Consider the following 71591-nt stretch of genomic DNA (forward strand, 5'->3'; position numbering starts at 1 on the left):
GCCCTGCTCCAACAGCCATCAGACCCAGGGAGGTGAACTTTCTTCCTCCCCACCTTTGCCCCTTTCAGATATCTCTTTTTGTTCCTCTCTGTGCTTCTGCCTGCACAGCAGCTTTCCTGCATCTCCATCAGCTGTGGAGGAAAACACCCTTAGAAACAAAAATAAAGAGTTAATTACCACTGCTAGACACCTGAACCCCCCAAGTTCTTGCCATGAGAAGCTGTGAAATGTGCTGGCACAATGCATTGAGGATGCATTGCACAACCTGGTGTTGAGGAGCACTCTCAGTGATGCTGCTGCACCTGAAGAGAAACCACCAAAACCACAAACAAGCCTGCTGCAGTTCACCTGCCCCACCACAAGCCACTTTCTGTTGCTATTTGAAGAATTTTCTCCAAAAATCTGCAGGGTACCAGTGAGCTGCAAATATCAAAATCAAATCAGGTGCAGTCATCAGCTTTCCAGCAAAAGGAGCAGGACAATTTATGGCAAATGTAGTACCATAATTAAAACTAGTTAATTATGAGTTAATCAGTGTATTGGTAAATGCTGTGATGGTTTTGGGCAAGAGAAGAGGTTAACTAAAAGAAAGGGAGAAGTGTGCTCTGGTCTGTAGCAATGTTTGCAACCCCTGTCATTGCTGGATTGTGATTGCTCCTCTACTTAGATTTTCTTGGTTCTGCTGAAAAATTCAAGTAAACCAAATGAGATCAGGTTTCCTCATGGACACAAAGTGCCATGGTGTACCCAGACTGAAAGAAGAATGTGCCTAGTTTGATTCAGGGAGAATGGCAAACGCAAAGGAACAGTGTTAGAGGAAATTATTACTTCCCTGATGTCACTGAATCTCACTTTGATAACATTATGGAAAAAACTCCATATTTTGGGGTTTTGGCCAGAAGGAAACAAACTGCCTGGAAGCAAGAAAATTTGATTTGATGATCCGGAAATCCCTTCTCCAGTCCATTCTGCATAAATGAAATTTTTTTCTTTAAAAAAAAAAATCCCAACAAATCTTTTTGGATTTCCCCCTATTTCACAAATACATTTGGTCACTGAAAAATGAATTTCAGCAGGAATTCACCATCCATCCAAAGCAGCTGGTACCTCCAATCAGTAGCAGTGATGACTGATGAATTTGCACTGTAGGAGCTGAAATACCTTTGGCTGCAAGCCAACCCCCCTTAAAGTTGTGTCCCTGTACAAATAGGATGGAAAGGCCTAAACGTGTTACTCGATAAAGGCATAATGATGGTGATTTAGAGACTTCTATTCACAAGAAATTAAAGGTGAAAAACACTCTGGAGAATCAGGGTGATCATAATTTGGGGCTATTTCTTTCTGCTGATTATGTATGAATTGTCTCCCAGTGCCTATTATATTAAAGAAGAAACTGTTTTCTCCAAGATACAAAACCTCTCTGCACTCCACATCAACTCAGGAATGAACTAAGGACCAGATATTTAGAAGGAGAGAAAAATCTTCTGTGAATACCACTAGGATATGCTAAACACAAAGTGAGTTTGGAACACCAATAAAATTTTGTTGAAGAGCAGAAAGCAGGGCTGGAGAAAAACCCTAAGATGGGATCAAGTGAGTTAACTTGTGTTTTGAATCTTGAACATTCTCCTTCAGCAAAGATTTGGCATGCCTGCTTTGGGGACTATGAATAACAAATGATAAATAAGCTGTGAGAAGCAGAAGCCGTATCCCTGAGAGATGGAGGCGCCAAAAATGCACCAGGCTTTCCATCCTGGTGTCTCTGTCCCTGTGGAGGCAAAGGGAAGCAGTGATCTAAACGGAGCATGTGATTTCCCAGCAGCGTTTTGAGCCGCGGATGTTGAAGCATCTAGAAAGAAGTGGTGAAAGAGAAGCTTTTAGGCAAATGACTTGGCTAGCAGGCCTGCTGGGGATGGAAAGAGGAGTGGATGAGGGATGAGCATGGCTTACCCCTGTCGCGCAGGATTGTTAGGAGAGAGGGGAACACCCCTCGATGCAGCCCAGTGCGCTCGGCATTGCGCTGTAAAAATAAACCACAAACATTTAAAGTTCTCCAGAGCTGCTGGAGCTTCCCCACGGTCCTGGGGAGCTGTGCCGGGGTGCTGGCAGTGCCTGGTGGCTGGGGCAGCAGTGCCGGTGTCCCTGGGCTGCAGGGCAGCAAGGTGTGGGGCAGCCGGGCTGGGGTGATAGGAGCGGTGCCCGCCAGGGCTCGCTGAGCCCGGGTGTGCGGGGAACAGAGGAGAATGGATGGGAAAAAGGCCTGGAGGGGAGGAGGAGAGGGAGCACAGGGGGGTCGGAGAGGGGAGGGCTTTGCCGTACTCACCCGGGGCGGGGGTTACACTCCGAGGGACGGGAGGCTGTTCCTGCTGCGCTGCAGAAGGAAAGTTGGCCGCGCTGCCGCGCAGGGCTCCTTCTCCTCCTGCCTCTCTCCCTCCGCCTGCCTCTCTCCCTCTCCCTCCCTCCCTCCTCCTTTTCCTCCTCCTCCTGCCGAGCGCACAGTGCCGCCGAGGCGGTGCAGGCGGCGCAGCCCCTTCTCGGCGGGCGCTGTGCATCCCCCGGGCCCGGTGCCCGCCGCCGCCCCCGCCGCGGGGATGCTGCCGGGCGGAGCGCCGGGGCGCTGAGCCGCCCCTCCGGGAGCACCGCGCCGCGGTCACCTTGCAGCGAGGTGAGTGACCCCCAGCCCAGCCCACCCTGTCCCATCCTATCCCATCCCATCCCATCCCCTACGGGCAGCGATGCGCCAAACGCCAGCTCCGCCGCATCCCGGAGCATCCATCCCCGGAGCATCCATCCCCGGAGCATCCATCCCCGGAGCATCCATCCCCCGGAGCGCGGAGCGGAGGCGGGGGCACCGCGGCTCCCGCAGCCTACGGGGCAGCGCAGGGAAACGCGGGGGCTGAGCGGGGCCGCCCGCAGAGTGCTTCCCCGGTGCCCTGCGGAAAGCCCAAATTACCGTGCTCGGTCTTGCCCGGCGGGGTCTGGGGGGAGAAGAGGCTTTTCCAGTGCGCGGCGAGATTGGGAACATTGGAAGGGAAAGTGCGCGCGGGTTCCTCCTTTTCCCTTCCCTCCTCTTCCCCGAGAGGAATCCCATCTAGCGCACTGTGGCAGCTTTTCCTGCCAGCTCCCGTCCTCCCTGGCAGCCCAGGGAAGGGGGAGAGGGGTTGTGCAGGGGTCTGCGGGGGCAGGCAGAGCTCCGGGGATGCCGAGCTCCTGGCGGCCGCATCTGCCCGCTCCCCTCGCTATCCTGCTCCGGAGAGGCGCCGGACTGAATTTCTTTTCCTTCCCATGGTGTAGTTAGAGAGCAGTGAGAGCTAAGTTGGGGAAAGGGATGGTTGAGGCACGGAGGCAGCAGTGGTCTCTGCCACCGGTGGCAGTGGGGTGACATTGGGGGAGTTCCCCGTACCTGCCCTGTTCTTCTGGATGGAGTACCCGGGTACCACTAAAGCATCCCACAGCGGGCTCAGTTCTGTAGGAAGAGGCTGGCAGTGCACTGAGACCTTTCTGGAACTGACATTCCAGGAGTACAATCCTTCCTGGAGTGGGATGGGCAGCGCTCCCCAGCCAGGAGTGTGCTGCAGGGGGAGAGGTGCAAGGGTCTGTGTGGGACTGGCCGTGGTGGTGGGGTATAACCAACCCCCCCCCCAGACAGAACAGGGAGCAGGAGTGGCAGGAGTTGCTCCAGAGAGCAATCTGTTGAACTGTGCCTTTAAAATCACTGGAGGGAAACTGTAGCCTCTGATAGAATAAAAAAAAAAAAAAAAAAAAAAATCATCTAAACTGTGCAGATAGATTAAATATTCAAATTACAGTTAATTAGATATTAATCTGGTGTAAACAGAGCATTATCAACAATTAAAAGATGCTTTGATGGTCTTAAACTCAATATGATGCATTAGCTGGCAGATTGAAGGGGATATTTGGGTATTCTAAAAAGCAGTCAGGACAGAGAGTACACTTTCCTACATTCCTGTATTTAAATGACTTAGTTTTAATTATAGTTAATTAACTGTCATCCTTAAAGTAGCTGCAAGTTGATGGTCTGTATTAATTTCAAATTACCTCGCTCCTAAGACAATGACTGATTTTACTGGACAAGGTGACATTTTATTGACAGTTTTGGTAACTACAGATCATGCCAGGGTGTGTGTAGGATAAACTCATTTGTAGGAATTAAATGAAGTCTCCTCTCATTAGCTGGGCAGGCAGATGTCTCACACCACTGGTGCCACACACTCTGGAATAAATCTCACACACAGAGGAGGGCTCTTCCTTATACAAATGCAGATGTAATGCAGCATTGGTGTACACAGGCACCACCACAACACATTTCACTTGAGGGAAGGATGCTCTCAGGGTTTAAAATGCTTTTTCTTCTGAGAACAGTATTAGAGAAAATGTGCAATGTATTTGGATAAGGCTTTTTTTTTGGTCTTTTTTTTCTCTCTACAGCAAATTTGTATCTGCAGACAGCTGTAAAATGCTTCCAGTAGAGCTATTTAATACTGTCCATGTGGCTGTTAAGATTGCAGATTACATGTGTGGTTATTAAGAGCCCAAATTTTGTTGTCTTCACTTTGGAGACTCGAATTTTCACAGGTTTTGGTTTGTACTGTGAAATTGGAAAAAAAAAAAAAGGAAAATAGCTGCAGAGGTGCGCACAGGAGAAAAATACTCAGCGTGTTCATCGGCTTTGCTTTGACAAACATGAAGAGTGGCTGTGTGTAAGTGTCTGAATACACATCCTCCAGCTATCATGTCAGATGTTTCTGAGTGCCCTTTCTCTGGCAAAAAAAGCTGGAAACTACTTTGAATAATAGGGTCACAGCAAAATGTTCCTCTTTGGATGTAGATGCCTGTGACCCTGAGGTTCACGTGGAACTGCTCTAACCTGTAGCACCTGAGAATCAAAAGATTTTGTGATTTCAATTTTGGCGCTGTAAAATCAGAAGAGTGACAAACTGGTTGTTTTCACTGCACAAGCAAAGACTGCATTTTGAAGCAGTGGTGCAGAGCATGAGTGCTGTGAGTCCATGCATGGCTTTAGCAGTGCCAGTTTTATACCTGGCATCCCTATGGACGTGTATTTGTATCTGTGTCCCTATAAAACCTGCATTTTCAAAGTTCTCTGATTTATCAATAACTCTCCAAATCCGTGATGGATTTCTGTCCTTACACTTTGAGGCTGCACAGCAGCACAAGAAGAATGAACTGACTGTTCACACCCAGCTGGCTAATTCTGGCTGAATTTTTATGGGGTTTGTGTGATTTGATTGACTGCTCAGATACCTTGAAAATCCCCAGGCAAAACAAAGAACTCTAAAATGGTATTTGCTAAAGGACAGGATCATAAAATGGTTTGGGTTGCAAGGGATATTAAGGTTATGTAGTTCCAAACTCCCTGCCATGGACAGGGATACATTCCACTAGCTCAGGTTGCTCAGGGCCCATCTAACCAGAAAACTTCCAGGGATGGGGCATAATTAAACAGTTCAGCTACTAGAGAAAGGACCTAGGAACGGCACCCAGCCTGGTGTCAGGTGCTGCAGGGCAGCTGTGCTCAGTGTGCTGCTTCAGGACATCTCCCACAGCAGCTGTCCCTTACATGCAGTGATTTATCCAGTCCTCTCCCAGTGGGTGATGTCCCCATGTCACCCACCCACCTTCCAGCTCCTGTCCTGGTGCTCTGTGCAACAGAACAATCTCCCCTCTTCCAGCTGCACGTGGCTCACAGGATCATGGAGGCAAGGTTGTGGTGTGGATATGCTGCCAGCCCAAACCTGTGCCTCCCATACACAAGTCCCTGAGGTCCTATATCCCTTCTCCTCTCAGAGAACAAGGAGGACAGGACTTTGTGTTCAGACAATGCCCTGACTCTAATGGGCACCAGCATTACTCATTTCCATTTTTGTTTCTGCAGGGAGGGGTGAGTGTAGGGTTAATAAAGGTCTGTAAAGGTCAAACTATGGCCCACTGATGCTGTTGCTTCATTTTCCCCTGCCTGCCCTCTCTGCCTGCAGCTACCACTCTCACCATGGCTAAATCACTTACTCTGTAAGGCTTTTGTCCCATGGTACAGTCCTGGCTCTGCAATTTTTCTGTCTTATGGAGCACAGCTGATTTTATGGCCCCAGAAGCATCTGTTTACTCTAATCATCCTTGCACAGATGAACTGACTCCAGTAATTTTGCAGTGTTTTTCTAGCAAAGTGACTTACAGCCCTGGGGTGCTTTGCTTGAGGCAGGAGGGACAGAAACTTCCATTTTTCACCAAGTCTGCACCAGCACACTGTCTTCCTGTTGTGTCAGCTCTTTATTTCCCATCTGTGCTTCAGGAATACCTCAAGCCCAGCCTGGAGCACAGCACTGGGGGTTCACATGCAGAGAGAGTGTGGGGCAGTGTCTTACCCTGCTTTGCTCCTTGCCTGCAGGGTGGGAAAGCAAGCAGAGGCAGATGAGCAGGGTGTGTGCAAGAACTGGGCTCTGGGGGCTTGGCTGCCCATCAGGAATGAGGCTGGAGAGAGTTGGCAGGGCCAGTCCTGCATCCACATTGGGTGCTCATGTCTGTGTCACAAGTTAAACAGGGATTTTAGGTCCAAGGGAGGAACAGGATTCAGCCAACAGGCAGACCAAGAGGGCCAGGGGATGCTGTGATGTTGGTATTCGTGGGAGAGACTCCCAAATTCTCTTTTGGAAGCTCTTAAAGTAAGAATTGCTCCTCATGGCTCAATCTCTCCAGTTTGAAATGGGGAGTTGGAACAGGATGCTCCTGCTCTGCAGTACTGGGGAACCTCTTGAAAACACAGCAGGAAAAAGACAGCCAGACTTTCTGACTACTTTCACTCTGCAGAGTAATTGCCAGAAGTGGTGCAGGTGTCAAGGTGTTTTTACACCAGTGCCTTCCACAACAGCCAGGGTTATTTACACCAGAGCAAGATGCTCTTAGTCAGGCCACTTATTTATTACCTGGAAAGTGCAGTGAATGAAAAAAGTTGTGAGTTCAGACTGAACCCCACTAAGAATTATGGCTGAAAAATTTGAGTTTTGAATCAGAATTACTGGAAAAGTCTGAATGTGTCTTTTTTTTTTTTTTTTTTTTTTTTTTTTTAATTGGAGGCAACTTGAAGCATAACGAATTAAAAGCCAGCTTGTTCAATTAAAAATAAATAAATGAAACACTGCATTTCATTTTAGCTCGGGCAAAATACTTCCATCTGCTCAAAAGGAAATACTTTGTTGCAGGAATAACATTATTATATATAAGGTCAACGCAAAGTAATTCCTCCTTTCTTCCCCACTCCATTCTTTAGTTCAGATACTGAATTAAGCAATCAATTATTCAGGCAGATATGCAGATGGTAATTGTTTTAACATATATCTCTGCACAGGCAATCAAGAGACCTGGATTTTATTTCCAGCTCTGTCTTGACATGACCTTGGGCATTTCACCATTCTCCAGGTTCCTGGTTTTCAGGAGGACAGATCACATCTCACAGCAGATTTGCTGCATATTGGTAATACTAAAATAGCATGGAGGTCTTTTTAATTCCACTGTTAGCAATGAAACATTTAGCTATCACTAATGCATGCATTCCTAATTTTCCCAGTGTGAGTAAGTTGCACTGCCTTACAAAACTCCCTGTAGTTTACTTAATAGAGTAAAAGGAATTCCAGCTGCTGAAATACAGCATTCCCTTGAAACAAAATCTACTTTAATAAGCCCAGCTGAACCAAAGAAGGAAAATACAGGTGGGAAGGGGATTTTTGCCCTTCATTTTGTTAAATATTTCACTTTGTAATCAGCACTCCAGATCCATACATTGCCTGTGATTTCTCTCATTCATAAGGTCTGTATTTGTTGCTGCAGTTTCTAAATGTCTGGAATGCCTAGAACTATGCTGAAAGCTTATTGCACTGTGCTGTAGAAACCCCCTTTTACCTGAGAGCTCATTGCCAGGGAATCTGCAACTTATGTGGGGCTTGAATGCTCTTCAAGAGAGATTTCTCCCCTCTCCTTCCTCCTCACTGGCAGAGGAGGGGAAACCAGCTTCAAACACAGGGGCATTTTGTTCAGTCTGAATTTTTGATAATCCTGGGGCTGAATCACGTTCTGCTGGTGGCACAGAGGGTCACTGTTGCCACTTCTTGCCATTCTGGTGATGTAGCATCACGGAGGGATTTGGGAGCAGTACTTTTGGGGAGCATGGGAGACAGGTGGGAATCTGTAAGGATCAGAGGGATTAAAATCATGGGATGATCAAGTTGAAGGAATCTCAGGAGGTCTGTAGCTCTATTTCCTGCTCAGAGAGGTCAGCTCTGGGATCACACCACAATCCTCAGAGCTTCATTCAGTTGGGTCTTCAAAACCTGCAAGGATGGAGACTGAAAATCCTCATTGGGCAGCTTTTTCCCAATGTGCCTGACTGCCTTCATGGGGAAAAGGTCTCTGCTGATATCCAGCAGCCCCGTGCAGGAGCACACGAGTTTTTGATGCTTTTTTCCTGGCTGATGACCTGCCAGATCTGCAGGGAATGGCAGAGGGTACAGCCTCAGGCTTTGACAGCAGATGGGGACTCTGCCTTCAGCCTCACTTGCCTTCATCTTCCAGTTTTCTTGCCAACAAACCAGTCTGCAGGGATGGTGGTGCTTGGTCTGTGAGGATGAATGTCCTTCTGGTCTGCTCTGAGGAGGTGCCTGGAGCTGCTCAGCCACAGCTCAATGTTCCAACTCTATGGCTTGCTCAGAATTCAGGTGTTTGCATTCCCAACTGCTTATTCACACAGGACACTGGGTGCCTGGCAAGGGTCTCCAGAAGGCTGAAGAGCCCTCAAGCTGTGCAAAGTCCCAAGGAGAGAGGAGGAAAACAGCATCCTGCCAGGTGCCAAGAGAGCAAAGGAGTTTTGGGATGGTGGGCAGTAACAGAGCTGGCTTCTGCTCAAACCTGGGGCACAGCATTTAGCTGTTCTCTCCCTGCCCTCCCTACACCTGGCATTTCTCAGTCTCACACCCTGTGCTTAATTAGTTTGTCAGGCACTGTCATCATAGCAGGAGGCTGCAGAACACCCAGCAGAGCGTGGCTCTCAGTGCAGCTCCTCATTGTAGCTGGGCTCTGCTGTAACACCACTGATAGCTTAATAAACCACAGCATTGCAGGCTAGAGATCTTGGCACTGCTCGCAGCTTCTTATTAAAAGAAGAAAGGAGGAGGGGGGAAATCCAAGAAATTGGAAAGAGTGAAGGTTAAAGTAATTAATGGACTCACTTTTTATAGCAGACTGGGGTAAAAATGTCTAACCCCCAAGGTAAACATTAGATTGAAGGTTGATATATTGATTATGTATCTATCTGTTAATAACTTGAACTTGGCTTTTCCTTTTGGTTCCAGTCTCAAGTATGAAAATGCAGAATTATTTCTGGTTGGCCTCAGTGCCATTGAATGATTTGTGGGACAATTAAAACCATGCAAAAACAGAAGAAACCTGAATCCAACCAATTAAAATTAACTCTGCATCTTGGAGCAGACTGAAAAGCTTTCTTATTTCAAGAGCTCTGATGAATTTCATTTTCCTGTCAACATAATTCTGAAACCTCACTGTGGTCATAGGTGATGAGAGCTTTTTTCTGCTTTGAATGTTGGCTTCCTGCAGAGAAGGCACCCTACAGTTTCCTCAGGTGGTCTGTCAGGGGTTACCTGCTCTGGCACTGCCATCCAGGGATTCTGGGCTACAGGGGCCTGGAAACTGGGGCAATCTTAATTTTGGGACAGGCATGTGAGCTTGGCCCAGGCCATGTCCAGGAAAGCCCCTGGTGAAAGTGGAGTGGCTAGATCCATGTCCAGGGGTCCCTGCAGGCAGGACAAAGGCTCTGAGCCACTGCAGAGGCACAGGTGCATTTTCCCCTAAGCATCACTCTAAGTGACCATGTGCCACTCTCTGTCACACCCCCATCTCAACCTGGGGGATCCCATTTCAGGAGAAATACTAATATAATTATTTATTTCTCTTTTTTCCCCTCCTCTTAATGGATTATCCTGAAAAGGCCTGAGTCTCATCCGCCTCTTCCCATTAGGCAATACTCTTGCAGGGCCAAGAATGTTGGGTCAGGCTCTGGTAGGGCAGGCAGCCAGCTGCAGATTAAAAAGCACCTGGGGTTAAAGCATTTTCCCTGATTGCATGCTGCCATCCCCATCTCCCTGCAGACCTTCCCTGAGGCACACTGCCTGCCCTGCTATGTGGGACTCCTGTCCTGAGCAATGGACTATCCCTGTTATCAGAGGAGCTCTGTGAGGGAAGGATGCTCCCTGTCTTATCCTCACCTCCTTTTGGATGTTTTTACCACTTTTTGCCCATTACCAAGGGAAAAGTGTCACTCAGAATATGCAATATTTGTTTACAAGACTGGTTGAAATGCACAGAAGGTAAGGACCTGCCACATAGATGTTTAGATCCATGGTAGGGCTGAGAAACAAAGCAGCTCCAAGGCATGCAATAAAACTGCCCTGAAATGGCATTTTCCTGAGTGCTGCTCAAGCCAGACTTTGCTGAAATGAGGTGACCACAGGCAGGTGCTAGGCCTGACCCAAGTTTTCCAGCCACTGATGCAGTGACAAAGTGTTGACCTCTTCATACATCTCTCTAGGAGATGATTTGTCTGATTTGTGAGTCTTCCTCCAATTTCTGCTACATCTGTGGCATATTCCTCCTGACCACTTCACTTAGCTTGTCAGGTGGCAGGGATAAGAGTGTTTGCAAGACGGTTTGCAGTTTTTGGGTGAAATCCTTTCAGCTTCAGTAGAATTGATGCCTGATGTTACGCATTAGGGGGCCTCTTACATTTTCCAAGCCAGCTTGGGAGAAACTGAGCAAAGTCTGAGAATTTATTCTTTAATTGATGAGTGTTTCTCATATTCTGTCCATGGGGATGTACTTTCATACATTTTCTTTGGGAGGAGGAAGTGGAATGTTTGTGGTCAGGCAGCTGGAGGCCCAGCAGGATGATCCTGCTACCTGCACTGCCCATGGAACTTCCATGGGATCCCACCATGGTGGATTTTCTCTTCTGTAGCTTTCCTGCTGGTTCACTTATGAGAAGCACTGAAATACTTGACAACACAATAAAAATGGGGCTTCTGCACGTTAAACCAAGTGCCGTGAATGTGAACATGTCAGCACTCTGGGTCAAGCTCTTGTGCATGTTAAACAAGTTTCTTGCTTAATTGGTGGTGTTAGAACAGCTCTTAGCAGTGGTTTGAATACCTCTTGCATCCAAAAGAGAGACTGAAGGTGTTTGGAGTCTGGAGTTAAGAGGAAATAATACTGGGATTTTGCTAGACATTGCTCTGTTAGAGGTTGTCTGACATTAAAGGGAAATAGAAAGCATTGAGTAAAAAAATTAGGTATGTTTATGTGTTTGTGTACTTCATTCTTGGTTTCCTCCAGACAGCACAATGGGGACAGGTAATCCTGCATTAATAGCTTGGTCTTAGAGGATCTAATATGAAGAACTTTGAAGCCAGTAGTATGTCTTTAATTTTTATGCTCATGCCCAGAAACAAACTCCTGAATTTACAGTTCCTGTGGCCAATACATTAGTATTTCAAAAGGCATTTGCCTTTGACTACACCTGAGAAAAATGAGCAGCCTGGTGAGAAAGTGTTTGGGCTGGAAAAAAATGGGTTTTCAAAGGATAGTAAAGCTCTTGCCAAGGGCAAAGGGTGGCTGCAGATACTGGCAGGTGAACACAGCACCTGCCCATCTTTTGCAGTTGCATGTTTCTGAGAACTGAAAATGATTCTTTTGGGAGATATTTTTTGTTGTTGTTTTGATCTTTTTTGGTCTTTTCCCCCATCTCTTATACAAAGTGTTTAGAGGAAATGGATGTTGTTTCCAGGATGACAGCTGTGTACCTGTGGGAGGCTGGAGCAGGTGCCACAACCATTCATTGATGGGGTCCATCACCACCAAGACATTTCACCTCATCTGCTTCCTTGCATCCCATGGATATGTGGGGGGGGTGTTCTTTGTCTCCTTGAGTGGAGCTATATTTGGAGAACTAAATCAGGGTGTGCACATATATGGGGCTCTGTTTTCTCTTGAGACTGTATGGAAGACAAGCTGACTTGAGTTCTTCAATTCATTGCCTTTGACCTCATTGTTGTCATCTTGTTGCAGGGGTTCCATACTGTTGTCTCCTATCACAAAAGTTTAATTTCTTCTTGTTTCTCGTGGTCAGCTCCTCAGAGTACTGACTCTTTCTTCTTCACAAAGCAGCCAACTGACACCAGTTCCCTTCTCAACCAGCCACCCCACTTTTTTTATAGCACTTTTTTTCTCATTGGTTATTACACTGTGGCCTGTTAAAGTCAGGCCTGCTCCTAATCTTTGATAATTGGCCCAGCTGCAACTCCCTTAGGGGTAAGATTACTTTCTACACTATCTTTATTTTCTTATATTCTATCCCCCTACACCTCACCTTTGTTTTTGTTCCCTTTCTTCATCAGGAAAATGGGAGCCACTCACCCGGCGTGAGCTCTAGGGCACGGCAAAAGAAAGGCCTCGGGTGACACCTCCCAGTATGGATGGCTTGGTTGAGCAGAACAGCGTGCTGATGCACAGTAAGATCACTGAGGCTGGGAAAAGGAATGGTTTAATCAACACAAGGAACTTGGTGGCCGAGAGCCGGGATGGCCTGGTCTCCGTGTACCCCACCCCTCAGTACCAGAGCCACCGGGCGGGCGGCCTGTCCTCTCCGAGGCGCCCCGAGAACGGCAGGAGCGACCCCGTGCAGCAGCTGCTGGACCCCAGCATGCTGCAGCAGACAGTGGAGTCCCACTACAGGCCCAACATCATCCTCTACTCCGAGAACGTGCTGCGCTCGTGGGGCGAGGGCCTGGGCTCAGAGTGCTGCGAGACCACCTTCATCGAGGAGCGCTCGCCCGCCAAGGACAGCCTGGAGTACCCGGACAGCAAATTCATCGACCTCTCTGCCGACGACATCAAGATCCACACCCTCTCCTATGAGGTGGAGGAAGAGGAGGATTTCCAGGAATTAGAGGTCAGATGTCTCTTGGGATATGTGGGGAAGGCAGGGAGGAGGAGGGTGTGTTTGAAATTAAAGTGTACAACCCCCTAGAGCCGGACAGCAGGGGATCAGCTGCTTTTTGGGTCAGCTGTATCACTTTTTCCTCCAACTAGGACAATGAATTTGCTCATCTTTATTTGTTGGGTAAGGTCTCAGATGTGTGGATACAGATGGCAAAATTCCCACTGGCCCTAATGGAGATCAGCATTTCCCTGTTGCCTCTGAAGGGGCTGGTCAGAAACAGAGGAAGACCCATGTGCTTAAATGCTGTGTATTGTTGGGGCTGGGAGCATCTGTCTATCTGCATGGAGCCCATCTTACTCAGCAGGCCAACATCATCTCTTGCCTTCACCTGACTTGAGCAGAATGTTTTAAATTATTGGCTCAGGCACAACACATTTCTGTCTCGGAATGAATGCAGGAACGGAAGTCTTTGGGTTTCAAGCTGCAGTGGATTCATATCTCTGAAATAAATGATATTTTTCTGATGGAGCTAAAACACTTTTTAGACCCAAATACAATGTTTTCTTCAGTAGTCCCATGCCTCATTGATTGCTCACTGTACAGTAACAGGGAAGGCTATGGAAACAACCATGTTCTTTCTTAAATTATGCAATTCTTTTTTTTTTTTTTTTATATATTAGCCAGAGGCCCAAGTGTGACAGGGATTTGTGTTTGCCAGTTTTTGTGGGAATGGAGGGCGAACATAATGCTGGTGATCTGAAAACTTCCTCCACCACTGGTCAGAGACTCCTAGACTAGCAAAGACCCTCTGGCTGTCTAGAGCAAAGCTATGCCTTCAAACATGAATGTCACAGCTGATATCGGGACACTGGTCGTGTTTCTCTGTTGCTGTGATTTTAGGTTAGGACCAAGATCTAACAAGCCCTAACATTTCTATTTTTGCCTCTCGTAATACCAGTATCTCACCCTGTGATCAGCACAGGGGAAATCCAGCAAGAGCCTGACTTCCCTTTTATTCTCTTTTCTCTCTGTATTGATAAGGTGGGAAGAGGGAAGTGTTTTTCGCAGTGCGTGCCATTAATGCAGTATTCAATGCCTCCACAGGGAGACAGAAAGCTTCTCTCTGAAGCATGTGAGAATATTAGCTCAAATCACAACCTTCCACAGAATTTCAGAATTGACTGTGGGAAGTATAATTTCCTTAATCAAAACAAAATTCCTGGTTGCTGTCTTTTTGCCCCAGTTTCTCTCATGAAGTAGTGACACAAGTGACTGCAGCACACATGGTGTTATTGACACATCTGGCCTGATATTCAGGGAGCAAAAAAAAATCTCACTCTCATCAATTCAAGTCAAGAAGACATTCTTGAGTCAACTTTTGGAGAATGAGATAAAAAAAGGCTGGGAAAATGAGCAGCATAAGGAAAAAACCTCTTCAAAGTGGTACTGGAGGAACTTGATCAGCTTTTCACAGAGAGCTTTGTGTCTTAGAAACCAGCTGTAGAACTTCATCCTCCCCTGATCTTCAGGGGAGAAATGAGACAGTAAATTTTGGTAACATGCTCTGACAGCGTGTGCATCCTTTTCCCTGGCTCCTTCTTCTTTCTGACCTGTTTCTCTGGAAACAGACCTCCTGAGATGAAATGTGGCAGTTCTTGAATGAGAATAGAGCATCTGGAATCACAGATTCCCTGTCTCATTTGACCCTTTGGGGTGACACTCTGCTAACAAACACAGGTGTGTGCACAACCATCTTGACCTTTGTGTCAAGGTGCTGACAAAGTGCTCAGAATAAGACATTCACAAAGTACACACCACCCCATGGGTTGTTGTCTCCATCAAAAATTCTCCTTCACTAGAAATAGGAGAGGAGAAATCCAGGCATGGTGTGGATAAGGACCTGGTTAGCTGGAAACACTTGCTTTTCTAGAAGCCTCTGCTTTGATGCCAGGGTCTGTCTCCATTGCTGCACTGAGATTTTCACACTCTTACATGAACTTTTCCCTGATCCCAAAGGACCAACCTGCTGAGCAGCTATTTGCAGCAGAAGTAGCTCAGCATGGCAAGTAGCTTCCATTCTAGGAAGGTCCAAATTCTGCAGATGCAGCTGATCATGCAGGAGAGGAGAGAGGAATTTGACAGCACCAGACCAGAAAAAAACATGTCTGTTGTGTTGTGGTCTTCTGGTTCACAGGGGCTGTGTCTGTGTGGCCAGGTGCATGAGATCCTCCTGGACTTGGCCAAAGCACAGCTTCATTAGAGACCTAAATTCATGTGTGGAGACTCTGGGAATGGAAGAGCACTACTTAAGGACAAACAGTCACTGAGTAAGGTGATGAACCATGCCAGATGGTTAGCTACACAAAACCAGCACCCGAATCACACAGCACAAGTGTGTCAGTATAGAAAGAACTTTTTTCCTGCCAGTCACTTACAAGAAGCAAACGCTTTTTTAGGGTACTAATAGATGGGATGGGAGAGAGTGAGCAGCAGGACTGGGAGCAGAAGTTAGGAGGAAGAGAGTGACACAACAGAGATGCAAATTTTTCTTCCCCCTTGTGAGAGTCCTAAAGGGTTTGAGTCTGCACTGAGAGTGGCACAGGATATTGTTGTGTATCTTGTCATGTTGATTGTCAAGCCACAGCTCCTCAAGGCATGGAAGCTGAAGAGCGTCACAGCAGACCAAGGCTCATGTCTGCTTTGGCACTTCTTTCTGGGAGAAAACTCTATAAACTAGCCCCTTTTTGGAAACATTGGCAAAGAGGGCAGCTTTGTGCAGAAGAGCTCTTTTCTCTTGAAAACTGAGGGCTACCTCCTGTTCTCCACCTGTCAGGGGAGTCCCAGCTTGAACACCTCTGTAAAATGCCTTCTGGAAGACACACCAGCCATGGGCTTGTGAGTCATTGTTGTTTCTCCATGTCTCCCTGGCACTGCCTGTTTTATACCAGAGTTCCTGCCTAGGGTTTTTGAGGATGGATATTTAATTTTATAGAAATGCCAAAAAATCAATCTCCTGCATTTGTAGTGTCCCTCCCCCACCTCAATGCAAGATTCTCAGGAGGGATACATGCAGAAAATAATTTTATTGCAGGTCAGACTGCTTCTAACATGATTGCCTATTTGAAAAGAGTTGGGCTCTTGATAACCAGAAAGGTTGCTCTTCTCTGGCAGAAAACTTTGCAGTAGAGAAAGGTTCTGGACAAAAAGCACAGCCATTTTGGTAAATTTGGTTTTGGTTTGAAGAATTGACCAAGCCAAGATGCAGGGTTTGCTTCTCTGTTAGCTGTCAGCCATCCTCAGGATGGGTCTATCCAGCTCAGCATGTCTTGGACAAGTTGCTGGGAAGGAGACACCTTCTTGCCTTCCCAAGCCCAGGGACTCTGAAGAACATGAGACATGAGGCAGAGGAGCAGGAGACATCCTGATCATGCGTTGTAACTTGCAGTAACATTTCACAACTTATTAGTAGGGATTTTTTACTAGCAGTGCTTCTCAGGTCCCAATGGAGTGTTGTTCAGTCTGCCTAAGAAAATTGTAATTGTCTGAAGGGAAAAACATCTCAGAAACAGCTCTCATTAGCATATAGAGCCCTGCTCTGCTCCAGCAATTTCCAGGCATGAAAACAGAAGGCTGCACATTCTGTCAGGGATTTAAACTTCTCTTTTCCATGCCCATCCCTGAAATCAAATGATTCCCTATTTAGGTATCTCTGTAAAATTTATAAATATCTTATGAGTTCTTTACGCCGCAACTAATAGACAGACAACTTGTCAAATGTGGCGGCTGTGAAATATGAAATGAGTTACAAGATGAAATACCCTCCTGTTAGAGTTCATGTGCCATCTTTTATCCAAAAATAGCATTTGTCATATTATACTCCTGCTAGTTTCCCTCCTAGCCACTAGGTAGATTGCTTATTTAGAGAAACCCAAGCTATTCATGGCAGCAAATTAAATTATTCATCTACATCGCATCAAAGAATACCTTGGAGCTGTCTCTTAAAAACCTCTTACTTTTTCCCAGCAATGTCTGAAACAATCTCTAAAAGCAAATTAAATAGAATGTTCTGGGATTGAAAGAAGAAAAGAAATGCAGTGCTTTCAAGGTATACATTTCTTCTTTTTTTTTCCCACTAGAAGTTGCTGGATTCTGTGGTGAAAACTCATCCTGAGCATGAAATTGTAGAGATAGAATTTGGATCCTGTTCCATCCAACCACTCTTCTTACCATTCCCAAGCATTTTCTGAGACATTTTTTTGCAACATGAAGAGAAGATCCTGAGGAAATTGATGCCCATCAAGCCCCATGAAATCACACATGCTTTCTGTCAATGCTTCCAGCCTGTGTTCCTGCACTGGGCTGTGTCCTCAGCCTCCCCTGGCTGTAGGCATCCAGAAGGCATGTATGAGCACTCCTTGGGGGCTGTGCATGGCAGAGTTCCCTTTTCAGAGAGCTCTGCAACCCAAAGACAGGCCCTTGCAGCCTGGTTTTACTGATGAGTTCACTGGCTGTCACAGCTCTCCTCTGAACTGGGTGTACAACATTTTTCCTGTTCTGCACCTGGGCAATGGAGGAAAACAGTGCCATAAAAACCTTGCCCAAACTCATCTAGGGCTGTGTTGAGATTATGGGAATGTAATTTTCAGTGGTTTTGTCCCATGGCATATGCTCAGAAGAGCACAGGTGTGCTGTCAGAGGTGTGGTGCCCTGGCATGAGCTCCTAAGAGGAGTGGCACTCAGGTATGCAGTCGCAGCACTGACTCATCCTACCCACAGGACACACTTTATATCTCTGAGCCCCTTCAAAGGCACTTTGTTAACAGGTTCCAAGAGTGATTACACTTTGCATTTGACTTATTTTTCTCCTGTGAAGGAGAAGCCACTCAAATCTGGAGATACTGAGCCCTGCCAAGGGATATTAACCTCTATTAACCAGCTCCAGATGAGGGGAGCACGGCTGGGAAGTCACCTTCAGCAGTGCCCAAGTGCCCTTCTATGAATCTTGTTAATGGTAGCAATTCCCTTTCCCATCATCACCCCCCTGAGTTTCCAGGCTGAAGCTCTGCAGGGATGTCTCTGGGATGCAGCCTGGGATGTGGGATGTGAGTGGCAGGAGCCCTGGGTGAGCTGCTTGCTGTCATTTGCAGAGGGTGGATATTTGGCACACGTCTTTGAGGACTGCTGTGTCAGCTGAGAAGCAAAAAGGGGACAATCATGAAGGGTCACAGCACTTGCCCCAGCTTGTTTTAGTGCAGGTTGTTCATTGCTGTCTGCAGTGATCCCCTTCCAGTGGCAACGTGCTGGATGCCAGATCCTGAGGAGCAGCCTGGCTGTGGGGGTCCAGAAAACACCACAAGGGAGGTGATCGAAGTCCAGGGATCAAGGAGGAAGAATAGGCCTGGGCAACTACATCCAGAGGGCTTTTGCCTGTTGAGTTTTGGTGTTGCCAAGTTACATGGGAAAAGTTTTCCAAGCAAGGAGAGACCTCTGTGAGCCCATTCTGCAAGGCTGGCTGCCTGACTGACAGGGCAATTTTTACACTGGGAGTTGGGGAAACAAGAGGAGCTGCAGCAGGTCAGGGTTAGGGGATTGTGGCATTGTGGCTCCTTTAAATGCCTTTAAAACTGAAAGGCAATCAACTGCAAAACTCAAAGTTGTATAGAGAAATAAATAGGCATAATTAAATAAATAGCAGGCTTTAGAGACATCACTTCTTAAGAAGTTATCAGCAAGATAATTGCTATAGTAAATAATAAATAAAGATAATAAATAATCATCCCCCTGCTGCTCAGGGATGAGTGAGTGTGTGGAGGCAGAGCATGACAAACTACAGCCTTTGACAGAAGAGCCTCCATCCAGCTGCTGCCTTCAGCATCTGCTGCATGGAGGTGAGCTCAGAACACTTGCAGGAGAGCAGAAGGATGCAGAGTGCTGGTCAGAACAGGCCATCCTGCTTAACTACATTACTGGAGCAGGCATTGTGTGGAGGGAAACAGAGCACATATTAACTTGGAGCAGTGTTGTGTTGGTCTTTGTCAAACCAGACCACTGGACCATCTGGATTTGAAGGCAGATCCCACAGGGCCACACAAGGAATTAGTTTTGTATGCAGTGTGTGCATGTTGCTGAATTGGTTGCTTTGAAGGAAAAGAGTAAAAGGGCTGCTTCCTGAATATCCATCAGAGGCTGCTGGCAGCTGTAGCTCAGAGCAGACCCTGTTGTCTGACATCTCCAGTGTGTTTGGCAGGCTGTCTGCAGAGCAATTGTAATGTCTCAGTTGAGGTAAAGCTCATAGCTTTTAGGGGTAGCCAGCCTTGATTTAAGAAAAGGTTTGGTTTTTTTTTTTGGGTGTTTTTTTTTTTTTTTTTTTTTTTTTTTTTTATAGAAAATCCATTACAACTGCAGAAAAGGGTTCATCACCATCTCTGCACCTTGTGTCTGCTTTCCTCTATTCTTCTTTCAGTCACTTCAGCTTTTCTACAGAATGAAAGAGCTGCCTCTGATCAGAAATTATCTGCTCAGGCTTATATCTGCTTCATCACTTACAGACTGTGATGAAACTGCATCTTAAAAGCACCTTACAAATGGAGTTGGCTTCCCTTCTTTGTTCCTTCCTGTGTAGATGTTTTCTGTGGCATTCTGCCTTCCAATGCCTGATTTCTGCAACAAACTCAGGAAATGGTGCCAGGGAAGGGAAGGGAAGGGAAGGGAAGGGAAGGGAAGGGAAGGGAAGGGAAGGGAAGGGAAGGGAAGGGAAGGGAAGGGAAGGGAAGGGAAGGGAAGGGAAGGGAAGGGAAGGGAAGGGAAGGGAAGGGAAGGGAAGGGAAGGGAAGGGAAGGGAAGGGAAGGGAAGGGAAGGGAAGGGAACCCTAACTGACAAATATAATTCTGACTTCTCAATAAGACTAATATCAAGCTTCTTCAGTGTTAGGGTGCAGCCCTTGCAGATTAGGGAATAAGTGAAGACAGAGAGCTAGGTAGCCAAATTATCAATAATCCCAATGTCAGGGGGAGCTCTGAATGGAGGAGATTCTTGGTAAGCTCAGGATGCGGTGTCCTGTTGTAAGAGAGAATGTTGGGAAGGAAGGTTTGCTTGGGGAAAGGAGTGTTTAATTGGAAGAGTTGAGGTACCTTTTGCTGTTGATTTCTTTCTGGATTTTTAAACAATTTTTTCATCCTTCTGGTTCACAGTTGGTCTGCATGGTCCGGACTTTATGATTAGAATTATTCTTTCACCCTTGGTAACTCATTGGTGAGTCAACTTGGCCTTTGGGAAGCAGCATAACTGATAATTTTGTGATTGAGCACATGGCCAAAGTTACCTGTGAAATCTCTTCCCCATTTCATCTTTATGTGAAAGAAAAGGCAATTTGAAATTTCAGAAAGGTGGCCTCCACAGATACTGTGCCAGCACACAAAAACCTGAAAATCAAAAATCTGAAAAATCAAAAGCATTTTTTGATTTTGTATCTCCCCTGTTCAGGTGAGTGCACAATTTCAAGGAATGGTTTCAGCAATACTGTGGATTTTCTCCCTCTGTCTCTCCTCCTTTATTTTTAAAAGGAAATATTCACCCTGGTTCATCTGACTAGAGAGCCCCTTCCTTTAATGGGCTTCCTTTTCAGCTGCCTGCAGTGATATCTTTACATTTGTCTTTTCTTCCTTTCAAGCTCATGCAACAGTGATAAAATCTGTGACACAGTGGGTGAGGAAGAGGAGGAGAAATGGTCAAATGATGAGAGAACTGGCTGATGGCAGAGGAAGAGCAATAATGTCATTAACCAGCCCATCTGTGTTTCTCTCTTTTGCCTCTGCAGAGCGATTACTCGAGTGACACCGAGAGCGAAGACAACTTCCTGATGATGCCACCAAGGGATCATCTTGGCCTCACTGTGTTCTCCATGCTCTGCTGCTTCTGGCCACTGGGAATTGCTGCCTTTTACCTGTCCCATGAGGTAAAGTTAAACCATCTCCTGCCAGACATTCTCTAGGGCAGTGGAAGGTGGTTCAAGGGGTGGCATCTTCCCCACCTGGACGTGTGTCTGTGGTAGTGGTGGCTGCCTTTTGAGATACTTTGCTAAGGGAGGGGTCTACAAATTATTTTAGCTTTTAGTTGGTCGGGTCCATGTCAGGTTACATGTCCAGCTAAGAATCCTCTGTGGACTTGGCTTTTGAACAGAAAACACCCTTGATAGCTCAAACACTTGGCTTTCCCATTGGGAAAACAGATCTATTTGTCCCAAGCTGATAAGCTAGAATAACCTTCCAAGATTATAAAAATAATTTCTGTTCTGCAGATGTGAATTTGCTTTCCAGAAACCATTTCCTTTCCCACAGAAAAAAATTGCTCAGTCAGTTCTTCCTTTCAAATTTTAATATGCAAATATATATTTTTTTTTTTTTACCAAAGAAGCGACTGTGTTTTGGTTTGTTTTCTTCACGAGGCAGTCTTAACATTTCTAAACTCGCAATCACCTCGTGCCCATCATTTGTTTCGACAAGTATGTCTCCATAAGTGTCTGCAATGTAATTACTGAGTTTCCCAGCAGGGCAGATAATGTGAGGTGACAGAGAAGGAGTCACACTGGCAGCCTCATCAGCAACTGTGAGGAAACATTTGATTATATTTCTTTCTAGTGCCTATTGCAAACTACAGTCTCTGCTCCACAGCATCCTTCACATTCACCCTCTCAGCTGTCTTTCTAATCTGCCTGCACTAAACATCTACCAGCCCTGCTGATTTGTCAAACCAGAGAAGGCTCTTCAGATCTGAAGAATCCTACTCTTCAAAATCAAAACAAAAAACCTCAAAAAGAGATAGAGAACTATGTTTTTTTTTACTTCAAATGAACAATCTGTCTTTGCTCAGAGAAGCCTCTGAGACAATTAGTGTTTGTCCTGTGGAAAATAACAAGTTTTGATTGTTTGAGTTTTGATTGTTTGTGAGAAAGTTTTATCTGAGCAAAGAAAGCACAGCACGATCCAATAAATACAAAACCCCCCAATGTGATTAATACTAAAAAGCAATATGGCTGAGGAGTTAAATGTGCTGAGAACCAGTGTGCAAAGGCCAGGGCATCCAGCTGTGAATGGATCCCAGGAGCCAGCATGAGTCCATAGGAACCTCCGTCTTCCATGGGAGAATACAGAAGGTGGGAAAAGCATGAACACAGGGAAAAATGCTGGTACTATGCTGAAGGATTTTGGCATCTGAAAACCAAAACTTGGGTGTTTTTTGGTTTAGTAAAATGATGAAGAACAGCTGAATGTGGCTGCCTAAATGCAATTTTTAAATCTCTTTTAGAAAAATGGTCCAGTTTGTTCCAGTCCAGCAAAATCACATCTCTCTGTCCTCTCCCCAAGCTCCCAGGGAACTCCTTTCTCTCCCTGCCTTCCCATTCAGCAGGTCCATCACAGTCCTGGGAAAACACATGGAAAAAGTGAGTCTTCTGCAGAACCCCACATCCAACAAACTGGCATTTTCTGGGGGAAAAATGAAACCATCATTAAGTCCAAACCTCCTGTGGCTGCGAGCTTGCTGAGATAGTTGGTACAAACCACCAAAACCCTGCACCTTGCTAAGCTGGTACTGACAGTGATATCAACTCATACTTGGACACATAAACCATATATGTGATTTCTGTTTATATAGCTCATTCAACTTAAACTCCTTCATAACATTTCAGATCACTTGTTAATTCAAAAGAATAGTCCAGCTTTCCCCCTTCTTTATCACAAGCCAGAGGTGTAGCTAAAGATCAACTCCTGCTACTCATGATCAAACCTCTTTTTCTGCAGTTGCTTGAGCTTCTGAAAATTCTATGTTTCCCAAAGTTTCCTGAGCAGTTGTAGCAAAAAGGCCATCTGGGAATAAATCATAGCACGTAGGAAACTCAGAGATGGGAGATGGCTTTTTTGATGCAGTATACTGCACTGGCAGCGAATTTTGTTTTAAAAATCTGGTCATTTGGAGATGAAGCCTCTGTTTGCAGCAGGTGTATCTGCAGTACAGCTCATTCCACAGGCATAGGTGCTCTGTTTATTCTTGCATCACCTGCCAGCACATTTATGATGTTTACACCTGTGTCACACTGCAAAACAATGACACAAGGTTGGATGCTGTAAGAGAGCAGAGGTGCTCCTCACCAACAGAATGATTGAATTTTGGGGGGTTTGTGCTCCATGAAAGCCAGGTTGCTCCTGCAGGTGGTGTTTCTGCTCTCTGTGTGGGATTTATTGTCTCCACCAAGGCTCTTGCCAGTGTGCTGCTGACCTGGGGCTTCTTGCAGAGCCTCTGTATTGAGGGATGCAGCTGTGCAGGGTCTGCCTCTGTGGTGGCAATGAAGGTGTGCATCCACAGGTGAGCCAGCAGGGAGGAGCAGTGGATTCAGAAATGCAATTTATGAAAGCTCAACATGTTTTTTTTCCCCATTGGGATATCCACTTTTCCAAGCAGAATGTCACCTGGTGATCTTATCCCAAGCAAAGGTAAGACTTGCTGCTTTTCACATCTTCCCTCAGAAAAACAAAGAGCTTTGAGGCCATCACTGTGCTGCCCACTTGTCCAGTTATTTCCTTCTGGTTTTATTTGTGTTTTCCTTCCCACAAGAGTCTGTTCCCACCTCCTGTAGCTGCCCAGTCCTGTGCTCCTCTCAGCTCCACTCTCAGGCAGGTGTCCTGTCTTCTCTCACATCTGCTTCTCCACAATGAGGCTTGTGAGTTTTTAGGCTTGCCATTGTTTGGATTGCCTCATTAGTCAATAGCTGAAGAGCTCAATCAAAGGAGTTTTTGTGCATTTTGCAAGGAAACCTTTGTAAAGAGGAAAGTAAATTATGTCTTTCACCAAAACTTCTTCCCCACAAGCAGTGTGTGATCAAAAACCCACCTCATTATGTTTATTTTTTCATAAATCACCACCCTCTGGAGTCTTGAGGGTTCCTCAGTTTTTATTTCCAAAGATATTTTTAGCTTTGTAGATTGTAGGTAAGTGTGAAGCCTCATAAATCAAAGAAAGAACTTTAAAAATATATCTTTTTTGTCATGTCAAGTTTACCATTGAACTTGTCAGATGATTTCTCAGGGGCTGTCAGGCTTTCTGTTTGGGCTGGGGGGTGGTGGTAACAATCTTGAAAGGTCTTTTTTGCATGAATCCTCTTTTCCTCCCTGCTTTTATTTTTAGGAACGAGAGCAATACCATGTCACACATTTCCCTCCCTACTGTAAACAGAGATTCATTATGAGAGAGCTGAGCCTTTGATGCTGTGAATGAGCTTCACTTTGTGCCTGCTCCCTTGCAGGCAGAAACAAGAGCGTGCACAACACCTCCACCCAACTCTGACCTGGACACACACCTGGAAAAAACCCCTCTGCACACTTCTCCATGTGCTCAAGGTTCTCAAATATCCACCCCACCCTCCCTCCCTCCTCCCTGGCAGCAGAGTGCCCTGGGAGCACAGGGGAGCAATCCCTGCCTGTGTGTTGCTCTGGCTCCCTGCTGTAATTACCTCCCTGGCAGGGGCATGCAGGGATGCAAAGCTTTGTAATTATTTGCTCTCCTTGTCTCACTGGGTAAAGGATTTTCTACAGTTTTCACAGGGAAACAAAGCCTATGTGAACAGAAAAAAAAGAATAGCTTGTCTTTCTTCGTGATAACTTCTGAAATATTTGGTTACTTTTCATCCACTCTTCAGAGACAAGGGCTTTAGGAAAATATCTGTATTTTGACATATTTCAGTGGTCACTGGGGAGAAGGAAAGAATGTTCATGTTTCCACTGGAAGGTAGAAAATAATATGAATTCTAGCTTTTTCCAGAGTTTCAGTGCTCAGCACACATGGATTTCATGGTCCTTGCTTTTCTGGCATAGGGTTTTGACATCCAACTTCAAAAGAAGAGGACAGAGAAATAACAGCCAGGTGCTATCTGCTGTTTGTTCCTTAGAAAGGTGGCTCATAGTCCCTGCATCAACAGGGAAAACAATGAGACAGAACAGCAGAATGATGTGCCACACTCCACCAGCCTGGCTGGTGATGCCCTGCTCTAATCCATCCACCCTGCTTTGTTTCTTATCTGTCCCACTTTACTCCATAAAAAAATGAATATGGTCTATTATAAAGAGCTTGACACACAGCCAGGAGTGTGTTTGTACAGGGGATGCAGCAACCTCTTATATCAAAGAAGAAAAGGCAAAAGAAGAACAAAAAATGTGGTATTTTTCTTTCCTTGGCAGTGACAGGCCAAGATCTATACTTGCAGGATATGCTGGTCAGCATTGCTGAAGCAATGCTAGCAAAGCAGGCAGGAGGCTTTTGCATTTTCAAGAGATTTTTCCACACTGCATTATTTCTTGGTCCAAGTAATGCTTGAACAAAAGAGCTGTCTAAAAATGATGAGCTTTAATGGAAATAAAAGGCCTTTGTTTTGCTGTCCTGGACCAGATACCAAGTCTCACAATTCTTTTGCTTAAGCAGGGCTGTTCCTTTGAGCACAGAGATTGGGTAAATGGCATTGTGTGTACTCTGGGGCTGCCCAGCCCAGTCTCTGCTGGCTGCCACACAAAGGTTTGAGCTCTCTGCGCTGCTCACTCAGAAAGCAAATCCCTGAGTTCTTTCTCCAGCTCTCTGCATGTGAGTACAGGCACACCCAGATGCCCTCTTACCCTTCTGAACTGTTGCAGTTTTGCTGCTGCAAAAGGTGATGTGTAAAACAATTAAATCCTTTTGTGCTAGGAATGAGTGAAAATAGTTTAAAATTAGTTCCTCCTCACAAGGAACTGCAAAGGAACTCCTCTAGTTGTCCTAGAGGAGCTCAGTGCTGCTGTCTTGCTGAGATGGCACAGTGCTGATGGTGTGGCCACTGCGCTCACATGAGAGCCCTGGCCCTGGGAGGCCGCCAGGCCATGGGCTTCTTTCAGAAGGTCACAGCTGGCTGCTGTGACACTCCTCCCCTTACTCCCATCACAAATCTGTGACAGATCTGCCAGGCAGAGGGGAATAAAATAGCAAGGCTTCTCTTCCCAGCCACAACACAGAGAGAAGCTGCCTGCTGAAGGAGCCAGGTACACATGTCACCATCAGAGAGTGCTGGCTTTCCTGTGCTTGGAAAAGCAGCTCAGAAATAGATGACTCTGGCCCTGGTGACATGGGACATTTGGGTGACATCCTTTGCCTCTGCAAAAAGCTTGTGGTGTGGCTTAATGCATTCAAGAAGGTTTTTGCAACTTCTGGTCCTTTGGGAGAAGAGAGGAAAGCTTCACCCTGGATTGGGTAGAAGAGGATCTCTTTCCCTCTTCCTTCCCCCAGGCAGTTCTGCAGACAAAGAGAGCTGCTCTGAAGAGGGGCTGATGAATTCCCAGCATCTCCAGTTCTCATCTGTCCAAGTGGGAGCTGGCTGCCAGCCAGTGCTTTGCGTGTGCAGGGACGTTGCTGCTGCCAACTCTTCCCTTTGGGAAGATGTCTCCAGAGAAGTGTTTGTCTGCACAAGAAAATGGCCATTTAGAGTGTGTTGTGGACCAGCAGAGACTGGCTGAGGTCATGGGCCAGGGAACTTTGTAAGTGTCTTGTATAATTTCCTCTTCATTCCTCTTTGTCCTTTTGATCTTGTAGTTTCATTTCCAAGTCACGGAGTATGGCTACAAAAAGGAATTAAATTAATGAATGACCTGATTGCTTTAGCCCTTAAGCTAATTTTAAATAATTGAAAAAGTAGCTGGCAAATAACATTCCCTGGAGAGTTTAATTCATTATGCAGGTGTTTAATTACAAGGAAGTTTTGAGATAGGAGAGAGACCAACTTGAAGCATTTGAGGAGATGAGGGATCTTTTGTTTTTTTATTTTCAAGAGCATCCTGCAAGATAGCAAGTATTGTACATGAATTTTTCTTTGCCAGTTATTTATGCCTCACACATTTTGCTAAGCCAGATACAGCCCCAGAGACTTGTCAATATAGTCATACTGCAAGGGTATAAAATATCCTGATGCCAATAGGGCACCCTCTTCATCCTGCTGTTACTTTTTGTTGCCTTGCAATTGACTTGTTATGTCACAGTTTTATGAGAATGTGAGGATTGTTCCAGTCCACAGCTGCCACTAAGCTGGAAGTGCCTGTAGTATTCACAAATTCATTCAGAAGCCTCTCTGGTAGAGTCATCAGAACAGTAGGGCAATAAATATCCCACAGAAGTTGATCAGTGTTCAGCCTCCCTGACTTTTAGTCAATTCTAAGTTTAAGGAACTTTTTAGTCTTAGGCAATGGGGTTTTAGTATTTTGCATTTTTTTTTTAAATTTAGCGAGCAGGGATGCTGTTAGCAGGATTATGGAAATGGATTTGGGGCTTTTGTTAGTAATCCTCACTTATCTCAGCTAAATACTTCCATTTTTTTCCATCTCCAAAGGTAGATTTTCCAGGAAGAATTATATTTCAGGAGACGAAAGAGAAGGAGTATGTTCACAGTCTGAAGGCAGAAACAGGGCACAAAATTTTGCACCTCCCATTGTCTGCCCTGCTGAAAGAGGCTTGAGAAAAAAAAAAAGAAGAGACCTTTTTGCATTCCTGGGAATGGAACATGGTCCCTTCCTTCTGGCCATCCCAATGTCCGTTTCCATTGTCAAGGAAGACCAAAATGCTTTGTGATGTGCTGAAGGTCTTCACATGCAAGGTGGTGAATGATCTGCTTTGAAGTCTGCTGTGGCAAGGAGAGCAGCACCCTCATCTAGAGCAGTTCTTTGGGTGCTGTTTATCAGCCCTTTCTTTCATCTCTTGCTGTGGCAGCACCCTCTAAAAAAAAAGACCAGTGAAAAGAGGCCCCTCTCACTTGAAGTTCAATGTAGGCAGCAGTAAATGGATGAGGGTGTTTTTGAGGCTTGAGGTTAATATTTTATCAGTCTGCAACATACACAGAGTTTTTTAATATTCTTATCAAAGATTAACATCATGTACCAGAGACTCAGGGCTATATTCTAATCTTGAATATACAGCTTGCTATCTCTCAGCATCTCTTTTGGTGAAGGCTTCTGAATTACTACTTTGTTTGAATGCACAGCAGAGGAAATTGATCACTTCTGATTTCAATCTACACATCTCTTTCAAACAGGCTGCAGAGTATCTCTCTGAAGATTTGAATCTAGTGAGCTAGGCACCCAAAGATGCCTCCCAGACAATGGTGATTCTTCATTGAATTGACTGACTTCCCAGCAGTAGGAAAGAGATCAGGTTTTTTTATATATTTATTTTGGGACAAGCTACAAGAACCAGCTAAAAAGAAATGGACTAGGATCTACCTGCATCTGTGCAGTTTGCCTTTAAAACATTCAAATATACCTATCAAGACCTTTTTTGTCATGTTGGCAATGAAAGTATTACTCTTGGTAATAAAACCAGTTTGCAATTTTATCTGCTTGGGGTGGGAAAAACATCAGCTTTTTCATGTTGAAAAACCTTCCCCCATGCCAATTTGGTATTAAATAGACTCATTATGCGTTGTGATGAACAAGAAGTTATCAATGACATTTCCACATGTGGCATTCTTGCCATTTCTTGCATTATTTCTGAGTGGTGTGGAAGAGTCAGGGTGATCTTGCCAGCCCACACGTGTTTGCAGGAGGACTCAGCTTCCTCCAAGAGGATGGGCAAGACCAGGGGCAAGAGAAGATGTCTTAGAGCATCCTCTGGGAAAGATGGGCTTGGCAGTCTCTGCTTGACCCCTTTCTTCATCCTGCTACCATCATGAAATCCAGGAGAAAGGGTGCAATTCCAACCAGACATCACCTGGAATCCCCATTCCCAATGGTGGCCAGTGGGTGTTTCTGTCTGTCCCAGAATTATGAGGTGTATCACCATGAGGGATCTTTACTTACAACTCCTGTCTCCACCAGGAGGGGTAGAAATGTGGTGGTGGGAGCAAGAAGGGCAATTTTTCTTCCCAGTTTTGTTCAGAGAGCCTTGTCTGGCTTGCATTTGGACTTTTTGTGGCTCATTCATCTGATGAGCAATCTGCAGAAGGAATTGTGGAGAATTCATTTTCCACAGATCCAGACCAAGTGGCTTCTCCCAGCATTTCCCTTTGCTCTGACAAGGACGTGCTGCAGAAGCTGGCAGTGGTCCTTGGGCTGATAATGGCACTCCAATCCTCCCAGGTGTGAGAACCCTGGAAGTGGGATTTGCTCCAGAGACACGTGGGACTTGGTACTAATTTAAATAGAAACTGTCCCAGCCTGACATATCTGAATTTAATTCAAGACACCACACTCAGTCATTGTTCCAAAAGTGTCCTCATTCCTTGACCTTGTTGCACAGATGGCTTTGTTCTGAGCAGGTTTCTACAGGCTGCAACTAATTAAGCAATTAATTAGGAGCCCTGTTTTACACAGAAGCCATTGAAAAGCAGGAACTTCTGTGACCTCATGGGATCTTGTCAAAGTGCTGGTCCCAAGACTGTCCAAATTATCTGTGCTAAAGATTCAGGTGTTCACCCAGCCTCAGTTTGACTGACCTGAGCATCACCTGGGCCTTTCCTGATGTGTCCTCAGGATGTCACACATATTTGAAAGATTCACTTTGTTAAATGTGGTGCAGACCATGTTGTCCTGTGACATTTAGTGGCTCTTTTTAGTGTGCTCTCTAGTTGAGAGCACAAATTTCTTGTTTCCCAGCACATTCAGTACCCCCCACAGTCAAAATCCATATTTAAATCTCAAGGGCATTGTCTCTTATTTTTACCAAATCTGACTTTGTTCTGTTGAATCTTGAGCAATTTTTCCTCAATCAACCTTGTTCCAAAGCTTCAAATATTGTGATCCTAATTGTGTCAAGTAAGATTGTTCTTCCTAGCAAGTTGCAGCCTGAGGATCAATGGTAAAATATAGAAATACCACCACTTGTAAATTCTGGCAAGGTGGCTTTCTATTTATTCTTTTAATCACATGCATAGCAGCATCATGTAGTCTCTTTTAGGAGAAAAGGGAGGAGAAAAATCAAAAGTGGAAAAAGGAGAGACCTGCAGGGAGGGGGCTTGAACCTTGTCTGTGTAACCCTCCCAAATCATAGGGAGTCCTTTAATCAGCTCAAGGCCCCTTTGGTGAATCCTGTAAAACTGTGTCACTGTGAGTTAGGATGTCTCAGGGAAAATCCTGACTTTAAACCCAGCCAGACACAGCAGTGCTCTGAAAGGCATAAACAGCTGTGCCCAGGGAATCTCACCAGGGCATTTCTGCCAGCCCAGATGGAAAGGATGCTCAGTTAAGCAGCCAGAACAAGAACTGCTGCTAAAGGCTGCAGTTAAGTATTTTAGTTGGTGTTTGGATGTAGCTGTGGTGGAGCTGCTGGTTATTTGTTTTTCATGATGGAAGTTCTATAAGTGGTTCAAGGACCACATTGTTCTGCTTTGCATGTGCAGGAGAGAGCCTCTCACTTTTCTCTGGTGAATTGATTTAAGAGAGAGGGGCATGTATTTATTGGAAAGCACATTAAAGGGGTTTTTTGTTAATGATAAATGGCTGAGGTTAATTTAATTTACTACTAATTCCAAAGAGAGCAAAGAGAGCCATGATGTCATGTCTTTCTAGCCCCATTCAAATGTTTCATTACCTCTTTTTCTGACTGAAATGACTCACGAAATCATAGACACTGCACATGGCAAGGACTTTTAAGTTCATCTTGTCCATCTGTCTGTCACCACTGTGTTCTTATTCAGAATGGTGAATAGGGAAACTGTGTTAGAGACAGACACAGTGTCCTCTTAAAGAATGGGGAATACTAAAAGATTCCTTACTCATTTTTGTACATCACCTGGTGTGAAAGCTGAGCCCATGAAGTGGATGTGAATTAATTCAATGCCACGTAGCACCAAGTAAAGGCTTACATCACTTCTCACAACTGCTTTGTCATGTGCTGTTTTGCTGATTTCCTTTTGCATTCAGCGGGCTACTTTTCAAAGCTAATGGCTTTCATGAGTCACTGTGAACAATAAAGACCTAGAGCATCCCTGATGGGTGACATCTGTGACTGGGGACATCAGGTTGGAGGGTAACAAATACAGCTGCTGGAAAAAGAGGTGATCTGCTGGAAATTCAGAGCATGAAAGGCAGGCCTTAGAACAAAAGCTGGTGGAAGAGAAAGGGTCTGTTATCACATTCTTTTACAGAACTTGGCATCCTCTGACCCTGAAACCGCTAGGAAAAGGCTGAGGGACACACACCAGTGACTGCTCAGGAGCTGCACTCACACACAAGCCAGCCTGCCTCTCTGCCTCCTTGCACATTCATTACTGCTGTTGTGACGTCTCTGCTGACTGGAAACCCTGTGTGTTCTGTCAGAGCTGGCAGTGCATCTCTGCATGAGCAAACACCATCACCTACACTGCTGGACAGCTCCTTTTTCATCTTGTTTTATGGCACCTGTGTTCTCTAACATGGTGAGAACCCACAGGAAATCGTTATCCTCAGGGCCGCACGTGGAAACCCAATCCATCTCCCATGGCATCTGCCTGCTCAGCTCCCAGGAATGCTCTCACTGGGGCCTCAGCAGCTCAGGGCATGGGCTAATCCTTCCCTCTGGAGCAGAAGGGACTGGGACAGCTGCTCCCCCTCCACATGGATCCCCTGATCTCGGGTTGCTGTTGATAATTGCTGCCCCGAGATGCTCTGGATGTCTCTGCTTCGGCCCACGCAACTGAAGAACGAGTCTGGACTCTTCACTTTTCAGTCCTGAGGTTGTTTATTAATTCTTTTCTATAAAATTTTCTTTCTGTTCAGCCAAGGTCCACTCTGCAGGGCAGCTACAGGCACTCTGACCACCCTCGAGGTGGTGTTGCCTTTTTATACTACAAACTATGTATAACATATTTGCACTTAATTCCCAAAGCCTATCACCTGTGTTAGACAGTGCACTTCTACTCTAAACCAATCCCAAAGTGCCAACATCACTGCAGAAAATGGAGAACAAGAAGAAGAAGAAGGAAGGCTGGACACGCCCTGACTCCTCCATCTTTTCCCCATTACCCCCATACCCAAAATCCTAAAATCCACATTTTCACCCTGTGATTATTTTGTTATTACACTTTTCAAACCTGTGTGACTCTCTCATGCTCAGACAAAGCTGGTAACTTGCTCCAGGGGTCAAAATCAAATCTCCAGGTGTTCTGGGCAGCATGCCAGGGTCTCTGAGCCCCCTGATGGGGTTCTCAGCAACTCTGGACACCTGGAGGGATGCACTGAGTTCTGACACCCTGACTTCCCTGATGAGCTGTCTGTGGCAGGGATCTCTGGGAGAGCTGGCTGCCTCTGAGCCCCAGCAAGGAGGGATCAGTAGCCTGCAGCCTGTCTGCCTGTGGAAAATATCTCCATACCTACCAGCAAAGGATAACCACATCAGCACCCAATTGGACTCCATTAATATGGCTGTCAGGAGGCAAATGTCTCTTGACATGAAATTATGTGCCACTGATCATTTCAGCTGCCAGGGCTGCTCATTAGCTCACAAAACAGGGGTTTTTTCTTTTTTTTTTTTTTTCCCTAGAGAAACATCTTCAAACAGCATCTTTCACAGGCATTGCATCTGCTTCCTTGAGTGTCAGGATGTATGTGGAAGGGGCATTTTGGCACAGTTAGGAGCAGGGATCTCATTTCTGGTGCAAAATCCCAGCTAGGAGTAAAGGTCTTGAGGTCTTAAACCCATTTTGTCATGACCTCATTAAATTTCTTGAGTAAATCTCCTTATATTTGGGATATATTGGTCTTGTATTGGGAATCCCCAGTACCTTTGGCCCCTTGCACCAGCTGTGCCCCCTCTTCATTCTTCTCTTATCTCTGCAAACAGAGACATGCTACCAACATCAATAATGGGCCCCCCTGGCTTTGGCAGGGCTGAGGGTGCTGGATCACCACGAGGGAATATCAGATGGCTTTATATTTGTGATTTATACAGACTGCACTGGATGGGTTTACAGCCTATCTGTGCACTCGCTGCTCTGCTGGGAGCTGTAAAGAAGAAAATCATATAATAAAAACCCTTCTGGTCCTGATGTAAAATTCAGCACAATGCATCTCCGCCTGTGCCAACTCTTCCCTCTTTCTTTTGCCTGCACTTCTATTGTGTGGCACAGTTACCAGGATCATTAAATTCAATGTCTGAAGGGCAGCTAAGGCTCCTCAATGCTGCAGAGCAGAGCAGGGGAAAAGGCTGGAGAAGAGATGGCGAAAAATCAGGAATGCTCTCCAAGCATGGGAAAGGCAGGAAGTATTTATATTCTTCTCTACACACTCTTCAGGATGACTAAAACACTCTCAGTCCAGTGAGATGGGTTTGATCTCAGAAAAAGCTTTCTGGAGGTAAAGAGGATGAAATGCAGGATCATTTCACCTGGGCAGAGATGGGCAAAAGGTTTAGATGAGCAGCCAGGAATGGCTTTGCAGCTTTTATAGACACAAATGAAGATCTCTACAAGCTTTTAATTACTTTTCCTTATGCCTGTTTGCTACGCACCAGAACTGATTTATTAACATGCCTCTCCTCTGTGACTAATTTCAGTGGGGAAAAAAAAGCATAGTAATTTTTAATTTCACACAGCAGCAATCAATCTCCTTCTTAAATTAGTTTACTGGCTACTTTGATATCTGGTGCATTTGCAGTCTTTTCCCAATGATCTTATTTACAGACCTTGGGGTTGGTGAGTACTTCTTGTCTGTGTTTCCAAGCCAACTTCATTAAGAAAGGAAAATTCTTTCAAGGCATAGAGGCAGGTGAGTGGGCATGACTTTGAGCTGCTTTGAAAGGTAGCTCATTTCTTGAAAGAGCAGAAAGGTGTTGGCAGCAAATACCTGGAGCCTCTTTTCTCCCACTATTCATTTCTCCTTCAACAGGAGAAAAAACAAACAAACAAACAAACAACAAAAACCCCAACAACAACAACAAAAAACCCAACAAAAAACCCCTCCCAAAACCCCAACAAAATAAAACAAACAAACAAAAACCACAAAAACAAAACTCACTAATTTTTCAACCTAAGAAGTCTTTCCAGACTTCAAAAATCTTCCTCAGGATCAAATTCCAGTTCTGACATTTCTAGGCTTTTTCATGAAGAAATGGGAGGGAGGTGGGACTGATGATTAGAAATCACTTTGCAGCTCTGGAAAACCTGCATCATGAGATAAGAGGTCTCCATTTCCCATAAATGGGTGCATTTGAGGCTCTAGGATTTAATTTTCTACTTAAGGCCTATACTTTGTTTCTGAGTAATGGGACAGATCAGGACTCCAGGCTGTTTCCTTCTAAATTATTCTTGATATCCATGAAACATCGTATGCTTCCTTTGCTTTCAGGTATAATGTCCATTTTGTATGATTTCTCACTTTTTCATGCAACTTTTGTGTCCTTCAGCTGGTGAAGTCACATGAGATCCCTGTCACAGCAATTTGTGTTGTGCTTGTGTTCACTTGGTCTGATGTCATGTTTATAATATTTTGGTGAGTTTCCTAGATGGTGACCCCACTGCTTTTCAGGATTGCAGAGATCAAGTCTGCATATTTTTAGACTAAAATTGAGTTATTTTCTGTTTATTTTGTTAAGTCTCCTGCACTCTGAAAATAGTCGGTAGTCTCCTCCAGCAGGAAGACTTTCAGTGGTTTTTTTAATACTCAGTAAACCTGAAGTGATTATCTAAGAATAGTAACATTTTTTATAGTTACATTTATCTAAGAATAGCTACAAATTCAGTCTAAGAGGCTGTGCTGATACATTTCTGGCCATCAAAAAGGGGTTGACAGCTGGTCCAAAAGCAGAATGTTTCCTTTTATTTCCCCTCCCTGCTAGAAAAAAGAACTTAAACCCAACACACAGAATTGTTACCCTGGTTTTTATTTGTGTTCTTTAGTGGTGGTAGGAGTCCCCGCAGGGACATCCTGGAGCTTCCTGGGCATGGAGCATCCTGGTGGAGCTGGAATTGGAACCAAAATATTTCCCTTTTCTCAGAACAGTTTTGCATTTCCCCAAGAAATTTTTCACAGAGACTGTCCCATTCTGTCAAATATCACAGTACAGGGAAACAAACATAAAATACATGGAAAAAAATTCCCAGCCAGGACCTGCTGGTTGTTTCTGTAAACCTCAGGTTCTGCCTTGCAGGTTTACTGGTGAAGAAAGGGCTGTGAAAAATTCCCCCTGGGTTCAGTATTCCTGGGATGCTGGGGCTCAATGTCTGTGTCAGCTGACAGCTATTTCCTCCATTGAAACTTATCCACTTAGAGCAGGAGCACTTTTAGTCCGTGCTCTGCCAGCAGTCACAGCTATTTTAATCAGCCTCTTTTGCCAATTCTGGATCCTGCACATCGTTCTGACATCCTCTTCACCCAGACCATGCAAGCAAGCAGCTGCTTTCAGAGCACCCCTCTCTGGAAGGCTGCTCCAAGCTGCAGAAGGCAGATCTGTTTGTGAATATTTAAGATCTGTCACTGGCTGTGCCAGCCAGCCTGCTGGTTCTGCTGGGATCGTCGCTGCACAAAGGAATGAACAAAGTAACAAAACAAACAAAAGGGATCTGAGATCTCTAAATTGTTCTTTTTCCATGGCAACCTCCCTTGAAGACTAGAAGGCTGTTTAGGGGAGATAGCTGAGTGTACTTTCCCAGCCTTTTTAATACTTCCCAGGGTAGGTTTCCCACTGATGAAAGGTTACTGTCCCTTCCAGTGTCCATTCTTTGATGTTATGCAAGCTCAGCTGCATTTGTGCAGCCTCAGACTTGCTGAGGAGCAGCAGTCCTGCTAATGGAGCAAGAAGTGATCTCCAGCCTTTTTGGATCCCAAAGAGTGGTCTCTCCTCCAAGCCTGGCAGCATTAGAGATGAGATTTCCGAGGATTCATAGCAAGACATCTGTCATGAGAATACTCTAGTCAGTCTTCACTTCAGTACCAACAAAGTAGCATGAGAACTGGATTTTGTTTCATGAAACAGAACCACAGAAACAAACTTGTCTGGAGGTGTTGGACACCCCAAGTCTGTCCCATTGAGGTCTGGAACATCTGCCTTCCCATCCTCTTCCTCAAACTTCTTGCTATTTTTTTGTTATCCCACAAGGACATCTCACTTCTGCTGTCTCTCAGAAGAGTCTGCAATGGGGAATTCTGTGGGTTTTTTGAGCCACAATTATCCAGACCTCTTCAAGGAGTTGGTGCACATTGGTCCTATCTGTCCCTTTGTCTGCTGTGGGAGGATGTCCTCACCTCTGTGTTCATGAGAGGAACTTGAGAACCTCTCTCCATGCCACTGCACACTAAGGACATGGACAAAGCCCAGTGCAGGTGAGGCTGGTGCTTTCCCACATCTGTATCCTCTCCCAGCTTGTGTGCCTGAGCAGTTGTGCCTCATCACCAAGTATCCTTGCTCTGAAGAGCTTCATTTGCACCCATTTATGGTGGAATACCAACCACAGGATGAGCAGGTCACCCAGGCTCGTCTCTTGGCCCTGCTCTGTGACCTGAGATCTTGCTTTGCCCCTGAGATGATAGATGCCAAGGGCTGATTGTGTGCTTTGAAGACCCCTGACAAAGCATGGAAGTGTTCTTGCAGTTGTGGAGGGGAAGGTGTGGAGGAGAGGTGGTGCAGGCACTGAGGTGGTGCAGGCACTGAGAGGTGCCTCAGATCTGGCTGCTGTTGCTACCTGTGTGTCTTCCTAGCAGGAAAATGTTGCTAAGTTCTCTGTGCAGCCCTGGGAGCGTGTCATTCTGTGCGTGGGTTTGTGTAAAAAAGCTGTTGCAGAAAGTTTCAAAAGCAGCTTAGCAGTGAGAAGAGCTGCAGCTCGGGCCCATTTGCAAAACACGAACGCCACCTCCGCTCCGCACGGGGATCAGCTGACACTGGAGGAGCAGTGCCACTTCTTCTACTGCTCTTGCAATTTGTTCAGTGCTTCACAGAAATTATTTAGTTCAAAATATAGGTAAATTAATCAGTATCAAGGCAAGGGCAGGATAACACATCTACCACTGGCCCCTGGCGCTGCAGAGAAAGGCTCAGTGCTGGCATTCTCATGGGTTTGGCAAGGTTGCTGTAGGACAGGGTACAAGTCAGGTCTGACCAAGTTTTCAATGTTTTTCTGTATCAAAGCACCCTTGCCAGCCCACTCTGTGCTGTGAAGACCTTCACATTGTGTTGAATTTGCCAAGAGGAGATTTTTGAATAAAACATACAAATGACAATAAATTTCAAATTGCACAGAAGTTAAAGGCCACTAAAGATTGCTGCTTGAGTTCTCCAGCTATTTATTCTTGACTCTTACCTTTCTCCTTCCCAGTGCTCTTTGGCATGTTGCCTAACACTGAGTTGGAGAAGGAAGTTTCACTCCTTCCCAAGAGGGGAGATGGCACAGAGGAGAGATGAAGCATCACCTCCAGTTTACTCTGGACTCCCACACAGAACTTCAGTGCCCACCATTCCAACCTGCCCTGCTGCCCAGGGCTGCCAAAATCACCAGCAGCAGCTGTGGTTGTTCCACACCACCTCCCAAGGGATGTCAGGAGGCCTTCTGGCTTCAAAACTTCCCATTTCCTGGAACTCCCCTCCTTCCCCATCATCCCAGATGTCTCTGGACATTTGAAGGCCCTCTTACTGGCTGGTGATTGTCTGTGGGACATATTTGCTGACATTCCCTGAAAGGGTATCATCAAATGGACACTTTTATTCAGCCCCCTGCACGCAGACACCACAGAGCACATCTTAAATCTGTCTCAGCAGCAGGTTGGAAATGTCACTGAGACATTTGCTGAGAGGGTCAGGGACAGAGTCCTGCAGCACTGCTGCCATCAGGAGTGGCAGAGCTGTGCCCTGGGACAGTGATTTTCTGTCTCTGCACATTGTACTTATGATGCTGCTGTTGGCACAATAAACCAAGGAATCACTCTGGTGAGCAGGAATAACTACTTTTGTAACAAGGAAATATCTCCTCCAGCAGCAGACAGCTTTTCTGTAGAGGGAGATAGAAATGTAATTACAAGTGCAATATCTCTATACCTTTGATGCTTTTGGGGTTGGGATCCTTGCTACTGTGAGAACCTCCTCTCTGAACTGAAGGTCCCCAAAGGGCCACAGTGTAATAACATTCGTGTCCTGTTCCAAGAAGTGTTGGGGCCTTCTGCTGTTTCCCAATGAAAGAGAGAAGTGTGGACAGTTGTCTTCATGTCACTAAGATGTTCTTGATTACATCTGTGTCTCTTTTACTGCCACCAGCACTTGTCCAGGAAAAGGGTCCCTATTTTCCTAGGAGTTCTACAAATCAAAGACCTTGGAAATATTAAGAAAAATGCTTCAGCCCATCCCTGAGGACTTACAGTTTAAAAAAAGTAAGACACAGAGAGGGAGAAGAAGGCAACAATGGGAAAGTGCTGGTCACCAAGGCAGACAGCTGTTTTAGGCCTCTGGCAGAGTAGCTGCCATGAAGTCATTAAGCACTGAGCAAATAATTAAAATTGTTGTTCATGAATATTTCAGTGGAATATTTTCAGAGAGGATGTATTTCAGTCATGAAACATGTATTAGCCCAGTGAGGTGGAGACATGACAGAGAAAGACAGAGGGAAGGGGAAGGAGAAGCAAACAAGAAAACTCTGAAATAATTAATCATCAAATCCTTTTCCACTTGCATGAATTCCTGCTAAAATCCTCTAATGGACAAATGCAACAGTTACATTGGACCAGGACAGGGTTTGAGCCTCACTGAGTAGCTCTCCTCCTGTAGCTCCACATCTGCACTGTGGAAGGTCAAGCATCCACACTCTTGATATTTTTGCATCCAGCTTGACTTGCTGCCACCTGTGGATGGGGCCCACCATATTCCACAGCCTTTTGTGTAAAACTGCAGCTGAGTGAATCAGACAGGTCTGTTTATCTCCACAAGAGGTAAGAATTACTCTGAACAACTTCTGTTCACAGAGGCAGAGCAGATCTTCCTTCAGTACTCTGCTCTTACTTAGGAGCCCACACAGGAGGCGGATTTTAAAAGCAGCTTGGCACTGAGTGCCCCTTCCATCTGTTCCCAGCTGGCCGAGGTCTTGGGAAAACCCTGGCACAGGCAAATCCAAGATATGGATCCTGTGAGCTGTCAGATCCGAAGGCACAGTGGTCCCTAGCCTTCTTCAGGCTGAGGTGAAGCCCATGGCTCGTGCGCTTTCAGTGTCTCTGCTGGCAGATGGACATTTTTGCTGTGGCAGTGTGGCATGTGATCCCTGCCAGGAAAAGAGACATTCAGTATTTAACAAGGAAGGAGAGGCTTCAGCTGGGCTTTGCAGGAAAAGCAAACTTGAAGCACTCATCTTCCTGCCTGTACATGATGGAGTGATCTTGGACATGAGACAGCCCAAATAAAGGGACTTCCATGTGGAAGGATGTTTCCTTCCTAGATGCTGCCATCCTGCCAGATGCCCAGGGTAGTACACCCTGCTCCCCACACCTTAAAAGAAGGGGATGGGATAACAAGAAGCAAAATGCTTTCACCATGAGGACGGGGCCTGTACTGATTGCTGAGCTTTGCATTTGTCAGGATGAGTCCTCTGCTCAGCCAGGGTGTCCTGCAGAGGCTTTTATCCCTCCTCACACAGTGCACCATATGGATAGGCTGCTCCTGCAGGGAATGTGTTTGTGCATCCCTGCCTCTCCCCAGCCATCACCTCCATGCAGGGACTCAGACAAACAGCTCTGCACACAGGGAGCTGCAGCAGCTGCTGCTCAGGCTTGGTCCACCTGCTGCTAGACAAGCCAAACAGGCTGGAGAGCAGAGCTCTCTATTCCTGTTACTCATTCCTTTTGGCATAAACAGCCAGGCCAATTAAATCACAGATGAGGAGACACTTCCTATATGTATACAAAAGAATGAGAGGGAAAGAGAAAATAAGCAGACTTCATGGTTTTGTTTGTATACACTGGAATAATTTTATATTAAAAAACTTGAACGGGTTGTTGATGACTACTGAGAGGCACGAAGAAAGATCCTTGTTAGCAATCTCTGCCCTCCCTGTTGGGCAATGAGGACTTATGTTTGTGTGCTAACGGGTTTCCACTGAGGAAAAACCCTGCTGCTGTGAAGCAGTTTGTTAAAGGGAGAAGAGACCCCGGGGTGGACCCTTTCTCTAACCAGCAATGATCAAAGCAGCAAATATTCTGACTTGGGGCCCTGGAAAACAAAGATGAAGTGGTCCCAGAGTGCCAGCATAGGAAATGCTGCAGCACTGCTTCATCCTACTGCTTTCTCTAAGTACAGCAAGAGGAGATTCAGGGAGCAAGGCTGCATGGAGAAAACAATACCATGAGGTGGTCACAACAGGCATTGCTGAGGTGCTGGACAAAAAGAGCACCAGAGTTAGAGAATCCTTGGAGATCCATGCCTCAGGGCAGTTTGCTTTCTTCCTGAGGTCAAGAATAGAAGCTGACTCAGGCACGATGGAGGCAGAGGAAGAGTAAGCCTAGATTAAGGTCATTAGAAAGATGTTCCTGAAATCATGGAACTTAAACCAGCAGCTCTGTGCTACAAGACCTGCAAGGTTCCCCCATTTACTCTTTTTCTTATTGCCCTGCATTTGAGTGGGGGTCTCTCTGCTCTCCCTGTGATGCAGGCAGATGAACTGCTGGGAGAAGCTGCTCTTTGTGGTCGGGCAGGTGACTCACTCTTTAGCAGCCTCATTTCTGGAGCACTGCCCTGATTTATCATCAGCTTCCTGTCCTGCTCGCTGTGCAGTGGAAAGATGAGCAAAACCCTCCTGGCTGGCTCTTGGTGCTACTGGGCTCCTTGCAGCTGCTCACCTGACTGTCCTCTGCACACCTACAGCTTAGCTCTTCTGTGGGGGAAGAGAGAAATCTCCTTGAATGACACCCACACCCGTGCAAACCCTGCCCATTGAGACCCAGCAGAGCCTCTGAGTGCTGCAGTTGTAGGAGGGAGGGCTTTTGTTTACAAGAGATTAGGGGCTGGCGTCTGCTGGCATGACAACTCTGGGATGTGCTTCTGCTGGGGAACGTGGAGTTCTTGTCTTGCAGTTGCTGAGTCATAGAAAAGGCAGAGCAGTAATTTCAGGGTGCTGGCAGATTCACACAAGGTTGGACCTCCCATTCCCATGCCAACAGCGGTGGTGACGCACGGCAGGGAATTGCTCCAGGTCAGCTGGTGAAGTTTTCCCATTGTGAGAAAGGGGATCTTGTTGAGTCTTCCTGTACTGAGAGTTGAACCCAGAGACTCCAGAACACGTGCTCCAGTTTGTGCAGCCCATGCTGCTGGCACTGGGAGGTGCTTCTTGGGGTCTCTTGCTGGTCAGAGTGACCCTGAGATGGGTTAGAAAGTCTCTTTTCCCAGCCCAGGGTTGAAGAAGGAGTCAGAACTCTTCATTTCTCAGTCTCAAGGTTGTTTATGGTATCTTATCTGTAAAATTCTTTCTCCTGACCTGCTGAGATCTGCTCAGCAAGACAGTCCAGGCACTCTGCCTGTCCCAGGGGCAGTGTTATCATTTTATACTAAAAACTACATGTACATTATTTACAATTATTTCCCAATACTTATCACCTAGGTTAGACAGTGAGCTTCTACCTTAAACCAATCCAAAAATGCCAGCATCACAGCAGAAGATGAAGGCCAAGACGAAGAAGGAGAAAAGCTGGACATGCCCAGATTCCTCCATCTTACCCTCTGAACCCCCATTCTAAAAACCCCAAAAAAACTATTTTTCACCCTGTGATAAATTCACTGTCACTCTACTTAGAGTTTTGTGGCTTGTAATTCTTCATATAAGGTTGGTAATTGTTTTTTCCAAGGGCCAAATCAAAGGCACAGGGGTCCTGGGCTCTGTGCCAAGGTCTCTAAGTCCCCTGGACAGGGTCTGGATCCCTCCAGGGCAGCCAGAGGAATTCCCTGGGTTCCGACAGGTGCTGATGGGTGTTTTGGTACGGTGCCTCTCTTACAGAACATTTTTTTCTCCTAATTCTTTCTTTCCTCCTCCAATAATGCTTTTGCAAGGAAGGATGCCAGATATTATCTTTGTGCTGCAGTGATCACACTAAGTAATGCAATTACCAGGTCTCCCCCACAGAATGAGCATCCTGGACAGGAGTCATTTCCTTAGTGTCTCCTTCTCAGCTCTGTGTTTTCCAAAGTACACCTCCAAGTCTGCAGTCAGCAGCAGAGACAAAATATCCCCTAGGTCCAGAACATCTCTTCCCAGGAGTTTATTCACTTAAACCTCCCAGCCTCAGTTGATTCCTCAGTAGGATCACATTTATGCAGAAGAAAAATGTGTTGACTACTGAAAAGCAATTAAAAATGGAATGCTTAAACACCCAAATAGGAATTTATGCACCAACTTCTTGTTGATTTGTTAAGACTTTGTGTGCATAAATATATATATTTATAAATATATATACAGCATTTCAGAAAAGAGTTTCTTTGAGAAATTTATTGTATCAGAAGGTGTCCTAAAATATTTTGAAAATATTTTATCATATCCTATCAATACATTTTCAAGCAGAACAAAAAGAATGCTTTTTTTCAATTGGAAAGAAACTTGTCATCTGCAAGGTTTAGTTAATGTATATAAATATGCACAAACACCCAGAAAAGCTCAGTAGCGGCTGAAATTTTGAAATAGTTCAAAATTATGTGTAGAAACTCCTAAAATTAATTTCCATAATTTAAAAATAATTCTGATGGCATGCATTTGTGTTCAACATATTTTTTACAGTGTTTTCTGCTCTTGGTCAGAAAGAAATGAAAATTTTCATCTCAGTTCCTTGCCTTTATCTCTGATTAATCTTCAATAGAGTTAGACTTAAAAAAATTATTAAAAGATCTCCCTCTTCTTCTCCTCTAGAACTTTTAAAACTTTCCTTCTGGGTTTTTAATCTTATGGAATGTCATAGTTGTATTTTTAATGCATTTAAATTAATTGACAAAATCCAGACATTTTGTTTTATATGGGAAGGAAACATTAATCATTTTAATCAGAAGAGAAAGATAACACATTACATTTTTAAAATAAAAAAACCCCAACCATCTAAGTGTCTGCAAGAAAGAGACAGATTTCTCCAGGGTTGTTTCTGTCGCTGCTCAGGAGGAATCCCAGAGCTCGGAGACACCTGAAACCCAGATTTCCAGACACTCAGCTGTGTTTGCTGCTGCTGTCTGGCTGGGAGCCAAAGCCAGGAGGCAGGAAAATGCTGACTCTGGGAGCAGGCAGGTGCTGCTCCTGGTAGGGAATGGCTGTGGATATGCACAGAAGGACCTGAAGCTCCTGGGTGAAGGATAGATGGGGGGTCGCACGGTCAGGACGGATGGAGATGAGAGATCTTTGAAGCCAGGGCTTGGAACTTGGTTTCATTGCAAAGGGCCTGGGTGCAGGGCCCTGCTGGGATTTGGGGTTTATTGCAAAAGTCCTGGGTGCAGGGCCCTGCTGGGATTTGGGGTTTATTGCAAAGGGCCTGGGTGCAGGGCCCTGCTGGGATTTGGGGTTCATTGCAAAGGGCCTGGGTGCAGGGCCCTGCTGGGATTTGGGGTTTATTGCAAAGGGCCTGGGTGCAGGGCCCTGCTGGGATTTGGGGTTCATTGCAAAGGGCCTGGGTGCAGGGCCCTGCTGGGGTTTGGGGTTTATTGCAAAGGGCCTGGGTGCAGGGCCCTGCTGGGATTTGGGGTTCATTGCAAAGGGCCTGGGTGCAGGGCCCTGCTGGGATTTGGGGTTTATTGCAAAGGGCCTGGGTGCAGGGCCCTGCTGGGATTTGGGGTTCATTGCAGAGGGCCTGGGTGCAGGGCCCTGCTGGGATTTGGGGTTCATTGCAAAGGGCCTGGGTGCAGGGCCCTGCTGGGATTTGGGGTTCATTGCAAAGGGCCTGGGTGCAGGGCCCTGCTGGGAGCTGCCAGCCACAGCTGGAGCAGTCCCGAGAGAAGAGAGGGGGAGAGAGGATGAGGGGTTAAGTGCGTAAAAGCATAGGAGAGTAAAAGGGGTAAGAGCATAGAAAAGTAAGAGTTGAGAGGCAAGAGCTAAGAGACAAGAAGTAAGAGTGCGAAGTTCCCATTACAATACAATAAATAATCTTCTGTGTCGAATATTCTAATTCTCACTAACCAATCTAGCACAACATGCAAATCCTATAGCATTTCCATATAGCCTATAAGAATCACTACAGTACCATAACTGTGCTACATTTTAAACCCTAAAAACTACTCTTTAGACCCCTTCTACCAAGCTAGCAAGGTCTGCTCAGACCCTTAGACCTGCCTGCAAGCAGAGGGTCTTGTTTCATTAAAAAGATATTACCTTCAGCCAGCCACACTGTTGTTTTCCCATTGTTCAGTAGCTAAAGAATCTCAAAGCTTGCTTTCATTTCCATCTCGCTTATAGTTTTCATATTCTCAAAATCCTTTGCCAAGCAATCATATTTATAAGGCTTTCCTGTTTCATTTCCCCAACACCTGGGATCCTACTTTTTTGTGGGTTGGGCTTTGTGGTGCCAAGCTTGGCACTTCCTGCTTGCCACTTCAGACCACCAAGAGTTTTCTGAGGTTGAATTTAGGGCTTCCTGCTGTTTATCTGTCTCCTCTCTGTCGTCATCTATCTTCAGTGTTTCCTGCTATGTCAAATGCATCCTTCCAACACCAGATCCAGATTGACTGAGTCACTTTCTTCTTGACACACATTAGAAAAGCTCCTTGCATCTTTTCAAAACCAGAGTCTTTCTTTGCAAGGAAAAAGAGCCTTGTTCATACCCTGCAAAGTGATGTATTGCAGAGCTGGCTGATAAAAAGAGCTCAGTGCAAACTGATTTGCATCTTAAAGCAATACAATTAAACCAGCACATATTCTGTGTAGACACTTTCTGTATCCTAGTGACCCTGTGATTAAGTTAGATTTCTCTCTAATTGCTATTAAAATAGAAGTTTAATGGAATCCACATACATTGCAGAAGCCTGAGTTTGTTGAAGCCTCCACCTTTCCTTGCAGGATTTTTCCAGTGAGAAATGTGTAAAAGACACACATCTCTAGAGCATCTTGCAAGTTCAGAAACAATGTGATTTTGAGCCCTATTTTGTAGCCACTTTGAAAACAACATTAATTCTTCCATTGTATCCAAAAAAGATGTTAGTCTCAGATCTTTGGAGAAAGTTTCCAGCTTTTCCAACTGTTGTGATCCAGTGGGTGAGAGATGCCCCTGCTTGAGTTAATGTGCAGATAATACCACATACCAAAGTCAATAATACAGATTTTTATTAATAGTAAATGTGAGGTAGAGAGACAGAAAGAAATAGAAAATATGAGGGGGTGAGAGAGATCAAGCAAAAGGTAATCATCACCTGTGGACCCAGAAACATCCTGCTGGTCCTTCACCCTTCTTGGGAGGGGGGGAGGCCTCAGAAAGTTGTTTTTCTGGGGATTCCACCTTTGTGCACTCCAAGTTCTGTGTATCCATGGAACACAGATGCCATTCCCATCCTTTAGGGTGATGTGTGCACCAGCAAGTGCTCCCTTGCTCTCATCATGCCACAAGGGGAAATTTTGTCCTAATCAAACACACCCTCAGGCCTGGAATTAGCACCTTTCTGTGACAAATTTCTGCCACCTGTGCTTATTTTAAGTTGCCACTGTGGTGATTTATCTTATGGCAAGTTCCTTCTGTGGCCTTGACAGTGTTGGGAGGCAGGGAATTGTGACGGTGCTCACAGGGGTCTCAAGATGAGGGAAGAGACGAGGATCTGACTCCATGTTTCAGAAGGCTTGATTTATTATTTTGTGATATATATTACATTAAAACTATACTAAAAGAATGGAAGAATGAATTTCATCAGAAGGCTAGCTAAGCAAAGAACAGAATCAGAAAGAATGATAACAAAGGCAGCTGTCTCAGACTCTCTGTCCAAGCCAGCTGACTGTGATTGGCCATTAATTACAAACATCCAACATGGGCCAATCACAGATGCACCTGTTGCATTCCACAGCAGCAGATAATCAATGTTTACATTTTGTTCCTGGGGCCTCTCAGCTTCTCAGGAGGAAAAAATCCTAAGGAAAGGATTTTCATGAAAAGATGTCTGCAGCTGGGAATTGTGTTCTGTCCTTACACCTGGCCACGGGGAGAATGGAGGCAGCCTGGTAATGTCAATTCAGACAGGAGCCTGAGTGGGATGTATCCCTGCTGAAGTTGTTTGCCTGGCAAGAGTGCTGCAGGATCATCAGGCTCTTAATTAGCTGGTGCTCTCTCCAGATGTAAAGCAAATTGACTAAACATTCTGGCCTAGTGAAGAGATGGTAAAAACACTCACAGCCTGTGGCTCTCCTTGCCCTAAGAATTTTTTTAACGGTGCTGGGAACCCAAGAACAACTTTTTCTCAATATTTCATTGTCAGGCATTTTTTCTCATATCCCACTCCACACAATCCATGGAGTATGGTTATTGTTCCCTGTTAATCACCCCTCTGGTCATGAAGCTCCTTGTGCGTGCCTGCTAAAGCCAGTTGCAACACTTGTGCTGTGTCTCCAGGAGAGAGGGAGAAAAGAGGATTAAGTTTCAAAGAAAACAAAAATGTAATGCAAGGAAAAAAAAAAAGATTTTTCATTTTTTTCCCCATTGTTGGGGTTTTTTGTGGACTTTGAGAAAGTAGAGGAATGGAAAGGGGAAAAAAGCTTTCCTATGAAAGAGATAATCTTCACCATTCAATCTTTGGTGACTTTTGAAAAGCTGAGTTCACACAAGGTAAACAGAAGGGAAGGTGAATAAGTTACCTCACATTCACTGTCAGGTGCTGCAGAGTCCACAGTGCCTGATAACTTCTTACCCCTTTAGTTACCATATTGAATTACCAAATGTTTCCCAGGAAATAGCTCGGGATGGATCTCCTTCCCAGAAAAATGAAACCGCATTGGTGAGGATCACAGGAACTGCAGATTTTGCTGGCTGCTCTGGCAGGAGCACCCAGGAACAGCCCTCTGTTGGGATCTCTCGCTGCTCAGAGTGACCCCAAGAAAGGTTCCAAAGTCTCTTTTCCCAGCCTGGCGCTTGAAGAAGGAGTCAGAGCTCTTAATTTCTCAGTCTCAAGGTTGTTTATTTTATCTTATCTATAAAAATTTTATCCTGGCCTGTCAAGGCCAGCTCAGCAAGACAGGCCAGGCATTCTGCCTGCCCCCAGGGTAGTGTTATATCTTTATTCTAAAAACTACGTATACAATGTTTACACTTTCCAATACCTATCACCTATGTTAGACAGTGAGCTTCTACTCCAAACCAGTCTGTCAGTGCCACCATCACAGCAGAAGATGGAGGCCAAGAAGAAGGAGAAAGCCTGGACACGCCCAGTTCCCTCCATTTTGCCTCCTGAACCCCCGCACCAAAAACCCCAAAATCTACTTTTCCACCCTGTGATAACTTCACTGTTATTCTACCTAAAATGTTGTGGCCTGCTGATCTTCATACAAGGTTGGTAACTTTCTCCACGGGTCATAATCAAAACCACAGGGGCATTTTGGGTTCTGTGCCAGGGCCTCTGAGCCCCCTGGCAGGGTCTTGGCTGCTCAGGACAGCCAGAGGGATGTCCTGGATTCTGACAGCCCTCCAGGGAAAATCCCATATAACTCGTGTGGCACTCACCGCTTGTGCTGGCAAAAAACAAACACTCCTAGGGAAATCAGGCTCTGCCAATAACAGTTCAGAATGTGCAGCTCTGAAAGCCTTCAATACATGAAATTGGAAGTAGATAAACAGTGTGACACAGAATGCACACAGGGAAACCACGGGTGGTTGTAATGCCAAAAAAAGTAGCTGGGAAAGGTACTGTGATCAATAAATGAGTGAACCTTACCTCCAGAGTTCTTAGTCTTATCTCAAAAATCATTAATATGCTAGGGGACTTTATAATTCCCAGAGATTTAGTTTCAGCTCTGGAGGGACACCTGTGGGTGAGGAAATTGATAAACTAATTCTCTGATCAAATCTCTTCCTGTCAGGAGCAGAAACCACCCCAGAGACAGTTTTAAAACTGTGCCTGATGTCTTTCCCTTGCTCTCCCCAAAATGTGGCTCAGGGTGCCCAAGGAAGAAATTCCCATCATCCTTGCCTGTTCCAAGGGTAGGAGGTGAGGATTGAGGACTGAGATCTTCTCTGGCAGCACTGAGCAGCATCCTCCACCCCTTCCCGTGCTGTGTGACTCATGCTGGGGGGAAGAGACATTGTTATGAATGTAAAGCACACACTGGCATCACAAAGGAGGAAGAGGACCAGAGACAGATAGAAGGAACCACAGGAAAAAGAAAAAAAAAATAAAAAGAAGAAGAAAAAACCATAACCAAAAAACCCCCCAAACAACAACGACAACAACAACAACAACAAAACCCAACAAAACAAAAAAAATTCCAAAAAACCAAAACCTAAAGCAAACAAACAAAACGCAAAAAACCAGCCAAAAAACCAACCAAACAAGCAAAAAACCCCACAGGGCAGGTTCCCTCTTCTTTGGTACTGTGGATATACTGCAGAAAAGAGCAGCAGGTTTGGATCAGGAAAAAGAGAATCTGCTCTCTCCACCAACCTTACATAAGAAGTTAAAGGTACAAAGAGATGAATGCAGCTTTCTCCAGAACCTCCCTCTAGCAGGGCCCTCAGCAGGGCCCTAAAAAATCATCACAGGGTTCTAAAAGCTCTGATTTTCCTTGTGAAATGGAGAGGAGACTTTCTCCAGGCGTATTTGTGTATAAGCACTTTGTGAATAACACCTTGCAAAACTTTGTACAACAGCAAGGACTTGTAAGTCTCTGAATTTTTGTGTGTAAACTGGGCTTCCCACCTGTCATCTTTTGCAAATTTTCTTCTCTTTCATCACAAAACATCTGCTTGAGGGTTAGAAGGAAAGTGGAAAGGCAAAATCATGTTCTTTACCATAAACATCTAAATTCCTGTATATGCCAGGAAAAAGAAAACTGCCTTTGTGTCTCAGGCTGAGATCTCATTCTCTCCAGTGCAATCAAATGAACAGCTGTTGCTGTGGAGCTTGTCTAAAAACATCTCTCTGCATTCTGCTCACTCAGGTCTTTTATTCCTGCTGTTCCCAACATTTGTAGTTTTATCTCTACTCAGAGACATAATCAAATGCCACAGGCAACACCAGCCAGGGGCTGAATCATATCTTTGCCTATGCCATATTTTCAAATTCCAGCAGAATTCTTTGATACCAAAATGGTGCAATGGCTGAAACACAGATTTCATGAAAGTTGAACATGAAAAAGAGACAGACTCATGCTGGTCTTCATTTTCACCCTCATCCCCTCATTCACACTCTATTCTCTTGAACCTTTTATGGATTTCCAGAGATAAATATTGCTCCCAGTGTGTCTCCTTCTACCAACTCAGCATCATTTAATTTGGTGGCAGTAGCAGTACCATTTCTCAGACCACTGCTTTTCACCTGCCACATCACTGTTCAGGAGCTTGGCAGGAAAATGTAAAGGCTGGAAGTTAACATGGTATTGCAGGGAAAAGAGGGAGGTCCTCACAATGCAGGAAATGCCACTTGAAAGGTTGAATTAACAAAGGTCAAATTAAACTACAGAGGGATTGAAACTGTTTGGATCTGTTTGGAAGTACCTGCATTTCAGGTGGCACCTGCTCCCCATTGTTTCCTTAGTAATTTCCAGAAGGAGAAGGTCTGTGACGGTGTTCACTGGGGTCTCAGGTTGAGGGAAGAGACGAGGATCTGATTCCATGTTTCAGAAGGCTTGATTTATTATTTTATGGTATATATTACATTAAAACTATACTAAAAGAATGGAAGAATGAATTTCATCAGAAGGCCAGCTAAGAATAGAAAGGAAAGAATGATAACAAAGGTTTGTGGCTCAGGCTCAGCTCTCTGTCCGAGCCAGCTGGGCTGTGATTGGCCATTAATTACAAACAACCAACACGGGCCAATCACAGATGCACCTGTTGCATTCCACAGCAGCAGATAATCAATGTTTACATTTTGTTCCTGAGGCTTCTCAGCTTCTCTGGAGGAAAAATCCTAAGGAAAGGATTTTCATAAAAGATGTCTGCAACAAATGTCTGTTTGAGCCTCATGTCCATTCCCTGGGCCATCCTTCCAGCTGAAATTACAGAAACTTCTGGAAGAGCTCTTTGCCACCACAGGCTGAACTTTCCATTGGAATTTCCAAATACCTGGCAGAGCAAAGGACAATTTGTCCTTTATTTAGTTCATAATTTCTGCCTGTGGAGCTGTTTGGACTGCATAGAGTCTTTGATGCTCTCCTCAGGACTGAAACCCATCCTGCCATGTCCCAATCCCTGTGCTGTCTGTCAGCCCCATGCTTTTCCAGCTGACTGGCACCTCCCTGCTGGCATTGTCGAGTTCCAGAGCCAGATCCTGACTTCATCCTTTACCCATCCATGTCTTTAGCAAAGACACTGGAGTCTTTTTCTCACCATCAGTGGAAATAACTGGTGTAAGCCTGAAGGTGGGATTACTGCCCAAAAATTGGAGATTAGCAAAAGTACAAGTTTAGGCAAGTTAAAAAAAAAGAGACAGAGTATTTGACTAGAAGAAAGATAGAGGATACAGGAGCATCATCTGTATGAGCTACTCCTCATTCTGTGCAATTTTTTTTTTTGCATGTCACTTGAAGAAGTAAAACTCAGAATCTGGCCAGTGGCTGCATGGAGCCTGTGTATCCCTGGCCTTTCTGGCTCTTTGCTCCCATGAAGTGAAAAGAAATCCTTTCCCCATCAGACCAAAGTGGTCAGGATAATCTCTTCTCCTCCTGCATGGAGCCAATCCTGCTCTCCAGCCCCAGGGAGAAGAGGCAGGATTAATGATTGTGATCAGTGTGTTTCTTGTTTGCAGATACTGTGCACCAGGAGGTATTTTGAGAGTATGATATATGAGTCACTGTGGGATGCAGCAGAATGTTTTAGCCTTGCAGCTTGGAGGTACATTATTCATCTTGTCTGGGCCTATAAAACCTGCAGCCCAGAGACACCCTGAATGTGGTCTGCAGAAGCTCAACTTGAACCTCCAGGGAAGTTCCTTGAAAGTGTTTCTTAAAAAGACATTCATTATTTTAGTTTTAAAAAAAAGAAGATAATACCTCCAGATCTCCTTACCCTTTCTTCCCCCACCCCTCCTCACTTTTCTGGCTTACTTTCAAAGCCTCTAAAGAGAAGGTTGATTGGTGGCTGGTATTTGCAAAAATCCCTTTTTTCAGCCTTGTAGCACCCAACCTTTATCACAGCTTGTGCCCCCTGCTCCTATCCAAAAGCTGCTTTAAATTGTTATATCCATCATCTGTCTGCCAGCCACAGCCTTGCCAGGGAAGGGAAGAAGTTAGTGGACAGAAGCACTGTAAAACTCCACAGATAACACAGTTTTGTTCAGGAAGAACACTAAATTTGCAGCAAATTTCAAATGCATTAGAAAAGGTTGAGACACCTGGAGTAGCTTGATGAGTCTGTAGTGAATCAAACTCTTGTTGGTAGAGCATTTGGGTCTTCATCCTTGCACCAGTCCTGGCTACACTGTTCTCTGAAACAGATGTTGCTGAAAAAGCTATGGAAAAAGTGGGTGTGATTTAGCTGTCTGATCTACACAAGACATTTCTTGACCTCGTGGATTTTGCCAAAGAACAGACATCTCTCATGGAAAACTCAGCAGGATGTAATTGCTCTGTGTCAGGTATGAAAAGGGATGGTTGGACTCATCCCAAAGCCAAAGGACTTTCTCAAAGTGACCAAAACCACCAAAGAGCTGATCCCTGTTAAAAAAAAAAAAAAGATAAAAGAAAAATCAAGAAAAACTGTTCATTATTTGCTAGACACTAAACTATTACTTTTGGCCTTAGCTGCATTTTGTTTGGTAAGTATTTTCAGATCCTTTTAGCTTAAACCTGCAGAAATGCTGTCATTTTCATATAATGACGTTGAGTAGTAATGTGACGATTTTGCTAATTAGGAAGTGCATCAAAGAATTTTCTTATTACTAAGCAAATTCCTTCAGATTACTCTTTCACAGACAAAAGCTGGTTTCTGTGTGATTGGTTTCTCCATCTCAATGTAAATCTTTTCTACTGGCATAAAGGAGATCTATAAGATTTGCCCTTCCCATATGCCCTTACCAACGCAGTCTACTGTAAAAATTCTGTATTTAATTCTCCTAAGTTACAAAATATGCATTCAGTTAAGAGGAAAAAATGCACTCAGATTAGGTAATTTGTTGGAAACTAGAATTTTTGTGAAGGCGCGGGTGTGTTCCCCAAGCAAAATCACTTTTTATCATCATGTCTGGAGCTGCATAATTCAAAAAATTCATGGCAGCACATGACAAATACAACATATCTGGTTTTGGCTGGGTGAACATTTTAACAAGAAACTGTTTTTTCACCATAGATCCAATCCTTTCACAAAGGCCAGAGCTGTCCTCAAAGAGTTCATCAAGGGGAAAAACCCTGTTCTTTTTGAGCAAGGTTGTTCCTACACTGAAGATCTTATCAGGAAAAAGGCTACTACTATTTGAAAAATCAGCCTTCTGAATCCTTTTTGGTCTTTCAACTCATTATTTTTGGTAAATCCTACCTCTTCTATTGAAGCAATCAAGATATACTGTCAAGTTTTCAGATTATTTGACATTTTGACTAATGGTTTCTTTTCCCTTTGACTTCCCACCTATTTTTAGGTGAAGAAATGCCGGTTTAAAACTTTACAAAGTTTCATTTAAAAGAGGTCAACCCAAATGTTGCAGATTTTTCAGTTACATAAAGTGACATTTCAGAAATGCCAATTTCAAAATGTTTTGTCATTTTTAAACTTTCCCTTCATTCTGGGGGGTCCAACCTCGGTTTATCCAGAAGTTCTGTTATGTTCATTGCTGGGCATTTACCTCAGTCCAACTTCAGTAAACAGGAACCTTCCAGACTGGTCTGTGGTGGGCAGCAGGAGCATGAGGAAAGTCTCTGAGGGGAGCTGAAGGACCAGCTCTTTCAAAAGCTTTCTCTGCTTTCCTTGCCCACACTTTTATGAGTTGATGATGACTAACATGATCCCAAAAGACCCTGGCGTTTTTTTAAAAAGGAATATTCTTTTGAGTCTTTGGTGGCTCCAGACAAGAAGATCATGAAATCTTTGGTTACCCACCCTGCTGAGAGGCTTTGTGGAGTGAGTAGGATGCCTTACCCACCTAAACCAAAGGACACGACAGCAGGTGTGTAAACCTGTGTTATTTCTATCTTGCTGCTTTGAAACAGCTCCCTCCAGCCCACAGCCTCGCCTGTATTGTTTGATATTGCTTCTGCCTGAAATATTCATAAAGCATTATGCTTAAAAAATTAGGTTGATGAATGAGAAGAGACAGTTCTCCTAATAAAGTCATTGACAGAAGGGCTGAAGAGGTTTTTTGGGGGCTTTTTTAATGTGTGGAAGCTTGTCATTTGGCTGCTGCAGATTGGTCTGAGGAGCAAAAACATAAAATGAAAAAACCCAAACAAGCAAACAAAAAACCAAACAAAAACCAAATTAAAAAAATCAAACAAACAACAAAGACCAAAATAGAGTAGTAGATGGCTCTGAAGAAGAAAGTGTCCCAGCACATTGATCATTTATGGAGACACAATTAAAACATTGAGGATTCCTCACTCATTGTAATGAGGGAACAAAGAATGTCTCAGAACTTAAGGAGCTCATTTGCTTATACAGGACCTATCTTGTAGCTGACAGATCTCTTACTGGTGTCCCTGCTTGATACCACATCATGGTCTGTAAAAAATGATGGTTCCATCACCGTCTCAATTGTACAAACAACCTCATTTGACTAAAAAATGTCTGATTGCCCACCAGTTTAACCTGTCAGCTCCCACAATCCCGTTTCAGCCAAGAAATTAGAGTCTCACCTTTATTTCACCTGGTAAAACAAATAAATCTATGGCATTGTTGTTGTTGTATCTCTTGCAGACAAACAAAGCAGTGGCCAAGGGGGATTTCCACCACGCGAGCTCCAGCTCCCGGCGAGCTCTCTTCCTGGCTGTCCTGTCCATCACAATTGGAACTGGCATCTACGTCGGGGTAGCTGTGGCTCTTATTGCCTACCTGTCAAAAAACAACCATCTATGAGCCTCAGGAAAGGGGGAAGAACCAGCCAAGCCAGCTCCTGCACTCCAGGAGTCCCCAGCACATCGGACTGAGCGGTTTTCCAAAAACAGACAGAAACTTTTGGGGGCAGGTACAGGATGAGATGGGCTTGTGCATTGTTGTAGGATGGGAAGCTGGAGGGGCTGGGGGGAGTTTCACCATTTGTGATGCACAAGTCTTGCTTATCTTCATCAACCCCTGTACACAAAAGGGAAAGAAAGAGCAAAAGAGAGACAAAGAATGAAAAGAAGAAAAAAATAAAAGGAAGGAAAACGGGGAAATTGTGGAGAAGGGTGTTTTGCCTTTGCCTTCTTTTCAATATGGTGTTTACAAGCATCTGGCAAACTGAGCTGTTCTCTTATTACCTTCTTGGTCACCTGAACTTTGCAGCCAGCATGAGCTTGTGCTTAATTTGCTTGTTAAGCACGGCACTGAGGTCTGGGAAAGCACGGACAGCGACTGGTTCTCTGAAAGAGCAATATAAAAACAAGAGGAAGGACATGGCTTGTTTCATCTCTTGAGTGCAGGACTCGTTTGCCTAAGAGGGAATCAGACACCTCAGTGTAGAGTGGTATTGCTTACTCTTTTTGTTGGGGGTAGGTTTTCATGGAAGGATAAAAGGGAATTAAAAACATTTTTACTTCCTTTCCTTGTTTTTGGATCAAGGTGTGCCCCACAGGCCCACTCAGTGAGGAGCAGCTGAGGTTACCACTGCATGACTCGGCTCTGCAGACTGAGTACAATTTTGAAGTAACGTGAGACCCGTTGTAAAATTAATTCCTCCATCCAGTCACATTGTGATAACAGCACTTTACTGTGGCATTATTGCTCATCTGGGCTGCTCCACCTTGCTGTGGAGACCTGCACAGCAGTCAGTGCAAGAAACCTGGGGAAAAAACTCAAACTGAAATACTAATAAGTTTTTAATTAAGAAAAAGAAATCACGGTGTAGCATGGGAATTAACCAGAGAAAGGAATGCATCATACATTTCTGGGGTCCTGCTCATACACAGACCAGTGAATACCACTCAGATCAGAAGCTCACAGCTCAGCTGTGCATCAGGGACACGGCATAGCCATGGAGAGACAAGTCTGTTCCCCAAAAAGCAGAGCAGTGGTGAATTGTAGGGGAATTGAACCTTGTCTTTCCTTCTCTGACTGAAATGATACATTTATTTTCTTCTTTACTTTCTCCCCACACTCAACTGTTTTTTTTGTCTTACAGATTTCCCTGCATTTGACTATATTTTTTTGTCTAACCATTTCGTCCCACCCCAGGGTGTAACAGCATAGACATATATATGTAGCTACATATATATTTACACAGAGAGGGGAAAACCAGTCAAATCAATTCCCATTTTATTATTCAACTGCCTCGTGTTTTACAAACATGGTTTCTTTAAACAAGGATGTCATCAAAGATGTTTCCCTCCAACTCTGTATTGTGTGCCATCTTTGCTCTGGGACAGTTTTTTTCCTCTTGTTTTAGGTTTCCATTATTTTGGTTTGAATTTGACTTCTTTTGGTTTTGGGGAGGGGAGAACAAACACATGCAATCCTATTTTTCTGGTAGCTATACGGTTTATTAAAACACATGGTATACAGCTACTGGTGCTCTGTGTGACACATTTTTTTGGGGGTGGATGTGAAGCTTTAGACTGAGTGAAACTTGGCCCAGGACACCCAGTCCAGCTACCTTGAGAGGTGCTTGTATGGACCCTCTCATGCTGCCCCTGGGCCCAAAAACCTCTTGGAGTCACTGACAGGTTTTTTGGCATTCAATTCACAGATCCATAGAATGACTTCAGTGGGGTGGGAGCTTAAAAATCATTTAGATCTAACCCCCCTGCCACGGACAGGGATGCCATCCACATTAGATGGCAAACTGTTGGGCTACAAGCTAAGCCTGGAGACTGGCAATGTACTCCCTGTCCCTTCTGCATATGTATTATGCATGATTTGTGGGAAATCAGTCCGTTTTTCTCATAAAGCCTGAGCTTTGGAGTACATGGTATTGAATAAAAAAACACTGATTATTCCCTTAAAGGGAAAGGAACTAGTATTTCCTAGCCTTGATTTGAAGTATACCTGGAGCTCCAAAAAATTAGAAAGCAAATACAGGTACTGTAAGGTCATTAAGCAAGCCTAACAACAACGACAACAATAATAATAATAATGCCATTTTAAAACCAGTCTTATGGTTGAGGACTCTGCCTTATGATCTTTGGTGATTGTGGCTGAATATTAACCTGAGAGGCAAAAGCCAGCTCTGGAGCTAGGAAAAACATTCCCACAAGGGCAGCCTTAAAAATACCACAGGGGCCCTTGCACCCAGCTTTAAAAACAGCATTCCAAACACAGGGAGTTCAGCTTTCCATGTCCCCAGGGCCCCCCAGTGAACAGCAAACAGGACCAGCAGCACTCTGTGAAAGATCTGCATTGCAGGAGCACTCCTGGAAGCATCGCCTGGCTGGAAGTTGGTGTTCTTGTGCTCCACATGCTGAAGCAACCCACGGTGTGACATGGAGCTGGCACTTGGAAGGGCAGTCCAGGGTGAAGAGCAAGGAAGCTAAAGAGGGTTTGCATGCTGGGGAGGTGGACCTGGGCCCCACTGCAGATGGGAGTGGGGATGAAGCTCCTGGGGATTGCTTTTGTGCCTTAGTAGGGTCCAGTTTGCTGATTGTCTGAGCTGTGGGTCACTGAGGAGCTGAACAGGCACCTGTGTCTTCCTAAGAAAAGTGATGCTGTCATGGCCTGCTGCAGCATCTCTGGCTGGCAGAGCAGATAAAACCATCTAAACATCTAAAATCCTCTAAGTCTGAGGCATGAAGACCAGAAACTCCACCAACACCACTTTACTCCATGTGGTTGTTCTCTCCTCATCCTTGCAGAAGAGCAGGAATGGTCCATGTGCAGTGAGCTCCTATGTTTGGATATAGGGACATCTTTAATTTACAATAGATCTCTTCCACCCCAGAGAGGGAGGAGAGAAGCCTTTCTGAACTGAGACCTTTTTGGTCTCAATGAGGAGGTGTTAAAGAAATGGCACGGGTGTCTTTAACCAGATGATAAAGATCAGCTGCAAGGAAAAATCCCAAACTGTTAACTCCAGGGTCAGAAAGCTCCAATTTAATTGTATAATGTAGGATGTCATTGTGGATTAACCTCAAAAGATACATGAGGAGTGCTGGAGATTCACTGAGAGGGAAGAAAAAAAATCCTTCTTTCTGAAAGTCTCACAGTTCAAGGGAACAGAAACACTCAGCAAATAATTTGCTGGGTCAGAGACTAATATTGCATCTGTCATCTGACAGGATTTCATAACTCCCTGCTACCTCCATTGATTTTTTTTTTTGCCTTCATTTGGGAATCTCCTAGCCTTGAGCATTTTTATAGCTCAGTCTGAAATTAATTCCTCCCATCATCCAGGCAATTCCCACCACAGAGGCAGCTTGCAAGAGCTCCCTGCTGAGGAAACAAGAGGGCAATGCTTGGGAACATCACTGTACACCAAGGGGAGAGCAGCAGAGGAAGTGACAGCCACCTTCTCTGGGTTGGCTGCCACGCATCTCTCACAATTTGGGAAATGCCACCTGCTGACTCGCAAAGGAAATTCAAAGGCAGCCAAAACTGTAATGCAGTTAAGTGCCTATGAACTTCACTGTAAGGAGGATATGAGAAAGGGCACAAAGAAAGAGTGGCCTGTGTTTTACACATCAGAGAACACTGCTGAAAGCCCCAGTCAGTGCTGGACCCTCAGACAGAGGGCACAATAAGCCAAGTCTTTCTGCAGAGAAAGTGGCTCCAATCTCAGAGATCATTACACTTGTCTGAGTAAGGCAAGACCACAGGAGAGAATCTGCAGAAGGGCTGCACCTGAGAGATTTCTTCAGGGCAAGATGCAATCTAAATATCTATCCTTGGCTTAGAGAGCTTCAAATCCAAGAAAGGAGGCAGAGGTGGAGATGGGTTGACAAGAACAATGTCAGTTTTCTCGATTAAATCAATCCAGCCCATTTCAGCCCCCTGCACTAGCATCTCTCTGTGCCAGCCAGCACAAAGGATGCTCTGTGCTGGCTTCATGCCTTTGCTCACAGATGCTGCTGTAGTGACACACTCAACAAAGCATGGTCAGGCAGCCAGGTCACCAGAGCACACGGTCCTGCTCCCCTTGTGAGCAAAAGAGCACTGGGCTTTGCTCCAGACATGGTGGCATGACTCAGTGCTGCAGACATCAGGATTACAGCAGTGCCAAAGGAAGGGGAGCAGGAGCTGCCAGCACTGTTACAAGCTTAAGGCTGTGTGGTGAGCACAACATATGTCTGCTGTTCACTAATCATGAGGCAGCTCTGGGGAACTGGCTCCAAGCAGCTGTCAGAAGGTGGGTGGCTCTCCCTTGTGCCACCAATTTCCCTCCTTGGACATGTCCAAGTGTCCTTATAACCAGGTGAGCTACACTGCAGGATCTGCAGGAGGAAGCAAAGTGGGGGGGAAGGCTCTGTGAGTGAGATGCTGAGAGGTGGGAGGTAGGAGAGAATCTGTAATTTGCTACATCCAGTTTCTGAATGCACACAGCCAGAGTGCCATGTGGCTGGGAGGAAAGCCACCCTCTCTTGGCTGATAGCTCAGTGTTGCTTTGGTCAAAACCCTCCCTCTGAAGAATTTCCTTGCAAGCAACAGACTGAGCTTGAGCAGAGGAAGAGCATCTGAAGTGATACACCAGATGGATGACAGCAGCCCTGCCTCCCCAAAACAAGGTCAGGTGTTTGCATACACATTCCGTTTGTCCTTCCAAAGCGCTCAGTGGTGTCTCAGACTCCTCTTTCAGGCTCCTGCTTTCTTAGTGCTCTACAGGTGCAGATACACATTTATATACATATATACTGGTACCTCTACACATAACACATCCACAGTCACATAAAGGCATGTGAGAAATGCTGAAAGAGAAAGGGAAATCAATTTTGTTCTCAATCAAGGAGCAGGCTGCAACTTCAGCAATAAAAATAACAGCAATGCTGCTCAATAATCACCTGCAGAGGGGACAGCAGGCTGTCAGAGCTGGACATTCCCTGCTGTATTTTTGAGTCAGCTGTTTGCTGCTTCTTTTCTTCCTTCCACCTTTGCCCAGTGCATCTTTTGCTGCCACTAAGTGGGGTCAAACTGGTGGCTGTGAATGGGAGTGGTAATAGCACATCCTCAGCAGCATCCCCTCATTGTTTTGTGTGACAGTGTTCACAGGGGTTCTTGGATGAGGGAAGGGATGAGGATCTGACTCCATGTTTCAGAAAGCTTGATTTATTATTTTATCATATATATTACATTAAAACTATATAAAAGAATAGAAGAAAGGATTTCATCAGAAGGCCAGCTGAGAATAGAAAGGAAAGAATGATAACAAAGGTTTGTGGCTTGGGCTCTCTGTCCGAGCCAGCTGGGCTGTGATTGGCCATTAATTACAAACATCCACATGAAAACAATCACAGATCCACCTGTTGAAAACAGCAGCAGATAATCAATGTTTACATTTTGTTTTTGAGGCCTCTCAGCTTCTCAGGAGGAAAAAAATCCTAAGGAAAGGATTTTTCAGAAAAGATATCTGCGACAGTTTTGCAATGGAAAGGACACAGCTCTAGAAGGGCTTGATCCAATTTGGATTTAATCTCTGTCTTTTGCTAAGCCTTCAGAGCTCGTCTAAGTTATCTAGACCTCTCTGGAGTCATCCTGCCATCCAGAATCTCCAGGATATTAAAGATTGTGTTCTGTATATAGGACCTGGGGCTGCATTTCATTGTTCCATCCAAGAACAGATTATCCATCATGTTTTTAGACTTGCCATAGTCCTGGTGTATTCATTATTTTCTACTCATTTGAGACATACTCAAGAAGCAAGACAGATTACAACAAATAAATAAATGCTCAAAGGAGCCAATATAGCCTAGCTAGTATAGATTTGCTTTCAAAAACAGTTTAATGAACCAACAGCTTGTATTATTACAAAATTGTTGGTAACCAGTGGCAACCCACAAAACTGAATCACAAGTAAGTAACACAAAACCTCTCACTGAGGGCTGAACATGCAAGAGGAAGACTTTTAAGATAACACCTAACAGAGGCACTTCTGAAAGCAGTGTGAAATGTGAACTCCCACCAGTAACTTTCAAGCAGCCAGTGGCTTGTTGAAGCATCAAACTGAAAAAAAACTAAAAGCCTGAGCAACCACCTGTTGAGTCAAGCACACAGAAATTTGGGATAAAATAAACCTTCTTGGTGGCATTCAGAGCTCTGAGGGACTGGGTGCAGATGGACATTATTTCCATTTATTATCAATTCAGCACTATGAGTTTGGTCCTGTTCAACAAGACAGATTCATGAGTAGTGTGATTTACTGATACCAGAGGTCTGGCTGAATTCAGTAAGAACATCCAGAACCCAGATTCACAAATAGTGTAGTTTATTGAAGCAAAGGGAAAGGAGTCTGAGGTTGCTGGTGATAAATACACAAACTACAGAGTGTGGCTGGACAGAAGGTATAGTAACAGAGATTTATTAGATATATACATTGAAATATGTCTGGGTCTGTTCCAATGCAGTTGGAGGCAAAAATCTCATGTAAAAGTGAGAGGAAGAGAGAAAAAGTCCATCAACCAATCCTGTTTTATTCTTTCTTTTTTCTCTTCCTTTTTTTTTCCTGTGAAAGTCCTTTTTTATACAAAAAATTTTAGTCCTTCCCAAAGAGAATGACAACTGTATGTCATAGGGTGCGTGTTGGTGACAGAGGTCACACAGGTAAGGAATATCATCTTTTCTCTTCATTTGCATTCTAAGGGGTGAGACTGCAAATAACACTTAATGAGGGTCTTGGTTACTTTTGGTCAGCATTTATGGTTGACACAAAGGTTAAACAATCACTTTGGTTCACCCCAGACATCATTTTGTTGTTAGTCCTTGCTCAAGACAGGTGCAGGATCAGCAGGAAACCCTGATCAGGCTTTTCATTAATTCATCACTGACTTCAACCAACTCTGTAGCAAGTGTGACAATTTACCACTCCTCTATTTTCCTGCTGCCCTTGAAGAGAGGAACCTGTTGGCATTAACCTGGCACACAGCAGCAATTGTTTTGTGTTTGATAAGAACATCTTTCATCACAAAATAACATTTAAACACAGAGAAGTTTGCCTGCAGGAAAGTGTTCATTTCAAGGACATGTTACAATTGAGAAAATAAAAAGCAAAACCCTTTCACAATCACAGAATATTTCACACTGATGTTTTGGAGATGCAATGCCAGGTACTTTCTTTAGAAATTATTTGTCTAAAATATTTGGTACTGGTCCAAGTGCAATTTGGGTGGCAAGAGCACATCTTGAATTTCCTAACCGACTTTTTTTGCCAGATCCAAACTGAAATTGTTGTAAACACTTTGTTTGTTTACTTTTTTATAGATAACAGGGAAAGCACAATATTTTTCTGGTTTGAGCCAAGAAAAACTGTTCAGATTGCAGTATTAACCTCTCAGCTAGGAAGTCCCATTCACAGATTTTTATATTTCATTTTTCTGTAGAGAAATTGTCCCTGGCCCTGTGTTATCTGTCCCAAGCCCCCTTGCAGTTTCTTGGAGATAATGGGAGCAGCTCAGTGGGAGCCCATTCCTAAACTCCCAGGCCAGGGTGCCACAGGCATTTTGAGGAAGACTCTGGTGTGCCATCATCCCTTGTCATCTCCAAGGAGCTGTCAGCTGAGGAATGTCCTGATGGCTGAAGGTGCCCTGTGCCTGATTTGGACTGGCCCTTCTTCCACTCCAGCTCCAAAACATCATTAAAGGCATCTGGGAGGGACTCAGGGCAGGGTGAGAGGTCAGAGTGGAACATCTTCCAGCAGCTGAGCTGCGGGCTCATGGCCAAGGCCCAGAGCATCTTTAAAGGCTGCATTCCTGTTTTGTTTGGCAGGGGAGCTCTCTTGAGAATGGATTTCCTGTTATTTTCACTTCCTCCCTTATATCCATCAACACAAATTATCTTTTCTTCCCTCTTTCTTGGCTTTCCTCACCACAGGCACTGCTGGTCAGCTTATTCATCTGGAATCTGGCATTTGCTAACTGATCTGATTAGAGCTAATTACTAATTATTTGTATTACTACAACCCTGATGTTATACGCACCATGGGAATATAATTTAATTACGGAATAATATCAATCAGATGCATAAATTAAAATGTTCACATATTAATACGAACCAATTTTCTAATTTCAGCTGTATGATCTGCCAGTCTTGGAGGAGGAAAAAAAGCTCTTTTTTTCTCCTCTTTCTTGGAGAAGAAAAAAAGCTCTTCTCTAAATGGGGAATCCTCCAAAATCAGGGAGAGGGGCTCACAGTTGAATGAATGGGATAATTCAATGAATTCTGGTTTGGTGTTCACACAGAAGATATCTCTTTGCAAATTTTTTTTTAATTATCAAACTCCAGGAAGGCACTGTTCTTTATAAGCTCTGTATCCTCCCTGGCAATCATTTCTCTTTGAGGTCCCACACCTGAGTTCTCCCAAGGTTTAGCTGTCCTTTCCCATTGTAATCCAGGTGTGTACGGCCGTCACCCACAGGTGGATGGGACAGTTCAGTGCCTCCCTTTTAGCCACAGTTTTTTTGGACAAATCAACAGCTGCAGCATATTTCCAGCTTCTCCTGGGAGTGGAAGAGCCTTTGCCACACCCTGGCCCCATCTGGACCCAGTCAGGTGCAGAGATCTTCTGCAAAAACCAGCCAGGCACAGAGGGCTTCTCCCAGAGTTCCTCCCCTGTGACTCAGGAGCTCACTGGTTTGGTGCTCACACAGAAGACATCTCTTTCCAAAGATTTTATTATCAAACTCCAGGAAGGCACTGTTCTTTATAAGCTCTGTATCCTCCCTGATAATCATTTCTCTTTGAAGTCCCACACCTGAGTTCTCCCAAGGTTTAGCTGTCCTTTCCCATGGTGTGTGCAGCCATCACCCACAGGTGGATGGGACAGTTCAGTGCCTCCCTTCTAGCCACAGTTTTTTTGGACAAAGCAACAGCTACAACATTTTTCCAGCTTCTCCTGGGAGTGGAAGAGCCTTTGCCACACCCTAGCCCCATCTGGACCCAGAAATGGTGAGAAATGGTGAAACTCACCATCTGCTGAGAAATGGTGAAACCCACCCTTTCCAAAGGACTTCCAGCAAATAATGAGGGACTTGTCAACTCTGCATAGCCCTATGGATGCCAATTTACTGTTCTTGTACAATGTCCATTGATGAAAGCAGCTGTGGAACAATACCAGGTAATGAATATATTGGAGGGAGCAGAAGATACGTCTTGAATGTGTAACTAGATCCTGCTTTGACTCCGGTTTCTCTGCTTAATCGTGGGTGTGCTGTATGCATTCACCACACACAATAGAGCTAAACCCAGGAACTGTTTGCAACACTTGTTACCTCTGGAGAATTCAAAAATTGAGTGAAAGGAAATGTACTTCTGTTTTCTGGAATGTCAGCTGAATGCTTATGAATTTCAAACACTCAGCTACAGGCAGGAACTGAAATACCAGCATCTCCTGCTCCTTTTCTACAATTCTTTCTTCAGAACTCATTTTTTTTTTCTTTCTTCCTTTGTTCCTTTGGTTTTCTCCACTGTTGCTGATGCAGCTTGCATTAACAAAAAGGCCTTGAATGCCACCAGCATAAGGAAGCTTTGAATACACCAGTGTGGAGCTTGGAGAGGCAAGCACTCAAACCACAAACCCAGGATACAAGGACCTGGTGAGGAAAAGTTTGAATCATGATACCTTTTGTATTTGGTGTCACCATGATACTTTCTGAAAAATCCCTTCGCCAGGATTTCTTCTCCTGAGAAGCTGAGAAGCCTCAGAAAAGAATGAAAACAATAATTATCTGATTGCTTGGGATGTGGGCTGGAGATTGTTTACCAACAGGTGAATGTTTGATTGGTTCCATGTGAATTGTGTTGACTTAATCACCAATTCACCAAGTGAATATAATATAATATAATATAATATAATATAATATAATATAATATAATATAATATAATATAATATAATATAATATAATATAATATAATATAATATAATATAATATAATATAATATAATATAATATATCAGCCTTCTGAGAACATGGAGTAAAATTCCCATCTCTTCCCTCGTCCTGGGGACCCTCGCAAACACCACACTTTGGTTTTCACTTTTTCTGTGTGTTTGGGTTTTGGGTTGTTGTGGGAACCCAGGCCACAGGGAACATTTCTCTGTCTGCTCTGAGGGGTTCAGACCCTCAGAGAAACACTGCCTTTGACCTTTGCCCATGGAGAGAACTTCCAAGACTTTGAGATAGACTGGAGTCTACCAAAATGTGAAACAGATAATAGAGAGTAGTGCAATATGTCACTTGGATGAGAAATTTAGGTTTTGGGGTTTTTTAGTATGGTGTAGATAGCAAGCAAGATGGAGGAATTTGGGTGTAGTCCCTGTCTTCTTCATCATCATAATCATCTTCTCCATTTTCTGCAGTGTTGGTGGCACAGGGTGATTGGTCAAGGAAAGCACAGTGCAGAGGTTACATGGACAGTCAAGGGATGAGTTACTGGTAGATAAGTAGAAATAATGTACTTGTTAAGAGTTAATTAGATGAGACAACTTTAAAAGACCTTGAAACGCTACATCTCGTGGCCATTTTGGAGTGCTTTTCCAGCACGCTGAGCCTGGTGTGAACAGCGTGCAAAACTTTAGATAATATAACAATAAACAAGAAGCTGAAGACCAAAAAAGTCCCATGTGTCTACTTTTTCCTGACACATTTACAGAACTGCTACAGGAGGGTTTCCCCCATCCAGGGAGCCCCCAGAAGGGCCCAATGTAAAACAAACATCAATAGGTTGGGTTTTTTTAGTAAGATTTTAGCCCTTTTGAAAAAAAAAAATTGGTCCCTCAGGTTTTAGGTTTTTCCTGCTGTCCTTGGGTCCATGAGCCACTCAGCCACAGCAGAAATGAAAGGGATCCACCACCACTGGCTCTCATTGACCTTTGGGCAGAGGACAGGCAGGCTCTGCTCGCTGACCCTTCCCTCCTGTGGCAAAGACGTGGCGAGAACCGATTTGTGTGAGCAACACTCACCAATCTGACAGAAACAAGGAACATCAATTGGTCTGTGGGCTTGGATCTCTTCAGCCATCAGTTCCATGTGGAAAGCTGCAGGGAGTTGCTGAGCATCCTTTTGCGCTGTGAATTCCGAAATTAAAACGTTTCACACTTGCAGACAACTTTGAAATATTTAATTCCATCCACTTGTGCAAACTGTTCTTATTCTTTAAGACAGTGGCTAGTTATTCCAACACTATTTTCAATAAAATTGAAAATAGTTTCAATAAAATCCATTCTCTGGAGTCAATCTTTTCATCTCCTAAGACACATAAGTTGCATTGGAATATAAGGCTACAGAGAAATTAACTTATCTTCTTCAAGTAGTCTCACTTGCTGCGTATCTGTGTACATATATATGCATGTATTTTTAGCAAATGAAGCAATAAGTGTAATTTAAAACTTCAGTTAACAGAATTATATGGTTTTATAGAGAATCAGAGTTTTACAGCTCCTGCTAATTAGTACATGATGGAGCAGCTGAAAAGCTAGACCAAAAAAGTTGCATTTAATTTTCTGACTTAATTTCAAACTACAAATTGGGCTCCCTTGGTTAGTTTTTAATTTTATGTTTAAATGCTAAATGAATATTAAGGACTCATGATTTCCAAAATTTGTGGCTGCAAAAGTTACCGAGACAAGGAGGTTTGGTTTCATCTTGACTCTGTCATGCTTTGCTTCTCAAAGGTAAAAAAAAAGAAGAAAAGACACAGGGAAATGAAGTTTTTGAGGATAGAGCTTGAAGTGAAGATGAATGGACAGCAGATGCCAAATAAAATAAGCAGAAAATGACAAAGGAGTGGTGAAGTTACCTTCTACAAACCATTTAAATTAAAAAAAAAAGAGAAGCTGTTTCGTCCTTATCTATTTCTTCTCACACCACACACAATTACACCTCTGTCACAATTCCTGTGATGAAGAACAACCAGCTCTGATTGCTGTGGGGATTTACTGCTGCAGTTCCGTTCCCAGCAGTTTTTTTTCAGCAGTGAGTGTCATAAGAAGTCCTTCAAGAGCCTAGTTGGATGAGGTGCTTAGTTGGGCTGCAAACCTCCTTGCAGGCACTTGCAGAAGTTTGTAATGACCCCCTCTGACACTTAGACATGCTGAATCCACTCTTTGGTCTGAAAAAACCTGGAAAATGCAGACTCCAGAGCCACTCAGGCTGTGCTGTGAAACCTTTCAATGTTTTCCTCCTCTGCTTTACTATGCAACACATAGGCAAACATGCAGTGAGAATTCCCAGTCAAACACATTCCACTGTAAAAAAAACCCACAATAAAATATATCTACCAGCAGAGCCTCCCATTCCACCACGTTCCCAGCTCTGTAGCTTGGCTGGATCTCAGCACCCAGGTCTGACCCAGCTCACTCCATCAAGCCACACATGAACTTGAACAGCAAAAGCATTTCAGCCCTGCATGAGCAGCAGTCCCAGCCTCCAGCACTGCTGCAAGACATTCCCCTTTAATGCTCCTTCTACTCTGAGCCTTTCTCCCTCCCTAGGCTGTGGAAATTCTGGTAGGGAGCTCAGGGCACAGGGAATATTTCTCTGTCTGCTCTGGGTTGCCCTGACCTCCAGGGGAGCACTGACTTGGACCCTCACTCATGGAGAAAGTTTCCTAGACTTCAAGATAGATTAGAATCCACAAAAGTGTGAAATAGATTATAGAGAGTAGTGTAGTATGTCACTTGGGTGAGAAATTCAGGTTTTGGGATTTTTAGTATGTTGTAGATGGGGAAAAAATGGTGGGTGTTGTCTCAAGATCTTCCTTCATGCTTCTTCTTCCTTCTTCATGGGTTTGGGTGATGTCTTGTAATTGGACAGAAAAGTCCACATTGCAGGCTTCCAGGGATCAGTTATTGGGTTAAAAGGGAAAATAACCTAGGTGTCAGCTTTTAATTGGATACTTTAGTCTTAAAAGACCTTGTAACAAGAGATTTTTAGCCATTTTTACAGCGCTCTTCCAGCACGCTGAGCCTGGTGTGGACAGAGTGCAAAACTGTTGATAAAAAATTAATAAACAAGAAGCTGAAGACCTGAAAAAGTCCTGTGTGTCTCGTTTTCCTGACACAGAACCACTCTAAGAGGGTTTTCCCCCAACAGGGGAACCCCCAGGGAGGGGCCCAGCTTGAGGCCCAGAAATTGAGAAATTGATATCTGGTGCCCTGTGTCAAAAAGAGTGGTTTTAGCTCAAAGAGAAGGGGGAGATCCACCAGCAAAGAGAAAGGGCTACAACACACAAGACCATTCTGTTAATTAAGTTGGGTAAAAAACTGACTTCTTTTTGCGAAAAAAAAAAAAAAGCAAACTGAAGTGACAGAGAGTATGAAGTTGTATTTAAAGCCTTGGTTCCCATCAAAGTGAGCACCTTCATCTGGATTTTTCTGGCTTGCCCTGTCCAGGAGACTTAGGACAGCTGTAAACTCTCCTTCATTAAGGGATGAAGAGAAAGGGCATTCCCTGGTCTGTGGGTCCTCAACATCAGGATGGCTCATCGTTGCACCTGTGGGATGTTGTCCTTCAATTCCCATCAGCGTTACCTGAGCCACTTTACCCTTCAAACTGCTTCCCATGGCATTCCCTGCTCTGAGGCACATTGGGACTCTGGTTTCTGAGAAATTCCTGCTTCTGTCTTCCCAGAGCAGTAGAACTCAGCACAGTATGGCACAGGCCAGCAACAATTTGACAAAACTGTAAAACCACAAGCAGAGTGAAAGGGATAAATAACATCAATCCAGGGCAACGCTGTAGAAATCTCCCTACAGGATCTATTCTCTGAGGAATTAAAGGGAATACAAGGCAAATCAATTGGTTTTCATGGAAAATAGGCCTTGTCAAGCAAACCTGATTTCAGTCAGTGATGAGATTACAAATTTTGTTGATAAAGGGAACTGTCCAGATGTAATAGGCTTAGATCATCAGAGCGCTTTTGACTCAGTATGAAATTATATTTGGCTTTAACATGTTGTGCTATGTAGCATCAATAAAGCTTGAAATAAACAGGTTAAGAACTGCCTACCTGACAAATATCAAGAAGAAACCAGTCAGGGGAAGCCAGAGCAGCCCTGGTGAGGTGACATGAAGAGCAGGACTGTGCCCAGAACTCTTTGCTGCTTCCAGCCGTGCTCTGGGAGATGGTGCAGATAAAATTGGAAAATGAAGCAAAATCCAGCAAGTCTGCAGAGACTGATAAGATGAGACTGTGATACCAAAATATCTGGGTCACTGAGGGTGGGAGGTCAGAACTGGCTTGAATATACACAGAAACTTCTAGAAGAGGGGCTGCAACTCAAACCAGGAGTTGCAATGGCCGTAGGGCTGAATGTGGCCTCACAGAAGAAGGATTGGCAGAAAGACAAAAAATCTTTGTCTACCAATCAATGGCGTGTGGCTGACTTTTCATGCTGTGATGAGGACATCGGTTCTGGGATAAAATGAAATCTCCTGCATGCTGGAGATCAAGAAATCATGGAAATGTCAAAGACAGAGAGGAAAAAGCCTACATAAACTGTCCAGAGCAGACCCAGCCTGTCACACACAGTTCCTTGCTGCAGGTAGGGGAGATTGGAAAGGATAATCAAGCCCTAGCAGTGCACTCTGACACACAAATAGGCATGGGAATAATGGGCTGTGCAACTTCTAATTTACAGCTTCCTAGCCACTGTAATTTGCAATTTTCCCAAATGAGACATTTGAATGTTAATTGTCTGCTACCAATTGCGAGATGGGCAGTACATGTCCTGAAAAATAGCACCAGCCCCTTTTGGGAACATTAAAAAAGAGCATTGCAATGTCACCTGGGCATTTTAGGGGCTTAACCAATCAAAAATTGCAGTTCTTATTTTTTTCTTTTCTTTTTTTCTTTTTTTTTTTCTTTTTTAAGAACAGCAGCAAGAAGCTGCCAAAAGTGTCATTTAACCATGTGGAGCTTGCCAAGGTGAGTTCAGCAGTGCTATCTTGAGACAGCTAGGCAGCATTACTTTGAAGATTTTGTTGTTTCTTTGCTTTGGTTTGGTTTTGTTTTGTTTTGTTTTAAGGAAAAGGGAAAAAAAAGGAAAAAAGAAGAAATACAGTAAGGAAAGAGAAGGATAATGGCAACCTGTAGCCTTTCACTAGGAGAGCCGGATCTCCATGACAAAGAATGCAGGCAGGAGCTTTCTGGAGGGTACAAGACAGCTCATTGCAGACAAATCCTAGAATCCATGTCATTCCTCCAGGCCAGCTAGTCCCCCAAGGATGTGCAGGCCACCATGGCAATAACACTGCAGCTCTTCTTTCAGCAACAAATGCAACACAGGTGCAGCAGACAGAGCTGAGTGAGCTCTCCAGCAGCACGAGCAGCTACTGCTGCCAACTGCCCCCAGCTCCCAAATGACTTGGAGCAGCCCAGAGGAGGAATAAAACCAGTGCACATGGAAGGGAAAACAGGCACCGTATAGACAAGCAGTTTCTTCTTCAAGAATTTGAGAATTAACCTGCTTGGCATAGAGCTGGGCAAGAGAAGTGGTGAAAGAGCAGAAGGAATTTAGTACTGAGAGGACCATGCCTGGTTTGTGTCAGCTCATTTGGCACCACAACCAGGGCCAAGGGAGATTCCTTGTTTGGCCTTTTCTCATGGGCTGCCTGTTTCAAGCATCCAGCTGTCTCCTGTCAAGCTTTGTCTCATTTCCCTCTCCAGCATCCACACTGCAGCCAACATTACTTTATGCAGGCCATGTTTTCCAGCAGATACCAACAGGAGTTTCAGCCTAAATTGCAGTGGGATGTGCAGAAACAAACAGGTTTCCTGCCCCACAGTCAGTATCAGGCATCACCTCTTCATTACAATAATTTCTGGTGGGCAACAACCCACTGAGGGCACATGTGGGAAGAGATCTCTGTTATGTGGGAGATGAAGAGGTTTTATTAAAAAATGTTGAAAGGGCCCTAAAGGTCTTATGCCAGTAATATCTCTCACAGACTGGCATGCAACTCTTTTGTCTTCCCAAAGACAGAAAAACCTGTCCCTCAGCCCAGGGGCTGGAGGATTCAGGAGAGAATTTCATCAGGGCTGGGAAGGTAACAGGGCTGTTCATCAGGTGGGTGGGATATGCCAGGAAATGAATCCTAAATCACATGGTGGGGAAAAGCTGTCCAGGATGTTTCTCCTGTGTATGGGCTAGCAGGGTTGAAATGGCAGCTGAACAGTGGGATTTCACAAGCTAGACCTGCATGCTTTTAACCTGAAGCATCCCTGGGCTGAAAGCTTATTTTTCTGTCCACACACTGGCCATGAGAACAAAGAGCTGCCCTAGAGCCAGCCCCTTGCAGCTCCAAAACACATGGCACACAATTTCCCTCTGAAACCCAAAATGTACTGCTCACAACACTACAGCTGGATGTTGTCCCCTGCTCTCAAAATGCTGATTAAAAATTCACCACGATGTTTACAGTAGAAATTTTGAGCATAATTATCTCTGTAACCCAGGTCTCTTCTTATTTTGATAATGTCTTGCTCAGTTTAAATTGCTAAAAGTTTTGCTATACTTAAAAGGTAGCAACAGTAGACTGTCATGCAGGCTGGGATCATTTTTCAGCTTTCAAAGAAGAAAAAACAAGCCTGAAAACGTGATAAATACCTCTGAATTCCAACAGCTTTTAAATGTAAACTTCTCTTGCAAGCAGATTGCATTTATGAAACATGAAAAAATGCACAGATCAAAAAAATGCACCTTTCAGTTATAGAGACTGAGCTTGATGACTTGGGAAAAGACCCCTCAAATCTTCCCTGGGTGTTTGTCACTCTGCTGGCCTGTGAGCCAGCCCAAATCTCAGTCTGAAATTGGTTTACAGGATTCTCATGGAAACTCAAAGAAAGTAGAGTGCTAATTAAGTGTTTTTATCCCTCTGAGCATCAGGTAGGACTGAAAGCAGCTGCACTGCAGCGTTTCCCCTGCAATGGCCCACTTACACCTCCTGAAGGCTCCAGACCGAGCCAGGATGGAAAATATATTTCTGCTTTTGATTCTGAGGGGGCAGGGGCTGTGCAGGGCTGTGGAGAGCATAAAGCTGAGTGATGCTCAAACCTGCAAGCACAAAGAGCCGCAGTCGCTGCTGGGCCATCGCAGACAGATTTCCCCTGCCAGCAAAAAGCAGGATCCCCATAGGTCAGAGCTGTTATTAATAATGTGGGGAAGTCTCATTGCACACCATAAGTGCTCATTTGACCATGATAAAGACAGTGATGAGAGGAAGCACAGAGGCCTCACAGCTCAGTGCGAATGCTGCACCTTAAATCACAG

The 71591-nt window shown here is 44.6% G+C and overlaps 1 protein-coding gene across 1 annotated transcript; it reads left to right on the plus strand.

The window, feature by feature from the left end:
* The first annotated feature begins 2575 nt into the window (after window positions 1–2575).
* On the plus strand, window positions 2576–55750 carry SYNDIG1 (synapse differentiation inducing 1). Its single transcript, XM_063152524.1, has 4 exons — window positions 2576–2665; window positions 12495–13048; window positions 20857–20994; window positions 53966–55750. The coding sequence occupies exons 2-4, from the start codon at window positions 12569–12571 to the stop codon at window positions 54122–54124; spliced, it is 777 nt and encodes a 258-aa protein (XP_063008594.1). The 5' UTR covers window positions 2576–2665; window positions 12495–12568; the 3' UTR covers window positions 54125–55750.
* The last annotated feature ends 15841 nt before the right edge of the window (window positions 55751–71591 follow it).

The sequence above is a fragment of the Melospiza melodia genome, chromosome 3 (assembly GCF_035770615.1).
Source record: "Melospiza melodia melodia isolate bMelMel2 chromosome 3, bMelMel2.pri, whole genome shotgun sequence".
Classification (NCBI taxonomy): Eukaryota; Metazoa; Chordata; class Aves; order Passeriformes; family Passerellidae; genus Melospiza; species Melospiza melodia.

Excerpts from the sequence above, each read along its gene's own strand:
- SYNDIG1 (XM_063152524.1), top strand. The coding sequence starts at position 12,569 with ATGGATGGCTTGGTTGAGCAGAACAGCGTGCTGATGCACAGTAAGATC. Across the intron at positions 13,049-20,856 it reads AGGATTTCCAGGAATTAGAG|AGCGATTACTCGAGTGACAC; the intron begins GTCAGATGTCTC and ends TTGCCTCTGCAG. Across the intron at positions 20,995-53,965 it reads CCTTTTACCTGTCCCATGAG|ACAAACAAAGCAGTGGCCAA; the intron begins GTAAAGTTAAAC and ends TATCTCTTGCAG.